This window comes from Oncorhynchus clarkii, chromosome 29 (assembly GCF_045791955.1).
Source record: "Oncorhynchus clarkii lewisi isolate Uvic-CL-2024 chromosome 29, UVic_Ocla_1.0, whole genome shotgun sequence".
In the NCBI taxonomy this organism is placed as follows: domain Eukaryota; kingdom Metazoa; phylum Chordata; class Actinopteri; order Salmoniformes; family Salmonidae; genus Oncorhynchus; species Oncorhynchus clarkii.
Genome location: NC_092175.1, coordinates 12,265,617 through 12,319,961, shown reverse-complemented (window position 1 = coordinate 12,319,961; position 54,345 = coordinate 12,265,617). Strand labels below are relative to the sequence as shown.

The 54,345-nt window shown below is 42.0% G+C and overlaps 2 protein-coding genes across 4 annotated transcripts; both read right to left on the bottom strand.

Moving 5' to 3' along the window:
- Positions 1-4,464: 4,464 nt before the first annotated feature.
- Positions 4,465-15,026, bottom strand: LOC139387854 (torsin-1A-like). 2 transcript variants are annotated; one of them, XM_071134152.1, is made up of 5 exons: positions 14,634-15,026; positions 10,266-10,531; positions 8,192-8,367; positions 7,362-7,489; positions 4,465-6,003 (listed from the first exon to the last, which is right to left on the bottom strand). In XM_071134152.1, the coding sequence occupies exons 1-5, from the start codon at positions 14,821-14,823 to the stop codon at positions 5,759-5,761; spliced, it is 1,005 nt and encodes a 334-aa protein (XP_070990253.1). In that variant the 5' UTR covers positions 14,824-15,026; the 3' UTR covers positions 4,465-5,758. The 2 variants fall into 2 exon arrangements, with proteins under 2 accessions (XP_070990253.1, XP_070990254.1); XM_071134153.1 differs by lacking the exon at positions 14,634-15,026 and adding an exon at positions 13,745-14,040.
- Positions 15,027-32,463: 17,437 nt separating this feature from the next.
- LOC139387853 (torsin-1A-like) lies at positions 32,464-53,849 on the bottom strand. Of its 2 annotated transcripts, none has more exons than XM_071134151.1 (5): positions 53,484-53,849; positions 41,302-41,567; positions 37,936-38,111; positions 37,106-37,233; positions 32,464-35,165 (listed from the first exon to the last, which is right to left on the bottom strand). In XM_071134151.1, exons 1-5 carry the CDS (start codon positions 53,665-53,667, stop codon positions 35,014-35,016), a joined length of 906 nt encoding a protein of 301 aa, XP_070990252.1. In that variant the 5' UTR covers positions 53,668-53,849; the 3' UTR covers positions 32,464-35,013. The 2 variants fall into 2 exon arrangements, with proteins under 2 accessions (XP_070990252.1, XP_070990251.1); XM_071134150.1 differs by lacking the exon at positions 32,464-35,165 and adding an exon at positions 35,206-36,740 and having other exon boundaries at positions 53,484-53,772.
- Between the last annotated feature and the right edge of the window lie 496 nt (positions 53,850-54,345).

Below are 54,345 nucleotides of genomic sequence, written 5' to 3'. Positions count from 1 at the left end.
ATTCTTCCTTAATTGTTCATTCTCTCGAAATCTAAAGGCACAAACTACACTACATGACCAAAGGTATGTGGACACCTGCTCGTCGAACATTTAATTCCAAAATCATGGGCATTAAAATGGAGTTGGTCCCCCCATTGCTGCTATAACAGCCTCCACTCTTCTGGGACTTGCTTCCCCTCAGCCACAAGAGCATTAGTGAGGTCGGCACTGATGTTGAGCGATTAGGCCTGGCTCACAGTCGCATCCCAAAGGTGCTCGATGGGGTTGAGGTCAAGGCTCTGTGTAGGCAAGTCAACTTTTTCCACACCGATCTCGACAAACCATTTCTGTAAACTCAGATTCGTCTGATGGACCGCCAGATCGTGAAGTGTGATTCATCACTCTGCCAAGCAGGGTCGTGTTTCAGAGGACACATGGCTCTCAACCTTCGCCTCTCCCGAGTCAGTATACCAATTGGATATCACGAAATGGTGGAGAAAAAGGGGTAAAAAGTTTTTAAAAATAAAAAGAATGCTTCTCCAATAGAAATCCCAGATCACACTTGTAGGCGATGTCATGGATGTCATGGAGAATATAAACACATAAATCGGGTCTAACGGTTGTCTTGCACCAAATTTTTTTCCACTCATGATCGTTTTGCGTGGATGATTGGGCTGCACGATGAGGCCATTGTTGACAACCATAGCATTTTAGCTAAACCTAACCCATAACCCCTTTCCTAATCTTAAACTCATTCTCCTAATCTCCTGCTACATTAGTTCTCTTAACCTGCCAAGTTAATTCTCTCCTATGTTAGTTCTCTTAACCTGCTATGTAAACATTAAGCTGACCGCGGTGCACCTGGCTATGGCTGTTTAATAATGAAGCACTGATGTTTCACCCATCCCTGTTGATCCACCCAGTTCTTTTGCAACGCCCACTTTCAGATACACTCCAAGTATGCGGTTACCTATACCTGCCCTTTTTTTCATTCCGTTCCGCTGTTTGACCAGCAAAATAAAGTTCTGTACTGGTTTGAACCCAAAATAAGTAATGGTTTATATTGTTCCTTTTTAAATCTACTTTAAAATTGTTTTTATTTAGCTCAACATTAAATTAACAATGGATAGAGCAGCTTGCGATGGAGCGGGCAAGCTACATACAAGTGACAGACAAGTGTGGTGTAGGATGCGGGTGAGGAGAGAGTGGGCATGAAGCGCTGGGCATCTTGTTGTAATGACATGCATTATCTGTTTAAAGGTCTTACTCACATCAGCTACAGAGAGCGTGATCAACAGCTGCTGCTCTCAAGCATGGTTTAGTGTTGCTTGCCTCAAAGCGAGCATAGAAGTCATTTCGCTCATCTGGTAAACTCTGTCGTGTAACTGGGTTTCCCTTTGTAATCTGATTTGATTTTAATCTGTGATAGTCCTGTATTGTCACTTTGCCTATTTGATGGTTTGTTGGAGGGCGTAGTGGGATTTGTTGTAAGTGTCCCGGTAAGTGTCTCACACTTTGAAAGAGACAGCTCTAGCCTTTAGCTCAGTGCAGATGTTGCCTGTAATCCATGGCTTCTGGTTGGTCACTGTGGGGGCGACGTCGTCGATGCACTTATTGATGAAGCCGGTGACTCTTCAGTGACATAGGATGGGTCCCGAAACATAGTCCAGTATGTGCTAGCAAAACAGTCCTGTAGGTTAGCACCCACCTCATCTGACCACTTCTTTATTGTGACCGTACATACAGTGCATTCGGAAAGTATTCAGACCCCTTGACCTTTTCCACATTTTGTTAGATTAGTCTTAATATAAAATGTATTAAATTATTTTTTTCTCATCAATCTACACACAATACACCATAATGACAAAGCAAAAACAAGTTGTGTTCTTGACATTTTTGCAAATATTAAATTAAAAACTGAAATATGTCATTTACATAAGTACTCAGACCCTTTACTCAGTACTTTGTTGAAGCACCTTTGGCGACAATTGCAGCCTCGAGTCTATACTTGGGGAGTTTCTCCCATTCTTCTCTGCAGATCCTCTCAAGCTCTGTCAGGTTGGATGGGGAGCATCGCAGCACAGCTATTTTCAGGTCTCTCCAGAGATGTTCGATCAGATTCAAGTCTGGGTTCTGGCTGGGCCACTCAATGAAATACAGAGACTTGTCCCGAAGCCACTCCTGTGTTGTCTTGGCTGTGTGCTTAGGGTCGTTGTCCTGTTGAAAAGGTGAACCTTCGCCACAGTCCGAGGTCCTGAGTGTTCTGAAGCAGGTTTTCATCCAAGATCTCTCTGTAATTTGCTCCGTTCATCTTTCCCTCAATCCTGACTAGTCTCCTAGTCCCTGCTGCTGAAAAACATTCCCACAGCATGATGCTGCCACCACAATGCTTAACCGTATTGGTGCCAGGTTTCTTCCAGACGTGACGCTTGGTATTCAGGTCCAAGAAAATTCAATCTTGGTTTCATCAGATCAGAGAAAATAGTTTTTCATGGTCTGAGTCCTTTAGGTGCCTTTTGTTAAATTCCAAACAGGCTTTCTTGTGCCTTTTACTGAAGAGTGGCTTCCGTCTGGCCACTCTACCATAAATGCCTGATTGGTGGAGTGCTGCAGAGATGGTTGTCCTTCTGGAAGGTTCTCCCATCTCCTCAGATGAACTCAGGAGCTCATTGGGTTCTTGGTCACTTCCCTGACCAAGGCCCTTCTCCCCCAATTGCTCAGTTTTACCAGACTGCCAGCTCTAGGAAGAGTCTTGGTGGTTCCAAATGTCTTCCATTTAAGAATGATGGGACCTTTAATGCTGCAGACATTTTCTGGTACCCTTCCCCAGATCTGTGCCCGACACAATCCTGTCTTGGAGCTCTACGGACAATTCCTTCGACCTCCTGGCTTGGTTTTTGCTCTGACATGCATTGTCAACTGTGGGACCTTATACAGACAGATGTGTGCCTTTCCAAATCATGTCCAGGCAATTGAATTTACATCAGGTGGACTCCAATCAAGTTACAGAAACATCTCAAGGATGAGCAATGGAAACAGAATGCACCTGAGTTCAATTGCGTGTCTCACAGCAAAGGGTCTGAATACTTAGGTAAATAAGGTATCTGTTTTTTAATATTAATAGATTTGTTCAAATTTCTAAAAACCTGTTTGCGCTTTGTCATTGTGGGGTATTGTGTAGATTGTACTCATCAATCTTTAATTTAATCAATTTTAGAATAAGGCTGTAATGTAACAAAATGTTGAAAAAGTCAAGGGGCCTGAATACTTTCCGAATGCACTGTACATATCCCAACCATAAATCATGCATTACAGGCAATACATCCGCTCTGAGCTAAAGGCTAGAGCGGCTTCTTTCAAGAAATGGGTGTTGCAGAAGTAGTATGTAGACAACTGGGCTGTGGCTTTCCTGTTTCAATGCTAAACCACTCTGTTCCAGAAGAGATACTGATGATACCTTTTAAATGTGATCGCTCAATGTATTTTCTCAATAGAAAGGATCGTTTATTTGAATTGATTTTGGTTAAATACCATCCTGTTGAGGTGATCTGCTCAGATCTGCTTCTCCAGCCTAATATCTCTGACTGCCCCAATGGGAGGGGTCTCCAGGAGACAGAGGTGTTATGGGGCGACAGCTTCACCTGCTCTACTTCACCACAGTACCCAGGAGGCTCCTTCCTTCTCACTTTCACTGGCTCCACAAGACCCTAGACTCAGCCAGCTGTCAATCACTCTGCTGCCTTCCTCTTCCCTGCTACAGATTACTTCCACCAAAGGAACTACACCGGTGTTCATAAAAATTAATTTTTCTGTCATAACTTGAGTTCCACTCCCTCATTGTCACAGGTAAACTGAACATGGAACTAACTTTTTGACTTTGTCAATATTGACAGATTTCCACAGATGCTTAGATTTGGGGCTGTTTTCTTCGTGTCTAAGAGTAGGAGACTGCTAATCTAAGATTAGATCCCCACTGTCCATGTAATCTTATTCAACATGGTCAAAAAAGCTAAACTGATCCTAGATCACATTTGCTGATGATCAATCCCCCCATTTTGTGTTTCTATTGCACCAACCTTGACAGCTTTCACCATCAGACTGGTCGTAGTGCTACTGCTGTTTGTGATGACCAACGTCATGAAGGCCCTCAATCTGTTCAATACCACCAGGAGGCAGAAGAGAGAAGGGGTAAAGAGTGTGGAGCTGACCTCCCTGCAGGCCAGGATCCGGAGAGGTGAGAAGAGCTTAAAGATATTTCACTTCTGGACAAGATCAGATAAGCCTACAACCTGTCTATTGACTAAAATCACAGCTAAATTATGGTCTCGCATGAATATAACACCCAAAAAGGCTTAAATGAGCAAGCTAGAATGCTTTGAGTGTAAAATGTACAAATATGCCTCCTTTGATGTCCTGACTTAAACGTAGTAGTTCTTACATTACCTTCAAAACAGTTTGATATTTAATTTACTCAAACGAAACCGATTTTTCCCCATGTAAAAACATTTTAATGAAAAATTGTGAACATTCTTTCCTGTAATTATTTTGTGCATTGTTTAGACAGGGAACAGTATGCCAACTAAGGCATGGTATACAGTTATACATAATCTACAATTGTTTCATTGTGGTTAAGTTAAATTAAAACAAATTACAATTGGATTTACTTCATTGCAGACATTTAATCAAGATGGAATGTTGGACTACTCAATTAAATGATTTAGGACAAATCTGGATCAACCTTGAAAAATGTGTCATAAAATTGGTGAACTGAACGAAATACTTGTATACCCACAAAGATAAACTTACAGCAGATTTTGAAATGTACACAATGCTTCTGGTGAATGAGTAGGCAAAATTTCTGCAAGTTTTAAGGCAGATTTTTCTATGTTTAGGTATTGGTAAACTGGGTACTAACAACAGAAATAAAATAAACAATTAATGGGTATCCAGTGAACCACAAATACACAATATTTCAGTTGCTACATTTTCAATGACAATTAAAGGGGCAAGCGGAAATAGTTACAGCCGTCCAATTCTTATTTCGAGTAACAATATGTACCCATTGTTTCTTGAAGAATATAATCATCACATTGATCTCAGACTGCGAGTCCTTGAATCCATCTGTCGTTTGGAGAGTGGTGACATTTGTCCGGCCCCAGCACCCCTCAGATTGAAAACAAACCATGAGTCAGGGCTGCCATTTGGCTGAAAAAATGGATTTAGAGATTGTAACTTTAAAACCACATTTGTTTCTAATACACAACTCATTTTCACTTGCCATAGTTCATGTGCAGCAGAATTCCATGAAAAAGGAAATCATTATTTGGAGATATTCATTCACAGAATATGTCAGGATCAAGCACCTTGATTGGTTAAAAATTGCGTTTCCCCTCAGTGTTTTTTCTCTCTCCTTTTAAAATTTGCCCTCCTCTCTCGCAGTAGTCCATCTTCAGGGAGAAATGACATCAGAAAGAGACCAATTATGTCCTCCACATGGTTGTGTTGAAGTTGGGAGACCTGATGGGCAGGTCATCATCCTCTGAGTTCAGTCACTGACTTCCTCACTCCGACTGGCGGAGATGTTCTCATTAAGAAAGTGCACACAGTAGAGTAGATGGTAGACAGACGAAGTAGCTGTTCCCTCTGAGATCGTCTACATTGCGGTCAACAACTGCAGACAAACTGATCAGACCTACAAACCATCCTAATTACTACTCATTATGATCAGATCAGTCAGTCCGCAGCCGCCGGCAGCAACGTAGGCGATCTCAAACACGCACTACGTGTAGTAATCTAGCTTGCCACCGATGGTCTTGCAGCCCTTGCCGGAGAAGATCTTCTCACTCTTGGGGAAATAGACCAAGTCTCTGGCCATCTGGTCAACCACGTCCTGGTCAGGCTTCAGGCCCTTGGCGGACATCTCTGCCATGCCACACAGCAGCACGTGTCTGTACTCCAGAGGCAGGAAGGGGACAAAGAAGTCAACTAGGTTCTTGTCTATGAGACTGGTGTGCCACAACCCACCTACACAGGGAAAGGGAGGGAGGGGGGGGGGGGACACAGTCATAAGATGGGCAAGAAGAAGCTACCACCAATTGCTTACCCAATCCTCTCAGATGTACACAAGTGCCTAGGGGGCAAGGAAAGTCAAAATGGGCAGGGGCAAGAAAGGCAGATGGACAGAATATAGACATCACAGGTCATCTTTGTATTGAAGGTAGGAAAAGTCGCCAATAACATCCCCAGTCTTCAAACCCCAGCTGTAGTAACAAAGTAGAAAATCCTGACATGTGATCTGTTTCAGGAAACTAGGCGTATGTCGCGGGTCACTACTTCACATGAGAGCCATTTGAAAGTAATATATATATTTATTTATTTTTTTGCAGAAATGCCTTCTGGAACATGTGAACTTTCATGTGCCTTAATAAAAATGTTATGCCATCTGTAAATATGAATACAATTGTTAAATTACGAGTCTAGTTGGTTTAGCCACAGAAAAAGCAGCAACCTTCCTGCTAGCCACGATTGTGTTGCTCTCCACTCTGGAGGACAGAGTTTTGAAATCATTAGATTATGATAGCTAAGGAGATGCAGAAAACACCGGTCTCCGGATTACATCTTCGAACTAAGGGCAACCATGGCATCCGTGACAGGGAGAAGTGTCCAACCATGATGTATAAAGGTAAGAGACCAGCTAGCTACATTTTCAGACATTGCACGTTTCTAATTTTGACAAAGTCGTTTTTATTTCAAGTTAAAGTGTACTGTTAGCTAGCTGGCTGGCTCGCTAGCTAACATGTATGATCTTATTATTTTGTATTTCAGAGCCATTTGCTTGGTTAGTTATTGCCCAATGTTAGCTAGCTAACATTGAACCTGGTTGGTTAGCTGCCTGCAGATTCATTCAGGGTAGTAACGTCATGAGTTGGGATTATAGTTAATTGTTTAGCTAGCTAGCTACATGTCCAAACAAAATACTCCACTATGCAAGTGCCCATTTTAATAAAATGTCACTGCCACAACTGTTAGCCAGTTAGCTTGGATGTTTGACCACTGTTAGGACTGAATGCTCAGATCAAACCTTAAAGAGATTGGTGAAGCTAAAGCTTAAGAGGGTGTGAACAATGCTGAATGGTTGTAGACAAAGAACTCTCCAGTATGTACCAAAACATTCCAAGGCCATTTTCTCAAAAGTGAGGTTACAAGTTTATCAAATTTCAAAGCATAGTTACTTTCCCATTGTTCCTCAAATGCAGTGTATGATATACAATTTTGTAGCTCTGTGTCTCTGCTTTCAATGTAAAAGATCAGTATGAATAGAGTTACCAAAGTGCATAAGTTAGGCTTCAGCCCTAAAGAAGGACAGCAAAGAGGTGGCTTACTCTTCTTGTTGTTGAACACGGACAGGGAGAGAGCTGGTTCTAAGTGTTGCAATTGTATCTCCTCTCGGTCTCGACCTTCTTTCCAGAAGTCCAGGGCCACCTGCGTGATGTGCTCTCCTCCAGCGTTGCTATGGAGATGAGCAAAACAAACTAGTAGATATTAAAGTTACCATTTCCTGGTTGCTAAAACTAATAGTTTGCCTAATTTCAGTTGGTCTACACTATACTAGCTTATATTGTCACAATCATTGTACCATCTAAACCACTGTGAAATATATTTTCTACAACTAATAATATTGTCGTTTCAGCTGTTCGAAGCTGGAGTACAAAACTGAAAGTAAGAAACAAAAACAAAACTTGTGAATTGGAAGCATAGAAAGTAATCACTTAACAGATCTACCGCTTCTTAGACATGCTTTCAAGTAGAATTATAGGTCTATAACTCACATTTCTATGTGAATTTGGTCAGGTCACCCATAAAAGTTGCATATTGCCACTTTAAGCTGGGTCCAACGATCTTTTTCTTCCTCACTGGTCCAGACATGGGGTAGTTTATAAATGCATTAGGTTCATGTGTGGTGATTTTATTTGCTAAATAGAAAAAGCTGAAGTAACTGAACTTTAGTTTTGGGAGCCGTATCTGATTCACAGCTGACGCTTAGGTAAGTAAAAGCATGGTTGCTACAACGAGTCGTTAAGTTGAGTGAAAGATAGGATCATGGATGTCTAATATATTTGGACTGTAAATACAGTTTAAAAAAATAAAAAAAGTATCCAAAAACACTACATGAATTCTTAAAAATCACACACTGCTATTCTGTCTGCCCTACCTGAGGAAGATGAAGATGGCTTGCCGGTAGGAGACCCCGTCCAGATTTTCGTAGTAATCCAAGTAGGGCTTTATACAGTCGATCAGGCCAGGGTGCATCTTGTCCATCTCGTCAAAGATGAACATGGAACGTGGGCAGTTGGTAACGTTGCCTTTGACCCACTGCTGCAGCTGGGACTGAGGGATGGTCACAGCAGTAAAAACACAGACTTATCTACAGCAGTGAAGATATATTTTGCGGATATGCTGTAAGATATATTTTTTTAAACGCAGATATATTCAAGGCTCTTCTTTATTTTTTACTATTTCCTACATTGTAGAATAATAGTGAAGATATCAAAACTATGAATGAACACATATGGAATCATGCAGTAACCAAAACAAGCGTCTAAATATCTAAATATATTTGAGATTCTTCAAAGTAGCCTTGATGACAGCTTTGCACACTCTTGGAATTCTCACAACCAGCCTTTTTTAATTTATTTTTATTTTACCTTTATTTAACTAGGCAAGTCAGTTAAGAACAAATTCTTATTTTCAATGACGGCCTAGGAACAGTGGGTTAACTGCCTTGTTCAGGGGCAGAACAACAGATTTGTATCTTGTCAGCTCGGGGATTTGAACTTGCAACCTTTCGGTTACTAGCTCTAACCACTAGGCTACCCTGCCGCCCCAGCAGTCACCTGGAATGCATTTCAATTAACAGGTGTGCCTTGTTACAAGTAAATGTCTTTCCTTCTTAATATGTTTGACCCAATCAGTTGTGTTGTGACATGGTAGGGGTGGCATACAGAAGATGGTATTTTACCAAATTGGGCCAAGTCCATATTATGGCAAGAACAGGTCAAATAAGAAAAGAGAAACAGTCCATCATTACTTTAAGACATGAAGGTCAGTAAATCCGGAAAACGTCAAGAACTTTGAAAGTTTCTTCAAGTGCGGTTGCAAAAACCATCAAGCGCTATGATGAAACTGGCTTTCATTAAGACTGCCACAGGACAGGAAAACCCAGAGTTACCTCTGCTCCAGAGGATAATTTCATTATAGTTAACAGCCTCAGAAATTGCAACCCAAATACATTTTCAGAGGAGACTGCATGAATCAGGCCTTCATGGTCGATTTGCTGCAAAGAAACCACTACTAAAGAACACCAATAATAAGAAGAGACTTGCTTGGTCCAAGAAACACGAGCAATAGACATTAGGCCGGTGGAAATCTGTCCTTTGCTCTGCTGAGTCCAACCGCCGTGTCTTTGTGAGACACAGTAGGTGAACGGATGATCTCCGCATGTGCGTATCCCACCGTGAAGCATGGAGGTGGTGGTGTGGTGGTGCTTTTCTGGTGACACTGTCAGTGAGGGCTATTTGACCAAGGAGAGTGATGAAATTATGCATTAGATGACCTGGCCTCCACAATAATCCGACCTCAACCCAAATGAGATGGTTTGGGATGAGTTGGACCGCAGAGTGAAGAAAAAACAGCTAACAAGTGCTCAGGATGTGTGGGAACTCCTTCAAGACTATTGGAAAATCATTTCAGGTGAAGCTGGTTGAGAGAATGCCAAGTGTGCAAAGCTGTCAAATGAAAATGGTGGCTACTTTGAAGAACCTAAAATATATTTGGATTTTCTTAACACTTTCTTGGTTACTACATGATTCCATGTGTTATTTCATAGTTATGTCTTCACTATTATTTTACAACGTAGAAAATAGTAAAAAATAAAGTAAACCCTTGAATGAGTAGGTAGCCAAACTTTTGAATACTGTACATCCTGTATCATATAGAACCCTCCTTCATTCTTCCCATCTAAGAACCCTCCTTCATTCTTCCCATCTAACCAGGCACCGATTTAGACCTGGGACACCAGGTGGGTGCAATTCATTATCAGGTAGAACAGAAAAACAGTAGTATTCCAGACCTCATAGGGTAAGATTTGAATACCACTGATATAGAATATGCATAAGAGTTTTTTTTTTTTTTTTTTTTTTTTTTTTTACAGCCTAATTCTCCATTGAGAATTTCCCTGCCACAGTTACTGGGGATTACATTTCAATATAACAAAATACTTGCTTTACCTTATAGTTCTCAATCTGACTCAGATGAGGGAAGTGAGCTGTAGAAACAAACTGATGGATGAAACTGCTGGCCATGCCCTCCTTGTAGAGGTTTTCAGCTATCAACTGGCTGACGAAGTTTTTCCCTGTGCCAGTCCAGCCATGTAGAGAGAGCACCAGGGGCTTTTTAGGATTTTTATTGTTCATGAATCCCGTTACAGCTTTCTGGATGACTCTGGAGGCAACATGTTGACCAAACAGCTTCCGATCTAGGGCCACTTCCAAACCTGATGACAGGGCAGGAGTTGATTATCAAGTGTCAATGAATGGGATGTGCTACGAATACACCACCATTATTTCTATACTAATCATAGGTGGTTATCTTAACGTGATTAGTTACGCATGTAGGACACAACTGCTAAGTAGGCTAGTGGTGCAAGGGTCAGCTGCTTGTCCACTCGCACCCACCCGCAATTGCAAATTACCCTTCCACCACCACCATTCACATATGTGAAATTTAAAATCTGAGGCCCGCACTTGACCCTAACCTGCTAATATAGAAAATAGGCTAGTCAGATGGTGGAAGGGTTTTTGTCAGGGGTTGAAGGATATTTTTTTGCCTGATTTATATAGGCTGTTTCTGCTTATGATTTCCAACATTTTGGTAGGTGATTTGTTAGTCAACTTCTGGGCCTATAATTAGATACTTGCAGCTTCTTCTCTTCTGTCATTATATGTTGCCCTGAAAGACTAAACAAACCCTTGCTCACCAGTGAGGTCATAAATCGACAGAATTAATGCATTAATTTAGTTGACAGCAGTAAAGTTCTCGGTCATCTCTGCTTCTTTCTTGGAGCAAATATGTTTAGGGATCGGGAAGAAAATGCAATAACAAAAAAATTAAACGTGGAAGACTATGTTTAAAATTTCAGTTTGACCGGTTATAAGGAAATAGAAAGCTGTGAAAATGACCCAATATGTTTCTGATAAGATTTCAGTTTGGCTTGGATGCATCTTTTATGTGGTTGAAATACTTTTAGCTTTCTGATGCTGATAAATATAGATACCGTCTGTGAAGGTGCTAACGCATTCTCTCAAGATGCTGAATGAAAGAAATCATATTTTTCCACTCCTGTTCCCGAGTCAAAATTGTGCCTACATTTGGTGTATCATTTTACTGCAATAAATGCTTAAATTCTGCAGGAGTTACTTTTAAGGCTATGTGAGAGGTTACACATTTAAGTGTCCATATTTCCGTTTCCATTCTACCCATCTGAACAGTAGCCTAGACTACAGTTCCCTTGACGTGCAAAGGCCTATTTGAAGTCCCTGTCTTGTGACTGTCAAATGTGTATAGTGCCTCACAATCATAACACATTAAATAGCAATCTAGCATCCTCTTTTACCAATTCAAATCTTTAGCAAACACTACTTTTCAGACCCTCCCTTGTTATTTAACAACTTTTCTCTTATTGAATTAAACTCAGACAATTGTACGGTTACATACATACAATAATGTGATTTTTGTGGATAGTTAGATTAATATAATAGTTTGATTGAAAAGTTTACATGATTTGCAAGAAGGATTTCCCTAATAATCCTGTTTACATGGACATCTGAAATTGGGGTAATATGATAAATACAGAAAAATCAGAAATCAATTTTGTCAATTTATTAATCGTCTTTTGTAACGGGTCCGTCTGTTTGTAACGCGCCCATTTGTTTGTAACGTGCCCATTTGGGGATATCTGATAGTATCTCAGATTGTCTTAACTCAGCCCCACTAATGAGCTGTGGAGCTTCTCAAAGTAATTTTTCTTCACCTTAAAACAGCAAGTAAACAAAGAAGTTTGAATATCAATTTTGAATGACAATAGGCCCTCAAAGAATTTTTACAATATTTCCAGCTCTCTCCCTTTCGATAACCAAAACAAAAAATGTAATGCTCTGATCCGGTGGAATAGTTATAAAACACCTGATTACTTCTTATCCCTTGCACAAGAAGCCTACAGCTGTGTCTGTCCCGAGATCACTGGCACTGGAAACTGAGGGCCCAGAATGTTTTATACAATGTCTCAAATTTGCTAGCAGGAGTTTTGGAGCGACCCAGTTGATAGTTGATTCAATGTCTCAAGATCCTTGCAGACAGGCCATGCCTAGCCAATGTAATTTATATGATATTTATTTTTATTTTCTACCTGCAAGGCTGAAATGTTGTTGGCTTTATGTAGGTTATTATTACATAGTTGGCAAATGGCAATAAAAGTAACTTTTAGATTTGTATAATTTTTATTAGATTGAATGTAGATTAACCACAGACAATGATTCAGACAAAGATTATTATACATGCAACTGTTCCACAAAAATGTGCATATGGAAATCACAACTGGCACGCAAATTGGTAGAAATGGTAAGAAACTGGCACATTGATCTCCGGCTCCCTTTGAGTCATTTGTGTGTGTTTTTTTAATCAAATAGCGTGCTTAAAGCATCTGACTAGTTCAGAAAATATAGTTGATCATGGAAAAAGTTGTAGAAATGTTGATTAATCGATTGGTCGGGGGAAAAAAAGACAACTCTTGGTCAGGGACAGCCATTGTAGAATTACCTTTAGATGCCCCCCAAAAAATGAGGGAGGACCCCCTGCCAGGTTATGGCCCCCTCACTTCTGCGCCCCTGATGTGAACTACTTCTAAGAGGCATATAGATAACTGGCCAGGCTGTTACACAAGCCTGCCGCGATCGGGAGTCCCATAAGGGCGGCGCACAATTGGCCCAGCGTTGTCCGGGATTGGCCGTCATTGTAAATAAGAATTAGTTCTTAACTGACTTGCCTAGTTAAATAAAGGAAAACATATATATACAATTACTCACTTCACTCGTGCCAAACTGGTAGGCTTGTGCTAACGGTGCGGATACATGCGCAGATCAAACACATTTGGAACGCCAGTTAAGGCGTTTAGATGTCCTTATAATTCTAAAGATTGCTCAGAAAACTAGGTGTTTATTTCGATTTTACGACTATTAAGATAAGCAGAGTAAGGTGTTTACATGACTATTGCATAGTCTGATTACTGCCTAGCCTACTAGTTCTTATTGGCTACGTCGATCCATTTTTTTGCCCGTTCCCATTTGGCGATTAGGATGTAGGCAATTTGGCGCGGGTACAATTAGGCCTTAACGCTGTTTATGCACCAACGCCAAATGGCCTCAAATAAATGACAAACTTCTATGTAGCCTGTAAATATAAACAGCACAAGACTGCTACATTCATGGATTTAAGGTATCGTTTTCTCAAGCCACCCGCACTTCATCCACCCAATATGTAACGACCCTTAAGTCAACCCTCGTTTTCTAAAGTAGGCCAACGGTATACTGGTGGAGATGGATAAGCAATTGCAAGATTAAAACGCAAAAGGACTGACTGTGTCTACATGATCAAATGGCCTAAGTAAACAGCGTTAACACACCAACCATTTAATATTTAGCTGTACACATACCTGTTGAATTAAAAGCAATCCATTTTGAATCGCAACTTTCATATACATAATTGTAAATTTTCCGCCCCACTGCTGCAACTCCCAAACCGACCACAAATGTGGTTGAGATTGGTTCGAACGCATTGACAAAAACACTCGATATCAATACATAATATACGAAATAGGCTTTGTATGTTGCTTTCATTTTAACTTCAAATAAACGTTTAGCGACCAAGTTTATAATTTAGGAACGAAAAGACGTTGAGTCCAAGTCAGCCATTTCCTCCTACGTAATCATTATGCGACACCAACACATCAGAAACAAAATGGTCGTCACCAGGAATACTAGTCGCAACTATGAAACTCGGATATTTCCGATTTACTAACTGCTATTCGTTTTCACGAGCAGTGTTCAACAAAACAACAAATCGGGCATTTCCGAGTTTCCTAGTTCCGACTAGCAAATGAACGCAGCATAATAAATGACTAAACCCCGCATATTTATACAATTTATGTTCTTACAATCGGATATTAAACACAACCCTACGTTTTATGTTCATACATTTTTACAATATAGCCCATTTTGACTTTGCTGGTTGTCACTCGTTACCACAGCCACAAAAGGGATCGCATTCAACATCGGCTACGTTCCCATGGTTTTCCACATGGATGTCATTCAGCATTTCAGAATTTTAAAGTTAAAACTGCAAATTATATTCAGAAAGCCTACAATGTTAAGGGACGAGGTGTTCTGGGTGAGCCAAAGAAATGCAAGTAGCCAAGTTAGGACCATAATACCTTTACTTACTACAAATGAGGGTATGTTCAAAAAAACCTAGTTGCAACGCCATTAATTGGAAAGGCCCCCCAAAATAAATGTTAACACGCCGGTACTAAATGTTCAACGTACCTGTTCTGTTAAAGGAGATCCACTCTGGTCTACAACATTCGTGAAAATAGTAAAACACGTTCTGGTAAGTTGCGAGGAAGCCGGTGAGAGCCGCAGCCATACCAACCGCTATGCTGGTACTGATAGGCTCAATCGCCGCCGTCGCAGTGATGTTCGACAACAGAAACCCCAACAGAAAAAACGGTCGCATCTTTGACAGTGTTTACTAGCTAGCTAGCGGTGTATATTTACCTAAACAAACTTGATTGCAGACTGTTAAATAACATGAGATACAAAATGGTATTATAGAGTATAGCCTGCGCGAGCCTCAACTCTGAGTTGAGCTTCTTCCTCTTCTATTACAGAATGGCGGTCCGCAACCCAACATTAAAGGTGCATGCTGCCACCTACTGTGCTTTAGTGTGTGGTCAATCACGGTTTACAACATTTCTAAATCCCCCTTTCTAATCCCCCTTTCTAACTCAGCATATAAATGACAGCCCTTGGGCTCAGAGTTCCATCTCTTCTGCCACACATCTGTCAAAATGGCTCTGATTTTACATTTGGCCTCACCTCTACCCAGTGGGAAATTAATACCAATTATATCTTGTTTCAAAGCTCTACTGGCTAATTGGTCTTCCATTTTATTCCCTTCCAAACCCGAATGTGCTGGGACCCAGTGAATCTCACTAATACACCCATTCTCTCAATTCTCCATAATAATATTAATATCTACAAAACCTATTAGATTTACCTGATGATAAACTATTCAACACAGACAGAATCTGAGCATACTACGTTCTACACCCACTGGAGGGCAACTATTATTGGCTACAGTTCAAATGAGTACACTGAAAGTTAATCTGTTAGTCTTCTACGTATCTGCACATCAAATTCAGGAATGTAAACACCTGCCCACTATCTGGGTCTTTGGATCCATCTGTGAAAAGCGGTAAAAAAGCACAAGAACTTCTGCCAATGTAATTGTCAACCAGTTTCCTTGTATCACTGACTTCTGACCAATCTTTCCTTTTCTCTACCACGGTTAGATCAACAACAGGATCTGGGAGTAACCATGGAGGAACATCCCCTATCACCACAGAAGGGCCAACCTCCAACTCCCTCAAACCACTCATGAGCAAGCTTTCCAACCAAAACCACTACCTTGTCTACTAGTATATTCCCAACAATCATCTAAAACAGTAGCAGTGGGATGCTCAACCTCACTTAACCCAATAAGCTAATGACAATTGTGTACGCCATATATCCAAAGGTATCTCACCTGCTTCCACTAGTAAGGCACATACAGGTGTTGATTTAAATGCACCAATACAGATCCTTAAAGCTATATACTGGATTCTGTCCAACTCCTGAAGTCAAATCTTCGGCGCTATACCATAAACTATACACCTGTAATCACTTGTCGTCCTGATCAGAGCTCTATAAATATCCATCAACAATTGTTTGTCAGAACCCCCATAACCAGAGACCGAGCGCATAAGATTCACCACCTTCTTACACTTTGTTTATGGCATGATCTTTCCATTTAAATCGCTCATTGAACAACAGTCGCTCATTGACAACTCCATATGCATCAAGGCACCCAGTTATATAATCTCCCACCAATACCAAGTCTTTCCATCTTAATCAGTATGCCTTCTCTCCACATAGTGTCATAAGCCTTTTCAATGTAAAGAAAAAAGACAGCCATTACTTCTTTTATTTTTATTTCTACTTTGCACATTCTTCCACTGCAAATCTACCATTCCAGTGTTTTACTTGCTATATTGTATTTACTCTGCCACCATGGCCTTTTTTGTTGTTGTTGCCTTTACCTCCCTTATCTCACCTCATTTGCTCACATCGTATATAGACTTGTTTCTACTGCATTATTGACTGTATGTTTGTTTTACTCCATGTGTAACTCTGTGTTGTTGTATGTGTTGAACTGCTTTGCTTTATCTTGGCCAGGTCGCAATTGTAAATGAGAACTTGTTCTCAACTTGCCTACCTGGTTAAATAAAGGTGAAATAAAAATAAATAAAATAAAATAAAAATTCATTACCAGTTTTTTCAACTTCATTGTTCACCTTTACTAATGCATCCAAAGTAGATCTACTTTACGGAATCCACTTTGACATTGACTCAATAAACCTCTATGTTCCTGGAAATCTGACTATCATCTTTTCCATCAGTTTACACAAGTTAGAGGTCAGTGATATTGGTCTATAACTATCAGCACATGAAAGGTCCTTACCAGGCATGTTTCCAACCAGAAGGTATAACCCCTCACTCCAAACCACAGCCTTAAACCCATCACATGTATGGTAAAGACAGCATCTAAAGAAGAGTCAACAGTATCTCTTTTCTTATACACATTAACATGATCATTTAAAATCTCACACCTGCGTTGCTTATATACTTCATCCAAAGCAACCCCACTATGTACCCTAGCAAATGTGTTCCCCAACAAGTCAGCCTTTTCTTTATCAGTTACAGACATTTTTTGATCCACAACCAAAACTGGAATTCGAAATCACTTGCTTCTTCCAGTCATCTTATTCAATATAGACCATATATCTGACAGCTCAGTACCCCTGCCAATTATAGAGCAGAACTGTCTAAATGCATTTCTCTTGACAGACTTAATGACCCTACGTAAAAGATGTCTTCCTCTGGAAATCAACTAGATTCTCAGGAGTCGTATTCCTACGCAACACTCTGTAAGTCCTATTTTTTTCTTGAATAGCCGCAGTGCACTCTTCAGTCCACCAAGGAACCACTTTCCTTTTCTCACCCACTTCACTTATTGGTACATATTGATTCGCAGCACTCAACATCAGAAGTCACAGAGGGAGCACATACATCAACCGACCTCTCTAAAGACAATGGTCCAATAAACTTTAAGCAATGATCTCCAAACTTTTCCCAGTCTGCTTCATGAAAGCCCCATCTTCTGAATGGTACCCTATCTGGAATAGTAACATCAAAGTTTATGGTACACCAAATCTGGAAATGATCGCTTCCAACAGTAGAATAATTCATTACATTCACACAAATAAGGCGGCCAAAGGAGGTGTTGGCTTTGGGAATGACCAGTGAGATACAGTGGGGCAAAAAAGTATTTAGTCAGCCACCAATTGTGCAAGTTCTCCCACTTAAAAAGATGAGAGAGGCCTGTAATTTTCATCATAGGTACACTTCAACTATGACAGAAAAAATGAGAAAAAAAATCCAGAAAATCACATTGTAGGATTTTTAATTAATTTATTTGCAAATTATGGTGGAAAATAAGTATTTGGTCACCTACAAACAAGCAAGATTTCTGGCTCTCACAGACCTGTAACTTCTTCTTTAAGAGGCTCCTCTGTCCTCCACTCGTTACCTGTATTAATGGCACCTGTTTGAACTTGTTATCAGTGTAAAAGACACCTGTCCACAACCTCAAACAGTCACACTCCAAACTCCACTATGGCCAAAGAGCTGTCAAAGGACACCAGAAACAAAATTGTAGACCTGCACCAGGCTTCCCACTTATGTGGGAATTATGTGGGAATTCCTTGAGACTGTAGGAAAAGTTTTCCAGGTGAAGATGTTTGAGATAATACCAAGTGTGCAAAGCCGTCATCAAGGTAAAGGGTGACTACTTCGAAGAATCTAAAATCAAAAATAAATGTTGACTTGCTTAACACTTTTTTGGTTACTACATGATTCCTTATGTGTTATTTCATCTTTTTGATGTCTTTACTATTATTCTACAATGTAGAAAATAGTAAAAAGAAAAAAAAGCAGGTGTGTACCTATGATGAAAATTACAGGCCTCTCTCATCTTTTTAAGTGGGAGAACTTGCACAATTGGTGGCTGACTAAATACTTTTTTGCCCCACTGTATACCTGCTGGAGCACTTGCTATGGGTGGGTGTTGTTATCGTGACCAGTGAGCTGAGATAAGGCGGAGCTTTACCTAGCATAGACTTATGACCTGGAGCCAGTGGGTCTGACGACGAATATGTAGCGAGGGCCAGCCGACTAGAGCATACAGGTTGCAGTGGTGGGTGGTACTATGATAGACTGCATCCAGTTTGCTGAGTAGAGTATTGGAAGCTATCGCCGAAGTCGAGGATCAGTAGGATAGTCAGTTTTTCGCAGAGAAATGCTTATCGTGGATTTATCGGTGGTGACAGTGTTACCTAGCCTAAGTGCCGTGGACAGCTGGGAGGAGGTGCTCTTATTCTCCATGGACTTTACAGTGTTCCAAAACTTTTTGGAGCTACTGCAAATTTCTTTTTGAAATTTTTTCAAAAAATTTATTTTTTTCTGGGTAAGTTTAGCGGCGTGAGTGAAGGAGGCTTTGTTGCGAAATAGGAAGCCGATTCTAGACAGACTGGTATATGTTCTGGGATTTAATTTAAGATTGGAGATGTTTAATATGATGTCTTCAGTTAATATTCTGTCTTTATTTATTTTGCCTCCCCAAGAAATAACCCCCTTGATAGCTGCCCTGTTGCGAATATTCATGCGGGAAACATTCCACTCCGATATATTTTTGAGTCTTAAAACATGCTTCTTCGGCTCCTCAGACACACAAAAAAATAAGACCACTTCTTGTGACTCTCATCGACTCCCCACTTTCTTCCAACACATTCCATAGGATTTCTGCAAGCTGCAGACCACCACCAGAATTGACAGGGGAGGACCGGCTGTGGTTTCTGTGTTCCGTCCCATCATCCGGTTGTCCTGGCTAGTGGGTCTAGGCAGTGACTTAGGCAGACGTTAATAACGCAACACTCTGGCAATATATCATTACATTTCTTCCCCAAATGAGCGGCGTTGTGGCACTAACTGGTGGTTGTATGGGGAACTTGTTTATGGCTCTATCACTTCCTAAGTGTCAAAGAAAATGAAACAAAAATTAAAAACAAACAAAAGATAGCTACCACACCTTTATCATCTAATTTGGACTATGTTCTATATAATAAATGACTCTATCATGCTATTGTCTCTAACGTCATGTCTTAGACGATCCTACTTGAAGGTGGGTTAATAAAGGCACTTGGAAAAATGGCACTGACAAAGTTTATATTGGGGACCTACGGTGCTGACCTAGTGAATTCGGGACAGGAGGCTGGGGCTGCTGTGGATGGACCCCCTGATGGGGTTTCAGGATCTATTGCCAACTTTCCGAAAATCGTGATCGCTTCCGTCCCACTTAGTATAAGACCTCATTAGGCCTTCCATTGCACGTGTGTGCCTGTGTACATAGTAGGTGCACACGCCAATGACAAAAAGACCAAGGATCATGGTCACCATCAGGATACTGTCCGGCACCGTCCAAGAGCGGGTGACCGACCAGTATTTTGGTTTATATTCAGTTGGGTGCCTCATCCATAAAAGTGCCTCATCCAGTACGCTAAGATCTACACTCATCGGTCCCTCGTACTGAATTTGGTTTTGAATGGTTATTGGTAATTCAAGGGAACGATTAGCGAAAGCGTCAGGCATTTCATTATCTGTGTCTATCCTGTCGTCAGGAAGTTGGTATAAAGCTAGGTCGTCTATGTGGATAATCGCCCCCTGTGGGACCTTAACAAAAACAGTCTGGTTGGGGAGGTTCAGTTGGGTGGTTGAGTCATGGCGTTTGTAAGTCATAGTGGCGAACGTGAAAGGGGTGTTTACCAGCCATCGATTCCCTACCACCTCAACTTGTGTGATGGTGACACCATCCCTTGCTGTTAATTTGGCTCTACAGCGTTCTTCGCTGGTGATAGGCTTGAGACCACAAAGACGCTCAGTGTTATCCCTTACGAATGGTTTGCTAGGACAGAGCTAGTGGACGTCTTTGGTTAGAGTACACATTAACAGGTTAGGGGTGAGATAGAAATCTGGATTGTGTTCCTGATAAGCTATGACTGGGGGTGTGGCAATTTTTACATGGGTACTGTCGCGCCAAAATCCTACATTTAGAACCATTTTCAATCTACAGATATTCTCCAGTTCAACAACCGGCAGCGACAGTAAAAATCCCACTTCATTACAATCAACATCAATGTGTATTGGGATTGCTGAACCCAGACTATAGGCTAAATGTGACTGTAATGGCCTTATCGTGGTTGTGGTATGTCGTGCACCACTGAAAGGGGCACTAGATATGAGGAGATACTATTCATAGCCAAGAGGTCCATAGAAGAGCTAACTTCACGGAGACAATTATCCAATAACAATCGAACCAATTGAACATGGGAATAGTCATGGTTCATGACCTCTACTAGCTTTCCTACAGACAGGAGGGTTTTGTTCAAGAGAGAGGCGTGTGTTTATCAGCAGAATAGTATCCCGGAGAGACTTTCCCACATGCTGCAACCTGAGTGCCTGTGCTTTCATCTGTTGCTGGATTAGTGGCATCTCTTCAGTAATCTCCCTAACATTTCTCTTGACTGTGGCTAGACTGACTGCATTGACAGCAGTGGTACCTAGAGCAAATAGGGACCGTACGGCTGCACCTATCAAGAGTAGCGCCCCGACGAATCGTTTTTCTCGCCTGTCCTCTGATAATTCTGACTGGGTGACTGAACTTTTGGAGTTGGGCCAACATATGAGCAGTGTCTAGCTGAGCGTACTTAACTGCCTGGGTGGTCCAGTCAGCCCCGGCCCAACTCAAATGTGCCGCTGGTGGAATGTGTTGGCGGTAGACGTTCTCTGCATCTAGGCGGATATACACCCCCTGCGTGTGTACTCTGCAGTTGGTTATAAGGAGTTCTGGATCATCACGGAGAACGATTCTCGTCAGGGGTCCGCTCGTGATTACATCGGCTGGGTTGGTTTTGACCAGGGTGCAGAGTATTAGGATCAGCCAAAGGAACTCCATCCTTCAAAAACGCATTATTAGAGCACGTAATAACACCTTTGATTAGGGATCAATTTCCCTGTTTGTGGGTGTTTGAAGGATCTACAAGTGTCATTGCATTGAGCACAACCATTACACTTGTAATTTCCATCCAGTAGGGGCGCAAATAGACATTGTGCAGGGATATCTTGGGGTGGTAAATCAGAGTGTACCAATTTGTCTCTGAGATTTCTGCCCACATACAAATTAGCATAGTTAGGAGCCATGGGGGATCCCATAGCAGTACCCTTCGTCTGAATTAAGAAATCCTTTAGAAACATGAAATAGTTATGTGGGAGTACTATTTCAGCCAATGTTATAATGCAGGCACTGGAAGGTAGTTCATTAGGGTCATGTTGCAGAAGAAAATGTTCCATAGCTTCCATACCGCCCTCGCGTGGAATATTTGTGTATAACGACTCAACATCAAAAGTAACTAACAAAGTATTCTCAGAGAGAGGATGAAGAGATTCAATGATAGAGATCATACTGCTGGTGTCCTTTACAAAGGAGGGGAGCTGTTCTGCGAGTGGTCTAATTAAAAATATTAAAAAGTCAACAAAAGTCGATAGAGGGGCTGTTACTGCATCAATGCCCGCTACAATAGGGCACCCTGGAGGTTTTGTAACATTCTTGTGTAATTTCAGCAAAGTATAGAAAGTGGCAATTTAGGGTGTTGAATAGCCAAAACGTTCTGTTCTTTTTCAGTTATCTGACCAGAACTTAAATACCCATCTAGGACAGTAAAGATAGTACTCGGGAAGTGGGGTCACTTCTGAGTTTCTTGTAAAATATGTTGTCTATGACACTCATTTACAAAAGCTGTCCTATCCATGAGTACAACCGACCCACCCTTATCAGCAGGGCGAGTAATGACTGACGTATCGGATTGTAAATCAAGCAAAGCTTGTTTTTCATCCTAAGGTAAATTATGGAAAGATTTGGACTCCTGTTTGTTCTTAAGGAGATGAGCAACATCTGTTTCAACAAGCCTGCAATATATCTCGATAGAGTGATTGCGATTGGCTGGAGGTACAAAATAACTCTTGCTTCTAAAAGGAGTCGGAGTATGTGCAGGTGAGTAACCTACTGGTTCAATAGAAATATCAGGATTAGGGGAGCTAAAGTATTCCCTTAAACGGATGTTTCTAAAAAACGTAAACATGTCTACCTTAACATCAAAATCGTTGCACTGGGTTGTATGCACAAAAGATAACCCTTTATTAAGCAAGGAGACATGGGCAGGGATCAATATCTTGCTTGGTAAATTAAATACACTCAGTCCCGTGGGTTCTGGGACCGTGTGAGCGGTCCCCTCTGCCTCCGATTGTCGATGCGCGAGCCTGCAGCCACCTACGCCTTTCCATTGGCCCAGTCTCTCGTTGAATAAAAAACTGCCACTGGAAGCCGATGAGGTGCTGGTTGTAGAGTGTTGGTCAGACAGGGGTGGATCAAAGTAAGCGGCATCCCTCCTGCGTCTGCCATGGAGAGGAGGAGCAGGACCTCCTTTGTCTCCTTGTCTTTTTTGTCTTGGTTGAATTTCTTGATTTTAAGTTCCTTTATTTCTGTAGACAACTTGTCCTGGAGCTCAGATGCTAAATGTAAAAATGCAATTACCAATGTTTCGACAGCCAAGCTATCTTCATCAGGGTATAATCACAAATACTGCGGGATGCTAAGACACACGTTCTCCTCAAAGTAGTAATGGTTCGAAGGCAATCTGCAAAGCCATGGCAGACGGGGTTGATGCACAGTCAGTGTCGTCCTCACCACAGCGTTGACACACCGCCAAAGCACTACCAAAAGGCAGGTTTTTCGTGTTTGAGTAGTTAACCTTTTTGGGCTAGGGGGCAGTATTCAGAATTTCGGATGACTGATGTGCCCAAAGTAAACTGCCTGTTACTCAGGCCCAGAAGCTAGGATATGCATATAACTGGAAGCATTGATTGGAAAGCACTCTGAAAACAGTTCTAAAACTGTTAAAACATTGTCTGTGAGTATAACAGAACTGATATGGCAGGCGAAAACCCGAGGAAAATCCATCCAGGAAATGGGATTTTTTTTATTTTTCCATTGAAAGCCTATTGACTCTATAAGGGTTTACGGCCCAGATTGCAGTTCCTATGGCTTCCACTAGATGTCAACAGTCTTTAGACATGGTTACAAAAATGACAAAGAATAAGACCTTTTGGTAAGTGGTCTATGAAATCATGCAGTACTGGTTTGCGTGCGTGCTCTTCGTTCTTTTTCCTTTCTATCGAATACGCTATTGTCCGGTTTAGATTTTATTGATTATTTAGATAATTGACAACCTGAGGATTAATTGTAAACATCATTTGACACGTTTCGACGAAGTTTACCGGTACTATAAGGATGTATTCGTCTGCATGTTTTGACTGCCTTTGAGCCAGTGGATTACTGAACAAAACGTGCCAACAAAACTGAGTTTTTGGGATATAAAGAGGGACTTTATCGAACAAAATTACAATTTATTGTATAGCTGGGACACTTCGGATTGCCAACAGAGAAAGATCTTCAAAGGTAAGTGATTTATTTTATCACTATTTCTGACTTTCGTGATGCCTTTGATTGGTTGGAAAATGTTTGTATGCTTTTGTATGCATGGTGCTGTTCTCAGATAATTGCATGGTATGCTTTCGCCATAAAGCCTTTTTGAAATCTGACAAAGCGGCCTGATTAACAAGAAGTTAATCTTTTAACCGATGTATAACACTTGTATTTTCATGAATGTTTATTATTACTATTTTTGTCATTTGAATTTGGCGCTCTGCAATTTCACTGGATGTTGTCGAGGTGGGACGCTAGCGTCCCAATGAGCCCAAAGCAGTTAACTACCACTTCATGGCCCTGCAGTGTCATGAGCCAAGCCGCTATCCTGCTGTTGTGTCGAGTTCCCTCACGGATTCGTTGGCTTTTCAGAAAAGTCACTGGCTGGTGACAAGTTTCAATTATCACATTTTGTCCGCCGACATAACTGGTGAAGTGTTTGAACGCCCAGACTGTCGACAGCAGCGCTTTTTCGCAGTCTGAGTACTTGTGTTCAGCAGGGTTGAGTGTTTGCTCACCTAAGCAACCACATGTCTGTCTTGGTTGTATTTTTGGCACAACCTAGCACTAAGACAGTGCTCTGAGAAACCGACTTCCAAACAGAACGGCTTGTCTTTGTTTGTTGGGGTATACCAGGCAGGGTGCCTCACAAAGCAGGTTTTTCTGAAGAAGGTGGGTGACAAGTCTGCATAATGTTCAATGAACTGACGGGAGTAATTACAAACTCCCAAGAAGCTACGCAGTTCATGAATGTTTGTTGACATTTTGATGTTGCGGAACGCTTGGATTCTGCTAGATTGTGGCAGGATGCCTTCAGCACCCACCAGAAGTCCCACGAAGTTTACCTTGGTCCTGCATCATTGTCTTTTCATATTAACAAACTTAGCCCCTGTCACCCTGAGTTGGGTATAAACATGGTCCATCTCATTGAGGTGATGTGACCAAGTCTCGCTCCTCATGAGAACATTGTCCACATAGATTATCGTGCCCCTGTAGTCTGCATCTGGCTTTACCTTGTGTAGGAAGATGTTGAACTCTGTGGGGGAGTTCACATACCCGAACCGGCAACGATTGAATGTGAAGAGCTTGTTCGAGAAAGAGAAGGCCAACTTCTGTTGGTCACGAGGGTCAACTGTCATGGTCCAGAAACCATTCGCCACATTGACATTAGAGAAGTACTTTGCATTAGCCACTTTAGGCAAATCTTGGTCAAACTGTGTCATTGGCCAACGAGACAACGGAACCAGCTTGTTGAGTTGTTTATAGTCGACGGTAAGACGCCACTTACCTGTTGGTTTCAGAACAGACCACACAGGGGCACTGTACATAGTGTTACATTCCCTGATGATCTGTTTAGCTAATAGGGAATCGATAATCTCTTGTACCGCCACAAGTAGAATTTTGTATTGTCTCACAAATGTAGGAGCTGCTCCGGGTGGCGTAGGAATACGCACCACATGAATACCTGTTACCCCGCAATCCAGCGAGTCTGTTGACCAGATCTCTCTGATTTTGACAAACAAGTCCCGCAACTGCTGTTGTTCAATGTCATTGACAAGTGCGTCTGCCTCAAACAGTAGTTGTAGTACCTGCGCATGGAACCCAGGATATGGTTCAGCGATATTGTAAAGGTCTTCATCAAGTGGAGAAGGCGTGTCAATGGTGGGGGAATCATTAGCTGTTATCTAAGCAGTGTGTACTTCACATGCAGAAGGAGATGTGATATCATCCTCCGTGACGATGGAGTAGATCAACAGCTCTTTTTCAGAATCGACATCCAGCCTGAAAGTCGATACGTAGTCAAGTGGCAATACGGGAGTTATTGTGAATGCTTTTTACGGAAGTGTCCCTTCCTCAACACATAGGTCTAGGGAGGAAGGAAGAGGCCCAATCACAGGAACAACGAGTTCAAAATCGTGGAAGGAGTAGTCAATCAATGTTCCTAGCTAAGTGTACAGAAGAATGGAAATATCCGCTTGAGTCAGATTCTGCACTCAGAGGTAAGTTGATCTAGCGTTTAATTCCACTAACGGTTTCCCATTGATAGCCAAAGTCGAATAGTCGCGGAGAGGGTTGGAGGAACGCAGTGTTGCCTTCCAACCGGTATCCGGGCGCCAGGTTCAGTCTCCCCGAAACCTCTGTGGTTCTCGCCGGTATCACCACGGCGGACTCAGTTATCACCTTGCAAGCTTCAGGAATAGTCTGTCCGGACGCCATTTGCACAGGATCGAAAGTCAAGGCGTTTTGGGCTGGTTGCGACAGTGACCAAAGAACTTGGTATATGTTATCGATTTTAAACCCCAACCTAACCAAAATGTCCGCTCCCACATAAACTCAGCAAAAAAAGAAACGTTCTTTCACTGTCAACTGCGTTTATTTTCAGCAAACTTAACATGTGTAACTATTTGTATGAACATAACAAGATTCAATAACTGAGACATAAACTGAACAAGTTCCACAGACATGTGACTAACATAAATGGAATAATGTGTCCCTGAACAAAAGAGGGGTCAAAAAAGTCAATTTAAAGTAACAGTCAGTATCTTGTGTGGCCACCAGCTGCATTAAGTACTGCAGTGCATCTGCTCCTCTTGGACTGCACCATATTTGCCAGTTCTTGCTGTGAGATGTTACCCCACTCTTCCACCAAGGCACCTGCAAGTTCCCAGACATTTCTGGGGGGAATGGCCCTAGCCCTCACCTTCCGATCCAACAGGTCCCAGACGTGCTCAATGGGATTGAGATCTGGGCTCTTCGCTGGCCATGGCAGAACACTGACATCCCTGTCTTGCAGGAAATCATACACAGAACAAGCAGTATGGCTGGTGTCATTGTCATGCTGGAGGGTCATGTCAGGATGAACCTGCAGGAAGGGTACCACATGAGGGAGGAGGATATCTTCCCTGTAACGCACAGACAGAGTTGAGATTGCTTGCAATGACAAGCTCAGTCCGATGATGCTGTGACACACCGCCCCAGACCATGACGGACCCTCCACCTCCAAATCGATCCTGCTCCATAGTACAGGCCTTGGTGTAACGTTAAACACAAATCCGACCATCACCCCTGGTGAGACAAAACCGCAACGTGTCAGAGAAGAGCACTATTTGCCAGTCCTGTTTGGTCCAGCGACGGTGGGTTTGTTGTGCCCATAGGCAACGTTGTTGCCGGTGATGTCTGGTGAGGACCTGCCTTACAACAGGCCTACAAGCCCTCAGTCCATCCTCTCTCAGCCTATTGCGGACAGTCTGAGCACTGATGGAAGGATTGTGCGTTCCGGGTGCAACTCAGGCAGTTGTTGCCATCCTGTACCTGTCCCGCAGGTGTGATGTTCGGATGTACCGATCCTGTGCAGGTGTTGTTACACGTGGTCTGCCACTGCGAGGACGAGCAGCTGTCCGTCCTGTCTCCCTGTAGCATGCTTCCTTGCAGCATGTCTAAGGCACGTTCACACAGGTGAGCAGGGACCCTGGGCATCTTTCTTTTGGTCCTAAGTTTTCATAACTTTGACCTTAATTGCCTACCTTCTGTAAGCTGTTAGTGTCTTAACGACTGTTCCACAGGTGCATGTTCATTAATTGTTTATGGTTCATTGAACAAGCATGGGAAACATTGTTTTACAACCCTTTACAATGAAGATCTGTGAAGTTATTTGGATTTTTACGAATTATCTTTGAAAGACAGGGTCCTGAAAAAAGGGTTGTTTCTTTTTTTGCTGAATTTAGATTGAATGTGGGAGGTTCTTGACAACCAGTTAGTAGGTAGTGAGATACCTCCTTGCTTCCAACGCGGAGTGATAGCGCACATATCCCTAAAGTGGTGAGTATCGTCTGGGGTACCAAGTGGGAATCTGAACATTTCGGCACCAGGGGGTGGCAGTCAGTCACTTTTGAAATGTTGTTGAACCAGGATGCCAGGATGCACAATTGTGCCGTTTAGGCACATGCTGCCTACCAATGGAGGGCAGTATGTATTGGTTGGTGATTCACCCAAGCCACACAGGAAAACCTCATGTTTGGTAAGTTTCCGAGTTGAACTTGTCATTACGTCATCTGCCACAAATGGTCGACTCCTGACCAAGTTCACCAGGCGTATGTCAGTTGCGGATGTATAAACAATGTTGTTGGTTGTTAAGGTATGGCATGTAGCCTTCGACGAAGGTGGTCGAGTCAGCAAAGTGGGCATGGGTATTTGTGAACAGACTTGGTTGGTTTTCCAATCCATCAGCGGCACCAAAGGGTCAATCAAATCTATCCCAATCAGCATCTGTTCGGTGTCAATATTAGTCACGTACACCCGGTGGACAAGTGACACGCTCCGAAGTTTAGTTTCAGTAGGAGACGAGGTAGCCTGAGTGAAACCTCTAAGTTTGGTGTCGCAATGTTCCATTTTTAACCAACGTTTGGTTGGGTCCACTGCCTTTCTGAGTTCGTCCAGCAAAGATTGAGATATGAGGGAAATAGTCGAACCCAAATCTATCAGTGCCTCACAGGTCAAACAGTTTTTTCTCGTCATATCCCCAACAAAGTGGAGTGCGTTTGAAGACAGAAGTGGTGGGTTGCCTGTGTCGATTATCGAGACAGACTGCTGTAGCTCGTGACCCAGCGGTCCTCGATCGGAATGGGAGAGGAATCAGCTGTTTCAATGCTTCTTACCTGGTATGCCGCAACATCTGTTTCAGAGTCTGTAGACAAAGCCTGTTGGCTAGTGTCCGCATCGAGGCTGCCCTGGACAGGGAATGAGAGTGAGGGCAAGGGGAAATGGTGAACCCTGACGACTTCGCTAATGGGGTGAATTTCGGCGGGCTTGCTTCCCGGCAATTTCCCGCCTAGTCACGGGGACTTAGCTTTGTCCTCTTTCTCAAATTTCCTCCACTGCAGTACATCTCTTAGCAGAGCTTCTAGAGAGTTGATGTTTTTATGGCCATTGGATCCTGTGTTACGCTTGTTACCCCTGTTCCCTGACCCTTTGAGAGGGTTAAGTGCAGGAACGTCGTGGCCAGGTCGACCTCTGCGGGACCTGTTTTGTTGGGGACGGTCGTTATAGCTATTGGTACTGCGGTGGTCGTAGGTGTGGTTACTTTGTAGCTGCCCACCATGTGCGTCATCTTTTCCTGCTTCTGCCCCTGATGCCTCACCCTCTAACTGGAGTGAATGCTCCTTACGCATCACAAAGACTGGGTTTTCCGGGCTCGCTTTTGAAGCATCAAAAGCTGTGCTTGCAAGCTCTCGGAGTGCCAAGATTGGCAAACCAACGTGGACAGTGGGGCCCAAGTAGTTAATGAAGTTGGGATGCAGGTTTGACAGAAACATTTGTTTGAATGGTAATAGCTCTTTCATTCCTGTTTCAGTGAGCATTCCAAAGTAAGCTGAACAAAGCCTATGATAGTAAGCTTGTGGTTTTTCAGTCCGAGCTTGTTTGACAGTGTTAGCCAGCGAACTGTTGTGTTTGCGGGTCGCAGATCCACTGAATTCTATTTTCAAAGCAGTGGAAAGTTTCACGTAGTCGTTTTGCACGTGTTGCTCTCGTAGACGGATGAACCTTGTCACGTGTTTGTTGGACGTTCGATTCAACAGGTAGAGCCTGTCGCCATTGGTAGCATTTGGGTAGCCATCCAAGGCGTCCTCAATGTCTGCTAAGAACGTCTCGATCTTGTTTGGCTTACCTGGGACGGGGTCAAAGATGCAGAAGCTTCTGACGATTTTGTCAAGTCGTTCCGTGCCAAATGCGCGGGGAGCGTCTACTTCATCCTGTGGGGAATTTTGGTCCGAAAGGGCAAGAGGAAAAGGCAAACTTTGGCTTTGTTGGCAAGGAGACGCCATGTTTCCCTGGGCCGAATGGCCAAGAGGAAAAAACAGAGACCCCTGAGGGAGGTAAAGTCTGAAACCTCTTTTCGTCTACATACACTCATAATCCCGAGCTCTGGTTGCAAGCTTGGGTAGTCACGCGACAGCGCGTGGCAGGTCTGGAGTTCCTCCAGATGGTACCTACGGATGGTATTCTGCTGCATCGCAGAGTCCACTTGGGAGCTTAAGGTATTTATTTTATTCGACCTCATACTTATCAGTCATGGTTTACAGGGAGAGGTCACGCGTGCGGAGCGAGAGATTCAGTGAGGACATATCCTCTGCTTGCTTAGAGGCCAAGGTTTCCATCTTGTTCACCTGTGTTCTCTCATCGCTCATTTGATTAGTGACTTCAATGAGTTACACTGTTTTGTCATCCAACTTGGTTATCGTATTCATTGTCTGATCCTCTTTGGTCTGCAGCTGAAGGAATAGGGCATTATTACTTTTAGTGGTGTTATTCAAAACTGTTTGCAGGGCATCGAATTGCACACCCTTAGTTTTAGCTAGCTCGTCAGATACATCTAATTTTGCATGGACTTCGTATTTACTGTTGGCTTAATCGAGATGTACCTTTAGAAGATGGATTTGTTCGAGTTTGTGCTCGCTCTTCGTCATAAGTGTTTGCCAGATCTTTTAATTGGACCGTTCTCAAATGTAGCTCCTTGGCTATCAGTATCTTTGTCAGCTTTTGTCATTAACTTCCTGGATCTCTCCACCTGTGCCGTCAACTCTGCAGTTTTCAGCTCGTGCCTCTGCTGGGCAATGAGGTATTGGACCACTGTCCATCTCTGCTGGTTTGCACAGTTTAAGGCTAAACTGGAGAGAACCTTCACAAATCCTGTGCCTGATGGTCTATTTTGGAGAGCGTCTGGCACCATTTCTGCTGTTTTTCCACTTATGGCATCGAAATCTAATTTTCAGCCCCTCGCCATAATTAGGATTTGCATCGCTGCTGAGGCCAGCGATCAATCTTTCGGTGGGTGAGGGTTCACCTATTAGTGGGGGAAGGGATGGCAACCCACCTAATAGCTTGCTCATTATTATGATTATCAGTTATTTCAATTTATGTCAAGTTTGGGTTGAGTTGGAAGCTGCAAACACGATTTAAATCAGTTTATAGACATCAATGAATCATCAATTACAGTAATGTGGAAGTTGGGCTTTTAATGAACTTGCAAAAGTAATTCTTAATTGATTGCTCTTTGGGAATTAAACTTTTAATTCACCTGAACCCGTTGCTATTTCTAAGCGAAGTTTCTAAGCCTGAATTATTTAGAAACAATTATTGCCGATTCTTCAATGAGCTTGTAAAATCAAATTTTATTGATGAATCATACCTCATACCTAGGTTATTTGGGATTTAAACTTTGATTAACCTGAAAGTGGTGATGTACTTAAGTTAATGTGGAAAAGTTTAACAATGTCTCATCGGTTGGCACAAATCAATTTGTGTATTATCCCAATGAACGACCTGAACAGGTAGTATGGCAATTTAACTTATTTATTAAATTGAACGAGACAATGATATCCAATCAGTTGAGATTGGTTGGATACCATACAGTGTGCCCCATTGTAATAGGTGTGAGAAACGTATGCCACCTGAATTTTTTTTTAGCAAAAAAATAAAATAAATACTAGCGATTCTTCATCACCAGGGGTCACTGATAGCAAAAAGCTAAAATCAAACAGGGAACAAAGGAAAAACAAAAATGTCTGTTCTCACTTTGTTAACTTTGACATTCACCCTTTCGGCGTAGTTTGGATTTCTATTCTAGCAATGTTTCCGGAATATGCGGAAACATAAATAAATACCCGCCTTGATCTCCTCACGTTACCAAACGTGAGAGATAATGACTTCGCTTCAGTCAAGCAAATATATCTACTAAAATTTCTGAAACGACCGGTACATAGACTCGTAGAAATTAATAATGACAGAGTCTACCCACGCCGAGGGCGAGAGACAGAAATAGCATTTGTTTAGGCCCAACGCTGCTATCGCTTAAAATGCTTAAAACGGTTAAAAATGTCCTGACTCGTAGGCATTTGGCAATTCCCCTATACACACGGACTTCTGTCAGATATACAACCGGAGTCAATCTCTCCCTATTCGTATCTGGGTGAAACAAAACAACACACACCCCACTCAACAATAATGCTTGCTACAGCGCTATTGGTCCATAAGTATCTTGCTACACAATTCCTATGGACTTAAACAGTGAGACCTAGTTTTATCTTAGATTTCTCGCACGGGGCTCCAAATATGCCGTTACGTTTATCATCATTAATGTGATGACATGCTATTCATCGAATGATTAACTTTGTTTATAATTACGTGATTACATTAATCAGGTAACCATTAACTCAGTAACCTGGGGCACCATGGGAAAAATAAAGAGTTGTCATTTCCCAAATTAGCACAAAGAATATCAAAATATCGATTTCATAGCAGTCCCTAATTAATTCATTTCCTCATAAGTCTCATTCTGAACATTGCATAATTCATAAATCTGCACAAACCCGGGTCTCACTAAATCATTCTGTACCACACCAATTGAGTTAAATATTTTTTTACTAACAAGCTAAATGATAATATAAGATACACATACAGTCTAGGTTAAGGATTATTGATTAGAACTTAATTCAGTTACACAGGTCCCTAGCTGGCCAACACAATATGACACGTTACACAAGATGGAGATTGAGAAAGAAAGTGCATGAGAGAAAAGCACTTGGATACAAATGTAAACTATGCTTAGTTTAGCCCTAACACCTTGCCCTGAACTGCCGCGCTTATCCATCAGAATTATATTGAATGTATTTACTTGAAGGTCTCCGTTGGATATCTCTTCCTGGGCCGAGTTCCTGATGGGCCCAGGCCTTTGTGGGCCGAGTTCCTGATGGGCCCAGGCCTTCGTGGGCCGCGTTCTGCTTTGTGGTTCTTGTACTTCGATTGGCCAGGTGCAAGTCTCTGATTGTCCACAAGGTGTCACAATGTAATTTCCCTTAGTTGTCTGACTCCTTGTACTAGTTCTGGAAGATTGGTCTTCTGAGGATGGCTAATCAGCCGTTTAGATATTCCCAGAGTGGGAATAAAAGCAGTGTAGACACACAATTGCTTGCTTAGATACAGATACTCAACCGTAGCATTGATTGTTAAGAGGTTCCTTTGTCTTCTTCAACCTCGTGTTGCGTTTTGCGGTCGAATAATAGTAGACCTAGGCTGCAGCACGTGATCTCTAGTCTGATGTGTTAACTCTTAAAACAAATGCTTTATGCCCTGGGGGAAAGAGGGCGTTTACATCATCCTGGCATTCTCTCTGGGCTCCATGAGGCACAACTAGTTACAAGGCAAGGTGTCAGACAACTAAATTCACAGTTCATCTTCACACAAACATTCAATTTGATCTGGATATTTTCTACACAACATGTAAACATAATGTAAATATTATGAAAAGTTACAATGTTTGTCATAACGTCCTCATTTAACTTTTAATGACATTACAAAATCGACATTCATTTTCACAGGCCAACGGTCCTCATTTTCCACATTTTGGTTGATGGAATGTATGTCCCAAAGTCCATTTATTGCATGTGACAGTTCTGAGGTAGATACTCCATAAGGGACAAAGACATTACGATATCTCAGAGACCAGAACGGAGTTGGTCTGCTGCATTATAATTTACAACGGGCGTGAGGGGTCATAAACCATCCCACACACACCTCTTCCCCTCTGCTGGAGTGAGGGATATCTCTATAGAGCTGATCCTCACAGGCCAGTCATGACTACCCCCAAAGATAAACTTACAGCAGATTTTGAAAAATGTACACAATGCTTCTGGTGAATGAAAGGATTAAAAACAAATGCAAAATAGATGCAAGTAAAGGCATATTTTTCCATGTTTAGGTATTGGTAAACTGGGTATTGACATATATAAAATACACAATGGGTATCCAGTGGACAATATTTCAGGTGATACATTTTCAATGACAATTAAAGGGGCAACCTGCAATACTTACAGCTGTCCAAATCTTTTTCAATTAACGATATGTACCCATTGATTCTTGAAGAATATAACCATCACATTGATCTCATGGACTGCGAGTCCTCTGTCGTTTAGAGAGTGGTGACATTTGTCCGGCCCCAGCATCCCTCAGATTGATAGCAAACCAAGTGGCAGGGCTGCCGTTTGGCTGAAAAATGTTTGACTGGCCTGGCCCAGGCCCTGGACGAGAGGAACGATTTGCCGTGATTTGTAATTGGCGGGAAGGCGAAGGAGTGATGCTTTGTCTAGATGAAGGAGGAATGCTAACTTGTGTCACTTGCATAGAGGGCCCGTGCTCCATGTTGGCTGTTGACCTCCGAGCCTCCGGGGACTGTGTGCCATGCTGTACCAGAGGGGCAGAATGGGCAAGAAAGGCAGACAGGTCAGGTCCATGTGGAGGGGTAGTCAGGTCAACACCCTGTTCGTTCCTCTCCAGGAAGGATGAGACCATTCGTGCCTCCTCCAATTCCCCTCTTGCTTGACGATGCCGTCGCTGCTGTGCCAGGTTCTTGGCAATGAATTCCCGTTCCTGTAGAACTCTACGGGCCTGCACATCCAATAGGTGACATCGTTCATCAGTCTGTTGTTCCTCCTCAATCTGACGCTCAATTTCTCTCTCGTAGGACAGCATTCTGTGAATTGCTGAGGGCTAGTGAATTGCGGCTGCCATGGCCACTTCCAAAGTGGTATCCACCGGTCGAACTCTCACTCCGTCCAGAGTGCCTCGACGATTTCCAATTAGTTAAGGGGTGAGCGGAGCTTGCCTCGGGAAGCTGGTCGACCTGTGCGGTGGGAGTTACATCCTCCATAGGTTCTTCCTGTAGACCACCTTCCCCTCCCAAAGCAGTTGCCGGTCCTGGGCTTGGAGAGAATGGTTGATGGCTGAAACGTACAGTTGATCCATCATCACTTTGAGTTCTGGTGGGTGTGCCCTTTGATGTGAGAAACTCGACCACATAATCCTTAAGATAACCAGGTGCTTGTCTGGTTCTTCTGGTGCTGCTGGTGGTTGAGGATGAAGCCTTCCTTGTTGCTTTAGGCTTAGCTCCTGGATCTTTTATATGTTCCAAGACCTTTCCCTCAACTGCTCTTTCTTACGCTCTCCTTCCAGTGGAGACAATTCTTCCTTCTCCCCCTCCATTTCCTTCTCACCTGTCTTTGGTTCAGTCATGATCCTGCTCGAAGGACCATTGAAAGATTTAGTGGAATCTGTGTGGGGAGGAATGGATAAGACTGAGGCAGGAATTCCTTTAACCATGAAGTGGTATATTTACTGGGTAGTCTGTGCTGCATAACAAAGGAAACAGAATAACATGTATCCAATCAAATTCATAATCACAAAGATCAAATCACAACAATCATTCATTATTAACATAATTAGGGAATTAAACAATCCAGTTCATTAAGAAATCAATAGGAATCATCCTTGAGTCATTTATGCTCACAACTATTTATCATAATCATGAGAAGAATACAAACAAACATCTATAATCCCCATTAGTTTGATATCAGAATCGATCAGTTCAGCAAACGATGACGTTTCATATTTCACCCTGTCAAGTGTCTTCATATGCACATGTAATTTCATTACATATTAACCATATAACGATGGCATAATTGGCCTGTGATGATCTGTAGGGCCGTGATCATTGACCTTATGTTTGAAGTGTGCGCTCCAAGCCGCTCTCCGCGGTAATAACTATAATAACTGATGGCCCACTCTCCCGATCGCAACAGATAGTTCAGATGAAAGGTAACAGATTTGGTGGACTTACATGGATTCATGGACGCACAGAACTTCTGGATTAGACAGAGTTAAGAGAAAGCAGCGAGATCGGGTGATGGCGATTTCCTCCTTTTATGGAGTTGAGATCTGTCGGACATTTCCACCTGACCTAATTAAAGCGCCCCTGGCCCAGCTGAGTAAATGGCAATGAATTAAAGGATTCTTCCACCAACTCCATGGGCCTTTTCTACAGTACTATAAATTGTAACTTTAAACCACATTTGTTTCTAATACACAACTTTTACTTGCCACAGTTCATGTGTAGCAGAATTCCATGAAAAAGGAAATCATTATTTGGAGATATTCATTGACAGAATATACAAATCAGGAACCAGCACCTTGATTGGTTAAAAAGAATAGCGTTTCCCCTCAGTGTTTTTATTTTTTTTATCTCTTCTTAAATTCACCCTCCTCCCTCTCAGTAATCCATCTTCAGGGAGAAGTGACACCATCAGAACAAGACCTTTGATGTTCTCCACATGGTTGTGTTGACCTGAGGGACGGGTCATCATCAGTCACTGACTTCCTCACTCCGACTGGCGGAGATGTTCTCATTAAGAAAGTGCACACAGTAGAGTAGGAGGTAGATAGATACAGTAGCTGTTCCCTCGGAGATCGTCTACATTACCGTCAGCAACTGCAGACAGTCTGATCAGACCAACAAACCACCTTTCTTCCTAAATTACTACTCATTATGATTAGATCAGTCAGTCTGCAGCCGCCGGCAGCAACGTAGTTGGCCTCAAACACGCACTATGTGTAGTAATTTAGCCTTCCGTTGATGGTCTTGCAGCCCTGGATGGAGAAGATCTTCTCACTCTTTGGGAAATAGACCATCTCTCTGGCCATCTTGTCGACTACGTCCTGGTCGGGCTCCAAGCCCATGGCGGACATTTGTGCCAAGCCACACAGCAGCACGTGTCTGTACTCCAGAGGCAGGAAGGGGACAAAGAAGTCAACTAGGTTCTTGTCTATCAGACTAGAGTGCCATAACCCACCTACACAAAGGGAGGGAGGGGGGACACAGTCAGTCATGAGATGGGCAAGAAGAAGCTACCACCAATTGCTTACCCAATCCTCTCAGATGTACACAAGTGCCTAGGGGGTAAGGATAGTGATAAAATGGGAAGGGGCAAGAAAGTCAGACGGACAGAATATAGATATCACAGGTAATCTTTGTCTTGAAGGTATGAAAAGTCTCCAATAACATCCCCAGTCTTCTAATCCCAGGCTTAGTAACATAAAATGAGAGAATCCTGACCTTAGAGAAACATGTGCATGATTTGTTAAATATAAAAAAGTTGCCAAAAGTGCTTAAGTTAGGCTTCAGCAATAAAGAAGGACGGCAAAAGAGGTGGCTTACTCTTCTTGCTGTTGAACACGGACAGGGAGAGAGCTGGTTCTAAGTCATGCAATTGTATCTCCTCTCTGTCTCGACCTGCTTTCCAGAAGTCCAGGGCCACCTGTGTGATGTGCTGTCTTCCAGTGTTGCTATGGAGATTAGCAAAACAAACTAGTAGATATTAAAGTTGCACTATGCAGAAATTTCCTGGTTGCTAAAACTCTAATAGTTTGCCCAATTTCAGTTTATGTGACAAAATAAGCTAGTAGAGAATCACTGTACCATCTAAACCGCTGTGAAATATATTTTCTACAACTAATAATACTGTTGTTTCAGCTGTTTGAAGCTGGTGTAAAAAAAACTAAAGTAAAAAGACAATAACAAAACTTAAGAATGGGAAGCATAGAATTTGAGCACATAACTGATCTACTCCTTCTTAGAATGAGTAGATCAAGTAGAATGATGGATCTATTACTCACAATTCTATGTGAGTTTAGTCAGGTCGCCCATAAAAGTTGCATATTGCCACTTTAAGCTGGGTCCAACGATCTTTTTCTTCCTGACTGGTCCGGACATGGGGTAGTTTATAAATGCATTAGGTTCATGTGTAGTGATTTTATTTGCAAAATAAAAAATCTGAAGTAACTGAAGTTTAGTTTTGGGAGGCCGTATCTGATTGACAGCTGACTTTTAGCTAAGTAAAACCATGATCACTGCAACGAGTCGTTAAGTTGTGGGAAAGATAGGATGATGGATGACAAATACATTTGACTGTAAATCCCAAAAAAACCATACGATTCCAAAAACAACACAGGAATTCTTATCACACACTGCTGGTCTGTCTGGCCTACCTGAGGAAGATGAAGATGGCTTGGCGGTACGAGACCCCATCCAGATTTTTGTAGTATTCCAGGTAGGGCTTTATACAGTCGATTAGGCCAGGGTGCATCATGTCCATCTCGTCAAAGATGAACATGGAACGTGGGCAGTTGGTGACGTTGCCTTTGATCCACTGCTGCAGCTGAGACTGAGGGATGGTCACAGCAGTAAAAACAGACTTATCTACAGCAGTGAAGATATATTTTGTAAAGCTTTTGGAAGCTATTTTGGAAGCTATTAAAAAAATTCAGATATACCAGTCAAAAGTTTGGACACACCTCATTCTAAGTTTTTTTTTTTTTTTTTTACTATATTCTACATTATAAAATAATAGTGAAGACATCAAAACTATGAAATAACACAAACAGAATCATATAGTAACCAAAAAAGTGTTAAACCAATCAAAATACACTGCTCAAAAAAATAAAGGGAACACCAAAATAACACATCCTAGATCTGAATGAATGAAATATTCTTATTAAATACTTTTTTCTTTACATAGTTGAATGTGCTGACAACAAAATCACACAAAAATTATCAATGGAAATCAAATGTATCAACCCATGGAGGTCTGGATTTGGAGTGACACTCAAAATTAAAGTGGAAAACCACACTACAGGCTGATCCAACTTTGATGTAATGTCCTTAAAACAAGTCAAAATGAGGCTCAGTAGTGTGTGTGGCCTCCACGTGCCTGTATGACCTCCCTACAACGCCTGGGCATGCTCCTGATGAGGTGGCAGATGGTCTCCTGAGGGATCTCCTCCCAGACCTGGACTAAAGCATCCGCCAACTCCTGGACAGTCTGTGGTGCAACGTGGCGTTGGTGGATGGAGCGAGACATGATGTCCCAGATGTGCTCAATTGGATTCAGGTCAGGGGAACGGGCGGGCCAGTCCATAGCATCAATGCCTTCCTCTTGCATGAACTGCTGACACACTCCAGCCACATGAGTTTTAGCATTGTCTTGCATTAGGAGGAACCCCAGGGCCAACCGCACCAGCATATGGTCTCACAAGGAGTCTGAGGATCTCATCTCGGTACCTAATGGCAGTCAGGCTACCTCTGGCGAGCACACGGAGGGCTGTGCGGCCCCCCAAAGAAATGCCACCCCACACCATGACTGACCCACCGCCAAACTGGTCATGCTGGAGGATGTTGCAGGCAGCAGAACGTTCTCCACGGCGTCTCCAGACTCTGTCACGTCTGTCACATGCTCAGTGTGAACCTGCTTTCATCTGTGAAGAGCACAGGGCACCAGTGGTGAATTTGCCAATCTTGGTGTTCTCTGGCAAATGCCAAACATCCTGCACGGTGTTGGGCTGTAAGCACAACCCCCACCTGTGGACGTCGGGCCCTCATACCACCCTAATGGAGTCTGTTTCTGACCGTTTGAGCAGACACATGCACATTTGTGGCCTGCTGGAGGTCATTTTGCAGGGCTCTGGCAGTGCTCCTCCTTGCACAAAGGCGGAGGTAGCGGTCCTGCCGCTGGGTTGTTGCCCTCCTACGGCCTCCTCCACGTCTCCTGATGTACTGGCCTGTCTCCTGGTAGCGCCTCCATGTTCTGGACACTACGCTGACAGACACAGCAAACCTTCTTGCCACAGCTCGCATTGATGTGCCATCTTGGATGAGCTGCACTACCTGAGCCACTTGTGTGGGTTGTAGACTCCATCTCATGCTACCACTAGAGTGAAAGCACCACCAGCATTCAAAAGTGACCAAAACATCAGCCAGGAAGCATAGGAACTGAGAAGTGGTCCCCACCTGCAGAACCACTCCTTTATTGGGGGTGTCTTGCTAAATGCCTATAATTTCCACATGTTGTCTATTCCATTTGCACAACAGCATGTGAAATGTATTGTCAATCAGTGTTGCTTCCTAAGTGGACAGTTTGATTTCACAGAAGTGTGATTGACTTGGAGTTACATTGTGTTGTTTAAGTGTTCCCTTTATTTTTTTGAGCAGTGTATATATCTTATATTTGAGATTCTATGAAAGTAGCCACCATTTGCCCTGACAGCTTTGCACACTCTAGGCATTCTCTCAACCAGCTTCCTACATATGCTGAGCACTTGTTGATTGCTTTATCTGCACTCTGCGGTCCAACTCATCCCAAACCATCTCAATTGGGTTAAGGTCAGGTAATTGTGGAGGCCAGGTCATCTGATGCCGCACTCCATCACTTTCCTTCTTGGTCAAATAGCCCTAACACAGCCTGGAGGTGTGTTGGGTCACTGTCCTGTTGAAAAAGAAAATGGTTGTCCAACTAAGCACAAACCAGATGGGATGGCGTATCACTGCAGAATGCTGTGGTAGCCATGCTGGTTGTGTGCCTTGAATTCAAAATAAATCACAACAGTGTCACCAGCAAAGCACTCCCAGACCATCACACCTCCTCTTCCATGCTTCACAGTGGGAACTACACATACAGATATCATCCATTCACCTACTCTGCGTCTCAAAGACATCGCGCACTGCTTGTGTTTCTTGGCTCAAGCAAGTCTCTTCTTCTCATTGCTGTCCTTTGGTAGTGGTTTCTTTGCAGCAATTTGACCATGAAGGCCTGATTCACGCAGTCTCCTCTGAACAGTTGATGATGAGATGTGTCTGTTATTTGAACTCTGTGAAGCATTTATTTGGGCTGCAATTTATGAAGCTGGTAACTCTAATTATCTTATCCTTTGCAGAAGAAGTAACTCTGGAACTTCCTTTCCTCTGGCGGTCCTCATAACAGCCAGTTTCGTCATCGCACTTGATGTATTTTGCGACTGCACGTGAAGAAACTTTCAAAGTTCTGGAAATGTTCCGTATTGACTGACCTTCATGTCTTAAAGTAATGACGGACTGTCGTTTCTCTTTGCTTGTTTGAGCTGTTCTTTTTAACAAAGTTTATTTGATTTGCTTAACACCTTTTTGGTTACTACATCATTCCATATGTTATTTCATAGTTTTGATGTCACTGTTATTCTACAATGTAGAAAATAGTAGAAATAAAAAACAAGGAATGAGTAGGTGTGTCCAAACTTTTAACTGATACTGTACATCCCCTATCATATAGAACCCTCAAATCCAAATATGGACCTTGAAGCCAGTTCCACTGCTTTTTTCTTTCTTCCCATCTAACCAGGGACTGATTTAGACCTGGGACACCATGTGGGTGCAATTAATTACCAGGTAGATCAGAAAACCATCAGCACTCCAGACCTTGTAGGGTAAGATTTGAATTCCACTGATATACTGTAGAATATGCATACAGTCCAATTATCCATTGAGAATTTCCCTGCCATGGTTACTGGGGATTATATTTCAATTAAACAAAATACTTGTTTCACCTTGTAGTTCTCAATCTGACTATGATAAGTGAAGTGCACTTTAGACTCAAACTGATGGACGAAACTGCTGGCCATGCCCTCCTTGTAGATGTTTTCAGCTATCAACTGGCTGATGAAGTTCTTCCCTGTGCCAGAACAGCCGTGAAGGGAGAGCACCAGGGGCTTTTTAGGGTTTTTATTGTTCATGAAACCCGTTACAGCTTTCTGGATGACTCTGGAAGCAACATGTTGACCAAACAGCTTCTGATCTAGGGCCACTTCCAAACCTGATAACAGGGCAGAAGTCGATTATTAGTGTCAATAAATGGGACATGTGCTACAAATAAACCACCTGTAATTAGTATAGAAATCATGGTGGTGATCTTAATAACGTGATTAGTTACATATGTAGGGCACAGCTGCTATGTAGGCTAGCGGTGCACGAGTTAGCTGTTTGTTATTTCGCATCCGCAATTGCTAATAACCCATCCACAACCACCTGACTTTCCCTCATGGGTGAGGATTAAAGATGGCAGACCCCCCCCACCAGAGAGGAAGAAGTGGGGCCGGTTGTATGACTTTAACGACCGGTCGTAAACTCTCTCCCTCTTGCACTGCAGTAGAGCCAAGAAGTCAAAAATCCTTTGTATGTAGGGAGACTCCAAAGGGAGTCTCCCTACATACAAAGGATTTTTGACTTTGGGAAACCAAAACTTCAAACATCAAAAGATTGGACATCGGAACATTAGCTTTAATATCCAAACGTCTGGAATGGTTGGTGGGACCCAAACAATAATTCTGTCATATCCTTTGTTGTTTTGCAATATCATTAAGGAGGGTATAACTAAGTAACGGTATCTCTAAGGGTGTACACATTCCAGTTAGATTTACATCTGTTGTAAAACGTATATGACTAAATATGAAACAATTTCTGAGAAGATAAAATGTGATTTTAGCCTTCCCAATTAGATCATTATTTTTCATATATACTTTGCCAAGTCAGTAACCACGCCCACATGAGCACAGACATTATGCCAAAACGATGGAATGCCCCTTTTGCCAGAGTGCTTATAAAGTACTCCTAACGAAATTTACATTAGACCAAGCAGCCGGACAGTGTAAACCGGACATCATGTAATGGTTAAAACTACAAGACCAGTATACGAAGGTAAAGACGGGACTACACATTCACAGTCTGCAGCTGTACAGTTGATGTCGGAAGTTACACTTAGGTAACATACACTTAGGTTGGAGTCGGTTAGGACTTTACTTTGTGCATGACAAGTAATTTTTCCAACAATTGTTAAGACAGACAGATTATTTAACTTATAATTCACTATATCACAATTCCAGGGGGTCAGAAGTTTACAAACACTAAGTAGACTGTGCCTTTAAACAGCTTGGAAAATTCCAGAAAATTAGTTAATGGCTTTAGAAGCTTCTGATAGGCTAATTGACATCATTTGAGTCAATTGGAGGAGTACCTGTGGATGTATTTCAAGGCCTACCTTCAGACTCAGTGCCTTTTTGCTTGATATCATGGGAACATCAAAATAAATGAGCCAAGACTTCAGGAATAAATTTGTAGACCTCCACAAGTCTGGTTCATCCTTGGGAGCAATTTCCAAATGCCTGAAGGTACCACGTGTACTATTGTTTGTACAGATGGACAAGTATAAACACCATGGGACCACAACGCAGTCATACTGCTCAGGAAGGAGACGTGTTCTGTCTCCTAGAGATGAACCTACTTTGGTACGAAAAGTGCAATTCAATTACAGAAAAACAGAAAAGGAACTTGTGAAGATGCGGGAGGAAAAATGTACCAACGTATCTACAGTGGGGCAAAAAAGTATTTAGTCAGCCACCAATTGTGCAAGTTCTCCCACTTAAAAAGATGAGAGAGGCCTGTAATTTTCATCATAGGTACACTTCAACTATGACAGACAAAATGAGAAAAAAATCCAGACAAGGACATTGTAGGATTTTTTATGAATTTATTTGCAAATTATGGTGGAAAATAAGTATTTGGTCACCTACAAACAAGCAAGATTTCTGGTTCTCACAGACCTGTAACTTCTTCTTTAAGAGGCTCCTATGTCCTCCACTCGTTACCTGTATTAATGGCACCTGTTTGAACTTGTTATCAGTATAAAAGACACCTGTCCACAACCTCAAACAGTCACACTCCAAACTCCACTATTGACAAGACCAAAGAGCTGTCAAAGGACACCAGAAACAAAATTGTAGACCTGCAATAGGCTGGGAAGACTGAATATGCAATAGGTAAGCAGCTTGGTTTGAAGAAATCAACTGTGGGAGCAATTATTAGGAAATGGAAGACATACAAGACCACTGATAATCTCCCTCGATCTGGGGCTCCAAGCAAGATCTCACCCCGTGGGGTCAAAATGATTACAAGAACGGTGAGCAAAAATCCCAGAACCACACGGGGGACCTAGTGAATGACCTGCAGAGAGCTGGGACCAAAGTAACAAAGCCTACCATCAGTAACACACTACGCCGCCAGGGACTCAAATCCTGCAGTGCCAGACGTGTCCCCCTGCTTAAGCCAGTACATGTCCAGGCCCGTCTGAAGTTTGCTAGAGAGCATTTGGATGATCCAGAAGAAGATTGGGAGAATGTCATATGGTCAGATGAAACCAAAATCTAACTTTTTGGTAAAAACTCAACTCGTCGTGTTTGGAGGACAAAGAATGCTGAGTTGCATCCAAAGAACACCATACCTACTGTGAAGCATGGGGGTGGAAACATCATGCTTTGGGGCTGTTTTTCTGCAAAGGGACCAGGACGATTGTTCCATGTAAAGGAAAGAATGAATGGGGCCATGTATCGTGAGATTTTGAGTGAAAACCTCCTTCCATCAGCAAGGGCATTGAAGATGAAACGTGGCTGGGTCTTTCAGCGTGACAATGATCCCAAACACCCCACCCTGCTCTAGAGGAGATCTGCATGGAGGAATGGGCCAAAATACCAGCAACAGTATGTGAAAACCTTGTGAAGACTTACAGAAAACGTTTGACCTCTGTCAGGGTATATAACAAAGTATTGAGATAAACTTTTGTTATTGACCAAATACTTATTTTCCACCATTATTTGCAAATAAATTCATAAATCCTACAATGTGATTTTCTGGATTTTCATTTGGATTTCTGGATTTTCATTTGGATTTCTGGATTTCTCATTTTGTCTGTCATAGTTAAAGTGTACCTATGATGAAAATTACAGGCCTCTCTCGTCTTTTTAAGTTGGAGAACTTGCACAATTGGTGGCTGACTAAATACTTTTTTGCCCCACTGTATATCCACAGTAAAATTAGTCCTATAACAACATAACCTGAAAGGCCATTCAGCAAATAATTAACCACTGCTCCAAAATCATCATAAAAAAGCCAGACTATAGTTTGCAACTGCACAAAGATTGTAATTTTTTGAGAAATGTCACCTGGTCGGATGAAACAAAAATAGAACTGTTTGGCAATAATTACCATGTTATGTTTGGAGGAAAAAGGGGGAGGCTTGCAAGCCGAAGAACACCATCCCAACCGTGAAGCACGGGTGTGACAGCATCATGTTGTGGGGGTGCTTTGCTGCAGGAGGGACTGCTGCACTTCACAAAATAGATGGCATCATGAGGTAGGAAAATGATGTGCAACATCTCAAGACATCAGTCAGGAAGTTAAAGCTTGGTCGCAAATGGGTCTTCCAAATGGACAATGACCCCAAGCATTCTTCAAAAGTTATGGCAACATAGCTTAAGAACAACAAAGTCAAGGTATTGGAGTGGCCATCACAAAGCCCTGACCTAAATCCTATAGAAAATGTGTGGGCAGAACTGAAAAAGCGTGTGTGAGGAAGGAGGCCTACAAACCTGATTTAGTGACACCAGCTCTGTCAGGAGGAATGGGCCAAAATTCACCCAACTTATTGTGGGAAGTTAAACAATTTAAAGGTAATGCTTCCAAATACTAATTGAGTGTATATACATTTCTGACCCACTGGGAATGTGATGAAAGAAATAAAAGCTGAAATCATTCTCTACTATTATTCTGACATTTCACATTCTTAAAATAAAGTGGTGATCCTAACTGACCTAAGACAGGGCATTTGTACTAGGATTAAATGTCAGTAATTGTGAAAAACTGAGTTTAAATGTATTTGGCTAAGGTGTATGTAAACTTCCGACTTCAACTGTATAGGTAAAATAGTCTAGGTAACTCAATCGTAGACGAGAACACCTCGTGGTACAGTTTTGTAGTGTACATTCTAACTAACACTTCCAGAACAAAAGCCTACTACAACTACAAAGGACGTTGCGAACTCTGGTGGACAACCAGAGACATACACGACCAGAGTCTTACATCCCTTCAAAAACCTCCCACAGAACATCCGAGTTCTACAGAGGGATGACAGAGAAAGACATAGGCGTAAATATATACACTGCAATTCTTGTCGAATGAGCGGTCGCTCAGGTGCAAAGTATTCATATTCCCATGAGCATAGCTTACAAACGTCCCGATAGTTGAATTCCTTTGCCTCTCCCTTTCCCTCTCTTTTGAATCCTCCATATTGTGTAACAAGCCGTCATATCGGTTTAGTCCACTAGGAACCTATCATTGCATTGTGTTAGTAACCAATAACTATGCTGTGTGTGTATGTTTATGAATTTGTGTGATTATTTAGTTAGTAAATAAATAAGCCAATTTGGATATCGCTGATTTATCATTTAAGTTAGGGTTCGTGCAGATTTGAAGTCCACTGTGTTCAAAATGAGACCGAGGTAAAATTAGAATTAATGATTGATTTTATTTATTTTATTTTGAGATTAAATTGATGACTAATATGATATCGACATTCTGATATTGTTGAGTTAATTCGGGAAATTGTAACTCATTAAACAAACTTTTCCCGTGGTGCCCCAGGTTACTAATGAGTTAATTGTTGCATGATTAATATAAATCAAGTAATAATTAAACGTTAGGTAATCGATTTGATAAAACAGCATGGCATCACAATGATAGTCACGACACGTGATAACGTGAAAATCTGAGGCCCGCATCCAACCCTAACCCGCTAATATAGAAACTGCGCTGTAGGCTACAGTCAGATGGTGGAACGATTTTTGTCAGGGGGTGCAGGATATTTTTTTGACTGATTTAGATAGCTATAGCTGTGTTCGAATATCCATATTAACATACTGTATACTACAATGATTATACACACTAGACTATTAGTTCATTTTAGTATACTGTAAACGAACGGTATCCTTTCAGTTGAGTGTAATAGCTCTTTGCTTGTCTAATGGAAGTTGTTGCTATAATACCTTTTGCTAGCTAGTTGGCATAAATTACTAGTTAGACATTTTACAACTTTGGGTGTGTTCTTCAATTAAATTTGGAGTTCCAGAGTGTGCCCATAAATTCAGAGCGTTGTCAAATTGTCTGTTTGTAAATTCTGACCGCAAATTCATTATTCTGCGCTCTGGTACAGAGTGCTCTGAAATCGGAGTATAGTCATGGCCAAAAGATTTGAGAATGACACAAATATTAATTTCCACAAAGTTTGCTGCTTCAGTGTCTTTAGATATTTTTGTCAGATGTTACTATGGAATACTGAAGTATAATTACAAGCATTTCATAAGTGTCAAAGGCTTTTATTGACAATTACATGAAGTTGATGCAAAGAGTCAATATTTGCAGTGTTGACCCTTTTTCAAAACCTCTGCAATCTGCCCTGGCATGCTGTCAATTAACTTCTGGGCCACATCCTGACTGATGGCAGCCCATTCTTGCATAATCAATGCTTGGCGTTTGTCAGAATTTGTGGGTTTTTGTTTGTCCACTCGCTTCTTGAGGATTGGCCACAAGTTCTCAATGGGATTAAGGTCTGGGGAGTTTCCTGGCCATGGACCCAAAATATCGATGTTTTGTTCCCCGAGCCACTTAGTTATCACTTTTGCCTTATGGCAAGGTGCTCCATCATGCTGGAAAAGGCATTGTTCATCACCAAACTGTTCCAGGATGGTTGGGAGAAGTTGCTCTCGGAGGATGTGTTGGTACCATTCTTTATTCATGGTTGTGTTCTTAAGCAAAATTGTGAGTGAGCCCACTCCCTTGGCTGAGAAGCAACCCCACACATGGTCTCAGGATGCTTTACTGTTGGTATCACACAGGACGGATGGTAGTGCTCACCTTGTCTTCTCCGGACAAGCTTTTTTCCGGATGCCCCAAACAATCAGAAAGGGGATTCATCAGAGAAAATTACTTTACCCCAGTCCTCAGCAGTCCAATCCCTGTCATTTTTTTGCAGAATATCATATGATGTTTTTCCTGGAGAGAAGTGGCTTCTCTGCTGCCCTTCTTGACACCAGGCCATCCTCCAAAAGTCTTCGCCTCACTGTGCGTGCAGATGCACTCACACCTGCCTGCTGCCATTCCTGAGCAAGCTCTGTACTGGTGGTGCCCCGATCTTGCAGCTGAATCAACTTTAGGAGACGGTCCTGGCGCTTGCTGGACTTTCTTGGGCGCGCTGAAGCCTTCTTCACAACAATTGAACCGCTCTCCTTGAAGGTCTTGATGATCCAATAAATGGTTGATTTAGGTGCAATCTTACTGGCAGCAATATCCTTGCCTGTGAAGCCCTTTTTGTGCAAAGCAATGATGACGGCATGTGTTTCCTTGCAGTTAAACATGATTGACAGAGGAAGACAAATGATTCCAAGCACCACCCTCCTTTTGAAGCTTCCAGTCTGTTATTCGAGCTCAATCAGCATGACAGAGTGATCTCCAGCCTTGTCCTCGTCAACACTCACACCCGTGTTAATGAGAGAATCACTGACATGATGTCAGCTGGTCCTTTTTTGGCAAGGCTGAAATGCGGTGGAAATGTTTGTTGGGGATTCAGTTAATTTGCATGACAAAGAGGGACTTTGCAATTAATTGCAATTCATCTGACCACTCTTGATAACATTCTGGAGTATTTGTAAATTGCCATCAAACAAACTGAGGCAGCAGACTTTTGAGAATGACACAAATATACATTTTTACACTTTTGGCCACGACTGTAGATAGCTAGAGTGAATTCATGAAAACACCTGAATGTCCATTGAGAACGCACAACGACTATACCATTTAGCTAAGAATGACGGGAACAATAAAGTCAATAAACGTTTGGTAGTTAGTTAGATAGCCTGTAGTTAATATACTGGCAAGTTTGATGTATAAGTAGCCAACTAATGTTAGGTACCTAGCTAACATACCGGTACATATTGCTGTAATGATATGCTATGTGGTTTGTAAGGACAGAGTAGCTAACAAATCGTCAGCCAATATAACATGTAAGGTAACTTATTTGAAAAGTCATTACTTTATTACATTGTTAAACATTTTCTTAACATTTGTCATAATTGGTTAAAGCGACAAATTTGAATCTGCTCTTGTTGAACTTCAGCTGCATATTTTCCACCATTATCTTCAAATCTGAAAACAAAGCCATGCCCATTTCCTGAAGAATTGCATTATGAGCCCTAAAGTATGGAAATAGTATCCTATGCGTGTATACTTCCTATTTTGGCCAATGTAGTACGACATCCGGGAACTTTTGGTATAGGCGTACAGAGGCCCATTATCAGCAACCATCACTCCTGTGTTCCAATGGCACATTGTGTTAGACTTTTAAAAACTATAAACCTGGATTAGCTAACACAACGTGCCATTGGAACACATGAGTGATGGATGCTGATAATGGGCCTCTGTACGCCTTCCATTAAAAATCAGCCATTTCCAGCTACAATAGTCATTTACAACATTAACAATGTCTACACTGTATTTCGGATCAATTTGATGTTATTTTAATGGACGACAAAAATGTGCTTTTCTTTCAAAAACAAGGACATTTCTAAGTGACCCCAAACTTTTGAACGGTAGTGTAGTTAGCTAGCTACCACAGCCAGCTCATATCGAGCCTCTGGGTACAGAGTCTGTTGTGTGAATGGAAATGTTTTGTGGCCTTTTTGTCCCGTTTCAAACTAACTTGGCTAGTTTTCGCCAGTTGATGTACCATTAGAGCTAGCCAAAAGTTGGCTAGCTTTACCTGGCTAGCTCACAAACTTTTGATTTTATTTTTGTCTCAATCACACTAGACTTGAATTAAACGATGAAACCAGCGGCCAAACGATTTTAGACTATTTTCAGTTTAGCAATGTAACGTTATTGATCTGTCAGTTTCCCTAGCTAATTCCCTACTTTTCAAACAGACAAGGTATGAACAACTAAACAGACTACACCGTCATTGTGAACGGTCAGTATTCAATACAATATTGATGATGAATGGATAAAGATATCGTTGAATGCACAGTCATGTTCTTATAATCTCAGACATAAATTACTCAAGTTTAAAACCATCCACAGAACATCCAACATGCCAATGAAACTGAATAATTGCTCTGCTGGATATGGAAAACACAAAAGGGGACATATTTGCATATGTCCTGTGAAGGCTGGCTATATTCTGGCAAAGAGTATGTTATTTTATCTCTGCATGTCTACAGATTATCCCTTATCCCTGGTTTTGTTTGCTTGGAAATGTTGATACTGGAGACTTATCAGAAGAAACTGTAACCTAGCATTTATACCGGCTAAGAAACGCGTCACCATTAATTGGAAGGTTGGTTATCCTACCAGAATGTCATAATGGATGGCAAAAATGTCAAGATGTATCACTAGATTTGATTTATTACAAGATTAAGGGTCTACTGTGCAACATTCATAAGGTCTAGTCTAGGTGCCTTATATGGAATAGCCTACTGTATGACAAAGGGCGGTCAAAATCTAAAATAACAGTCAGTATCTGGCGTGGCCACCAGCTGCATTAAGTACTGCAGTGCATCTCCTCCTCATGGACTGCACCAGATTTGCCAGTTCTTGCTGTGAGATGTTACCCCACTCTTCCACCAAGGCACATTCAAGTTCCCGGACATTTCTGGGGGGAATGGCCTTAGCCCTCACCCTCCGATCCAAGAGTTCCCAGGCGTGCTCAATAGGATTAAGATCCGGCCTCTTTGCTGGCCATGGCAGAACACGGACATTCCTGTCTTGCAGGAAGTCACGCGCAGAACGAGAAATGTTGTCATGCTGGGGTGGCAATGTCATGCTGGAGGGTCATGTCAGGATGAGCCTGCAGGAAGGGTACCACATGAGGGAGGACGATGTCTTCCCTGTAACACACAGCGTTGAGATTGCCTGCAATGACAACAAGCTCAGTCCAATGATGCTATGACACCCCCTCCACCTCCAAAATGATCCCGCTCCAGAGTGCAGGCCTCAGTGTAACACTCATTCCTTCGACAATAAACGCGAATCCGACCATCACCCCTGTTGAGAAAAAAACGTGACTCGTCAAAGAGCACTTTTTTGCCAGTCCTGTCTGGTCCAGCGACGGTAGGTTTGTTGTGCCCATAGGCGACATTGTTGCCGGTGATGTCTGGTGAGGACCTGCCTTACCACAGGCCTACAAGCCCTCAGTCCAGCCTCTCTCAGCCTATCGCGGACAGTCTGAGCACTGATGGAGGGATTGTGCGTTCCTGGTGCAACTCGGGCAGTTGTTGCCATCCTGTACCTGTCCCGCAGGTGTGATGTTCAGATGTACCGATCTGGTGCAGGTGTTGTTACAAGTGGTCTGCCACTGCGAGGACGATCAGCTGTCAAAACATGTCTCCCTGTAGCGCTGTCTTAGGCGTCTCACAGTACGTAAATTGCAATTTATTGCCCTGGCCACATCTGCAGTCTTCATGCCTCCTTGCAGCATGCCTAAGGCACGTACACGCAGATGAACAGGGACCCTGGCATCTTTCTTTTGGTGTTTTTCAGAGTCAGTAGAAAGGCCTCTTTAGTGTCCTAAGTTGTCATAACTGCGACCTTAATTGCCTACTGTCTGTAAGCTGTTAGGGTCTTAACGACCGTTCCTCTGGTGCATGTTCATTAATTGTTTATGGTTCATTGAACAAGCATGTGAAACAGTGTTTAAACCCTTTACAATGAAGATCTGTGAAGTTATTTGGATTTTTACGAATTATCTTTGAAATACAGGGTCCTGAAAAAGGGACATTTCTTTTCTTGCTGAGTTTACATTACCAGTAGTAGCCAACATTTAACGTTAATTCCCATCAACTCTAATCTGCAATGTTTGTTTGTTTATGGTCATTTCTGTTAATGCATTCAATATATTTGTATTAGTCATTTATCATTAGTTCTTATTGTCGGAGTGGACATGTGTTTTGCAGAACTCACAACCTATGCTACACTTGTGAGAAACAAGTTTGTTTTATTTCATTACACTTACGAGTTGTCAATTTATTAATTGTTTTTTGTTTGAAACGCTCCTGTCAATGTTGAGTAAGGACAAGCACCTAATTACACATATAGAAGTAGGACTAGTCTACCTAGCCTGCACGCAAATGTAGGGCTATAAATGTGCCCATTTGGGGATGTCTGATAGTATTTCTGATGTCTTAACTCAGCCCAACAAATGAGCTTTGGAGCTTCTCAAAGTAATTTTTTTTTCACCTCAAAACAGCAAGTAAACCAAGTCTGTTTTTACAATCAATTGTGAATGACAATAGCTTCTCAAAGTATTTGAACAATATTTTCAGCTTTCCCTTTCGATAACCAAAGCGAAAAATGTAATGTTCTGATCCGGTGGAAATGTCATAAAATATCTGATTACTTCTTATCCCTTGCACAAAAAGCCTACAGCTGTGTCTGTCCCGAGATCACTGGCACTGGAAACCGAGGGCCTAGACTATTTTATACAATGTCTCAAGTTTGCTAGTGTAACAGTATAGACTCTACACCCGTCCCCTCGCCCCGACCGGGGCACGAACTAGGAACGCTCTGCACACGTCAACAGTCACCCTCGAAGCATCGTTACCCATCGCTCCACAAAAGCCGGAACCACTACTTCAAGGTCTCAGAGCAAGTGACGTCACCGATTGAAACGCCACTAGCGCTAACTAGCTAGCCATTTCACATCGGCTACACTAGCACGAGTTTTGGGGCGACACAGTTGACAGTTGATACAACGTTTCAAAATCGTTGCAGACAGGCCATGTGTAGCCAATGTGATTTATAGGATATTTATTTTTATTTTCTACCTGCCGGCTGTAATGTTTGTATGTGTTGGCTTTATGTATGTTATTATTACATAGTTGGCAAATGGCAATAAAAGTAACTTTTAGATTTGTATAATTTCCATTTAGATTTAGATAGAATGTAAATTAACCACAGACAATGATTTTGAGATACAAAGACTATAATAAATTAAATGAACCTGTTGCACAAAATTGCATATGAAAATCATAACTGGCACGGAAATTGGTAGAAATTGTAAGATAAATTGGCACTCCAAATGGAGAAGGTTGCCGACCGCTGGTGTAGTCTATTACCGGCAACTTCAGGAGCACAACAGCAGAATCTGTGAAAGTCAGCAGGAGAAGGCGGGTCAGGAACAGGTTTTTTTTCTTCTGGTTAGGCTATCTTGGTCTCCGGCTCCCTTTGAGTCATTTGTGTGTCTTCTTTTGTTTAATCAAACAGTGTGCTAAAAGCAGCTGACTAGTTCAGTACTTACAGCTGATTTTATTAAAACACATAGGGTGTGTCTATATATGGAAAAATACACATTTAAAAAATTGATTAATAGATTGATCAAAAGAAAATACTACTCTTGGTTTATCGGGACCGGTCCTAGTAGAAATGCAGTAAATGAGCTATAGATGCCCCAAACCATTCTGATAGAGGACCCCTCTATGGTTATGTCCCCCCCACTTCTAAAACCAAAGTTGCACCCGATGTAAAAACTATAAGAGGCACAGATTCAGTTGTTCCTAACTCACTTCACAACTTATATGCAGCCTATAGATAGATATAAACTGCACAAGACTGAAACATTTATGGATTTAAGGTATCGTTTTCTCAAGCCGCCCGCCTACCACCCGAACTTCCTCCACACAATATTTAACGATCCTAAAGTCAACCCTCGTTTTCTAAAGTAGGCCAACGGTATATTGGTGGAGATCGATAAGCAATTGCAAGATTAAAACGCAAAAGGACTGACTGTGTCCACACGATCAAATAGCCTAAGTAAACCACGTTAACACATCAACCATTTAATATTTAGCTGTGCACATACCTGTTGAATTAAAAGTAATCCATTTTGAATCGCAACTTTCACCATATACATAATTGTAAATTTTCCGCCCCACTGCTGTAAATCCCAAACCGACAAATGTGGTTGAGATTGGTTCGAACGCGTTCACAAAAACATTCGATATCAAGACATAAAATACGAAAAAGGTTTTGTATGTTGCTCTCATTTTAACTTCAAATAAACATGTAGTTAGCTACCAAGTTTGTCATTTAGGAGTGCAAAGACGTTAGAAAGAATGCAAAACAGCTATTTCCTCCTACGTATTCATTATGCGACACCAACACAGCAAAAACGAATCTGTAGCAAAATTGTCGTCACCAGGTATAATCCTGCGTTTGCATACTAGTCATGGATCAAATAATTCTGCTGGTGTTTTGACACTTATTCACAAGTTTAAAGGTGACATTCTAGAAACCACATCTTCACAAGAGGGCAAATGGGTCATAGTAACTGTTAAACTTGACAATGCTATTTTCATCATCTGTAATGTAAACGGACATAACTCACATGCTCCTAATAAGACGCTTTTTACCCAATTTACCAGGAAAGTACAGGATTTAAACAACAAATACTCTGAGGCTTTTCTAATTATTTCAGGCGATTTTAATGAAACACCTGATGCATCTGCTGATTGTTTTCCTCCTAGAACGAGTCAAAACGTTCAAAATAGTAACATTATCATAACATTATGCAAGGATCTGTGTGTTGAGGATGCCTGGCGTTAATTCAATCCGGATGCTAAGGGTTATACCTGGACCAACAAAACTATGTCACGTAAATCTAGAATAGATTTATTCCTAATTTCCCCTTTTTTGTTACAATTTGTTATATATGTAGATTATCA

What these genes read in the sequence shown, in the direction of transcription:
- LOC139387853 (XM_071134150.1), bottom strand. Translation starts at nt 53,667, where the DNA reads ATGAGAGCAACATACAAAACCTTTTTCGTATTTTATGTCTTGATATCG. An exon ending in GATTACTTTTAATTCAACAG is followed by an intron (nt 41,568 to 53,483) that starts GTATGTGCACAG and finishes CCCTGTTATCAG; the next exon opens with GTTTGGAAGTGGCCCTAGAT. An exon ending in CGTGTTCAACAGCAAGAAGA is followed by an intron (nt 36,741 to 37,105) that starts GTAAGCCACCTC and finishes CCCTTTGTGTAG; the next exon opens with GTGGGTTATGGCACTCTAGT.
- LOC139387854 (XM_071134152.1), bottom strand. Translation starts at nt 14,823, where the DNA reads ATGCGACCGTTTTTTCTGTTGGGGTTTCTGTTGTCGAACATCACTGCG. An exon ending in GATCTCCTTTAACAGAACAG is followed by an intron (nt 10,532 to 14,633) that starts GTACGTTGAACA and finishes CCCTGTCATCAG; the next exon opens with GTTTGGAAGTGGCCCTAGAT. An exon ending in CGTGTTCAACAACAAGAAGA is followed by an intron (nt 6,004 to 7,361) that starts GTAAGCCACCTC and finishes TTCCCTGTGTAG; the next exon opens with GTGGGTTGTGGCACACCAGT.